Source organism: Hippoglossus stenolepis, chromosome 23 (assembly GCF_022539355.2).
Source record: "Hippoglossus stenolepis isolate QCI-W04-F060 chromosome 23, HSTE1.2, whole genome shotgun sequence".
Classification (NCBI taxonomy): domain Eukaryota; kingdom Metazoa; phylum Chordata; class Actinopteri; order Pleuronectiformes; family Pleuronectidae; genus Hippoglossus; species Hippoglossus stenolepis.
In genome coordinates, this window is record NC_061505.1 from 7,162,148 (window position 1) to 7,234,236 (window position 72,089).

At 41.2% G+C, this 72,089-nt stretch overlaps 1 protein-coding gene across 4 annotated transcripts; it reads right to left on the reverse strand.

Moving 5' to 3' along the window:
- Positions 1-3,110: 3,110 nt before the first annotated feature.
- On the reverse strand, positions 3,111-31,010 carry elavl2 (ELAV like neuron-specific RNA binding protein 2). 4 transcript variants are annotated; one of them, XM_035149694.2, is made up of 8 exons: positions 30,564-31,010; positions 17,891-17,981; positions 16,888-17,131; positions 12,487-12,590; positions 10,171-10,324; positions 8,648-8,873; positions 7,964-8,002; positions 3,111-5,795 (listed from the first exon to the last, which is right to left on the reverse strand). In XM_035149694.2, exons 2-8 carry the CDS (start codon positions 17,960-17,962, stop codon positions 5,465-5,467), a joined length of 1,170 nt encoding a protein of 389 aa, XP_035005585.1. In that variant the 5' UTR covers positions 17,963-17,981; positions 30,564-31,010; the 3' UTR covers positions 3,111-5,464. The 4 variants fall into 4 exon arrangements, with proteins under 4 accessions (XP_035005585.1, XP_035005583.1, XP_035005584.1 ...); XM_035149692.1 differs by lacking the exon at positions 30,564-31,010 and adding an exon at positions 29,240-29,354; XM_035149693.1 differs by lacking the exon at positions 30,564-31,010 and adding an exon at positions 29,145-29,203 and having other exon boundaries at positions 8,687-8,873.
- Positions 31,011-72,089: the final 41,079 nt, after the last annotated feature.

Sequence of the window (72,089 nt, forward strand, 5' to 3'; positions counted from 1 at the left end):
AATTCTGTTGTTCCAACAATTGCTGCTTTGTTGTTTTTGTCTCAAACGTACAAGCTCCTAAAATCCACAATCGGAGAAAAGCCTGAGAATAAAAAAGGCCTTTGTGTGTCTCAGTGACGCCGGAGCATCTGAACAGGAGGGAAGATGCAAACTATAAATGAGACTAACAGAAAACCTGGTGGGCCATAAATCACTTCGGCAGACAGGCAGTATGCAAATGTGTTTACGTGCGCCCGCTGACATCAGCAGCTCTGGACAAAATGTACAAGCATGTTTTATTTATCTCCTGTCTCATTACATACCATGCTACAGTATGTCAGGTTCTACAGGAGCAAGGGGGCGGTTACGAGGGTCAGAGCAGCAAACGGGTGGCATGATAATAGAGGGACCATCTGCGTGACCCTTTTCGTCATTAACACAGACTCAAATGTGGGGAAGGATGTAGGGGACACATTGTTGGAAATCACCACATACAGGCCATGTGGGGTCTGCAAGTCAAAGTTATGTCACTAAACGTACTGCATATTAATGGCAGTTTTCTCAACCATTTTCTGCAAAAATTTAAATTATAATTATAAAAATATCTACAGATATAACAGCTGACTTCCATGTGTGCCATTTAAATTAAGTTTGCGGACAAGCTGACATTTGGCCAAAGTTGGTCATAGATAAATGTCTGATACATAAACGGTTCAAATCCCTGTTTAAAGGTGAGTGATGAATAAGCTTGAATAAATGTTGCAATAGATACAGACGCTAAAAATAATGGATGACTTTTTTTTAGCTGCAACCGAGAGATAAGTGGTTGAAATGTGCAGCTCCTGTCACTCAAAATATTTTTACAGCACATAAAGTTACAGAGCACTTTATTAGGAACACCTGTGTATGCCTGCTCATGCATTCAGCCAATCGTGTGGCAGCAGTGTAATAATAAACTCACGCACTACAGAAAATGGGGGAAAAAATGTGATGTAAACTAATTTGACCTCTTGGTGCCAGATGATTGACTATTTCTGAAACTGTTGAGCTGTGATTTTTACACACAATAGTCTAGTTAGTTTATAATGTGTTTATTTAAGAATGATACAAGAAATAATGATCTACGTTGACATGGACACCAGTAATCTGACTATTGACTGGATTCTATAAGACATTATTGACATTATGTTGTTTATATGAGTTGCTATGGGATATTCTCTCATATTCCTGTTCACATGTTAGAGCATAGTCTGATTATTACTCACATCAAGTCCCACTACTCGTTTACACTCTAACCCAGGGAGAGCGTCGTCAAGCAGTTGCAAGTTTAATCATGAGATTAATACATATGCATGTCAACATAATGCGACTAAGGTCAAAATACTTCACGTCTTAATTTGATGATTGCATATTTTGAGTAAATTAAAGTTTAAAAAATAAAATGAATTTGCATGTTCTCTAGCACTGTACAATTTTGAGATACATTCACCTTGTTTCCCTATAAATCTAAATGCATAAAATATAACACTAAACATCTGCATAGTTATTTTTGCGTATCGCTTCTTCTGCTCAAATGCAGATACCACTGTAGTTTAAAGTTACTCCCTTTGAATTCATGTGACGGGGCTGTCTGACAGTAAAGGGTGAGATCAGATGGTGCCGCCGAACAGGAACCACTTCTCTCTTTGTGGTGTTTCGATCGGGTTCCTTCTATTAAAACACAGAACTTAATAGTTTGGCCTTTGCCAACACGTCAAAACCCAAGTAACTGAGCAAAATGTGACGTACGCCGACTCCAACTAATTTGTGACGGTTATTAACAGCTAAAGCCTTAACCCATGTTTACTGGCAGCATTACGATCACAGCATATTAGCGAGAAGATGCCAAATCACAGGACTTGTCTGCGATGATTTCGACCAGTTTCAGCTCAAACGTGCCCAGATAAGAACTGAACCCTGTCACTTAGCCAAAGCTGCTCACATCCATGTCTTTCCAGTAAATCCAGTAAAGCTCAACATATAGAGGAGCTGTGCAGTCTTAATGTTCAATGCATCCCATATAAACATATGGGATGCATTGAACTGCAAAACCCACTGCTTCCGTAATAAAAGCTGCTGTCAGGGAAGATTAATGCTGTTCTAACTTGCAGGCTAATGGCACAGTAAATAGTAAATATTGCAGAGACTCTGAAAGCTTCTCGAGCTGATTCCTTATCTGGAGAATGCAATAAATATTGTTTTCATTAAGTTGAGCAATGTGCCGGAACCTCTCCCCCACCCCCGAGAGAGAGTACGTCAGAGCAGCTTTCTTTACTAAAAAGGCGGTGTAGTATCTTCAACTCCATCTGCGTCCTTGCAATGCCCCTAAAATGACAGTCATGCATTGCAGGGTGGTTTCGCAGTTCAAAGCAGGACGGTTCATCTTCAGCGAGGCCATCGACCTCAAGTGGAGCATGAGATTTAAAAAAAAAATAAAATAAAGAATAATAAATCAATAATCTACATCAGTCGCTTCCTTTAAGCTGTGCACCTGAACTCTGACCAAATTATCTGCTGAGCTCCCTTGAAAACAGATTAGATTTATTGTTTAGATGCACTTTATTCTTTTAAATGCCCTGTTGCCATGCAAAATAAGACAAATATTATTCTTAGAGCATTTTCTTATGCATTTGTTTCAAAGTTTGAGTTTACAAACAAAATAAAGTGATCGTGTAAGAGTGGTTCAGTCATTTCAGGAAATGATTCTTGTAAATTGACAGGATGCATTTATGTATTGTGCCTGCGTGTTGAATATGAAGCTGCAGACAGGAGAGCTTCGCATAAAGACAAGAAAACATCAAGCCGAAGGTGTAAGATAAAGACGTAATTCGAACCAGGCTCCATGTTTCCTCATTCTGTCTTTATCCTGAGCTACAAGCCATCAGCTTCATATTTACTGTACAGACAGTAAACGTATTAAATGCATATTTCCCAAAACATGGAACCATTCTACCACGAGTAGATTTATACCTTTGAACAAAACAGATAGTTTTACTTACTGAAATTTGACAACAGATGTGACATTTGAAATGTAAGGTGTACACAATATTTTTTTGCAAACAAGAAGGAATGATGGGATCCATTCACAAAGATGCATTGCCCTTCAACTTATTTATTGATGTACTGAACATGGAAAAAATCCAAAGTATCCAAACACAAAGTAAAGAACATGTACATCCTTTTAAATACTCAACAAAAAGATATTCTATTCCAAAAATGCTGTGAACCAAGTCAGACTATACAACTTCAAATAAATAATCATTCTCATATTAAGAATTGAGATAAGAGGGGTGGGAGGCAACATTTTTTCATGTCGGACCATCGGCACAATTTGTCAGGACCAAATCCTCATGAAGAAATTACAAAAAAGAAACTGTTTTTTTTTTTGGTTTTTTTTAAATCAATATTCGGTCAGGCATGAAAAATGTCTCAACCCCACAGCAGCAAGTATCACAACTCATCTAGACTTAAAGTTAAACTTTTACAAATAACACAAAGAAGGAATAGATAAACAAGAAAAAGCAGTTGCAAAGATAATTATATAATGCATAGCACACTGCTCATTTGAGGGGAAGCATGACTAGTAATTGGTTTAAATAACAAGCAGGATGCAGGTGCAGTATTTAGTGCATCTAAGGCTCGACCAGCCGCCGTTTGTTTGTTCAAGATGAGTTAGATGTTGTTTCGACAAACTCCTGCAACCAATTTTGCTTTTTCGTTAATGGAACTGCTTCACTGACCTTCCCCCGAAGTGAATAAAGCAATATACACCTTTTTACGATTTTAAAGACAGGTTATATGCATTACGTATATTTATATATATATATATATATATGAGTATGAAAAGAAAAGAAAAGAAAAAAGCAAAATTGTTCAAAACTGTGGTTTATATCCATTCTTTACCACATAAATATATATCTATAATGTTTATATATAAAAAACAAAAACAAATGTCTATAGTTTCTTAATACCTTTTTTACGAAGCAAGACTATCTACAGACCAAACAACCAACAAATTTGACGCACTGTAATGCTAGTCCATGGGACAACGGAAAACTTTTTCTTCAAAAAAACAAAGAAAAAAAGCCCTGAAATTAAAAAAGGTAAATATCCTAAAATGAAAATACCTTACATACTCCATGAAAGAAAAAAACGTTATATTAATATCACACTTTCCAATGAAGTCCAAACGAGAACAAAAAAAGTCTGCCAAATACTCAACATAAAAAAGGACTTATTTACATAGCTCAAAGCTCAGGAGTAATCCAATCTATTCTTCAGACTTTCTTAAGCTGCTGCCTTTCATTGGCTTGTCCTCACCCTTTCATACAAAGTATGTAAAAACCCTTATTGGTCAATATTAAGACAAAATCAGTCCAATGATACATCGTAGGTACACCACAAACACCATGTGCTCCATCTGAAGGGAATCCTTTAGGAAGAACTGATTATTATCCCCCATTTACCTTGAAAGACATCTCCACTTTTATAATTTTGCATGCACTTTTTTGCGAATAAACCTTGGTATTTTTGTCCGTTTCCAAATCAAATCGGAAAGCGAGTTGCTAGTCGTAACAACCAGGATGACGGGGGACCCACAGATGATTTTACAGATGAAACCAGCACTGCCATTGATTCTATACTCTAAAGATAATACAAAGATCTCAAAATGTATCTTTTACATCATAAATCTCTCCAGAAATTTCAACCACTGCAAACTTTCTTGTAAAGTTCAAAAGCTCACAAGGTGTCATATGAAGATATTTCTCAAAGTATCCAAGTCAAAATATTTTGTTCCAGGTCCAGTAAAAAGTTTCTCCAAATTTTTCTTTTTATAAAAATAGATGCTTTTTAAACCCACATCAAAGAGGTTCTTAGCTCTTTGGCAAGGTACTGCTTTAAGAATTTTTTTTTGTCTTTTATCCGTTAAGTTTACAATAAGCGACATTATGCAGCCAACCAAAAACCAACTCATATTACAATAAACGGAATACTTGTAAAATCAACAAAACCGCAAATAGATCAAAATAACTACTCGCTAACCACTGAAGGCATTAACGCACCCAAGGCAAATCAGGACACAGAAAAATACAAAGAAAATCACTGCACATAACCTTACAAGACTGACTGTTTCAAAGCAGATGTGCAACAAAATGACAAAACCTATAGTAACGTTTTAGACGGTCCATCTGTAAGGACAGCAAGAGAAGTCAACATCACAGGCAGAAACCTGCAGTACTTTTTTCCTGTTTTAAAGTATATTAAGATTCAAAGCGTAGCAATGAAAGAAAGAAAAATTGTCACATTGTTGGACGCTAAATATTGTTTTTCTTCGTAACACTCACTTACAAAGCTGTTTTTACTAATGTAGAAAGTTATGGTCGATACGCTCCCATTTTCTTTTTCCATTTTCTGCTGAGTTTTCTAGAAACAATCTCAGTGGGTATTAGGCTTTGTGTGTTTTGTTGGTTTTAAATGAGACCTGCAGCACTCTGTCCCCGAGGCGGTATCCATTCAAGCTGGCGATGGCCACGGCCGCCTCGTCGTAGTTTGTCATGGTGACAAAACCAAATCCTTTGCACTTGTTTGTGTTGAAGTCGCGAATAACTTTGACGTTTGTGACGGCACCAAACGGCCCAAACATTTGCCACAGGATGCTCTCGTCTGCATCTGGAGCCAGGTTGTAGACGAAGATACACCAGCCAGTGCCTGCGTGCCCCGGGATGTTGATGCCAGCCAGGCTGGTCACCCCATCTATGGCCATCGGGGAGAACCTGCTGTAAAACACAAAAGAATAATATGGTTCAAGGCAAGAGCCACAATAAGAGCAAAACAACAGGCCTGACTGAATCTAACAAGTCTCCAAATGGATCAGCAAGAGCCACACTTTATTCTCACATGTTTACAATGTTTTTACAGTGCTTACTCATTTCAGACACTTTTTATCCATAAATCATGGACGATAAAAGTTATAAAACAGCATCATCCAGACAAAAGGCTCAGCTGTCATTCTGAATGCAGCTAAAACGACAATACACAGACAAATGAACATACTTTTCTTTTTAAACCAGATTAAATCCAGCTTTCAAAACATTTTAGAAAATGAAGCATTTTTTCTGTGACCAACTTATTTTCCAAAACGAACGCATATATAGATCAATAAGTAATCTCTGTAAATAACATCAATATAATTTGGAGCTCATGTGTCGACAAAGACAGGAGCTCAGAGTTATTAGTTTTAAAGTTGGAATCTGCGTCAGGACTGAAAACGGCACACAAAAGTCCTGGCCTTTGGTAAATGTGGTTTTGCAGTTTGAAGAAACAAAATTCAAAGTGCAAGGAAAGCCTATGAATTATTGCAGCAGGTGTCACGTAAGATTAGCTGCTCCAGTTGGCCTCTCAGGGAACATCGACCATGACAGGTGCGCTCCCAGCATCAAGGACCCAAGGAGAGCCAATGAGCGGGGCAGAAAAGAAATCACAAGTCTATTGTCGCCGGCGATGGGCCTTTGAGCTTTCAGGGGACTGGACTTTAAATCATACCCGAGGAAGGCATTCTCATAAAACTCAACTTCGACAAACTGGTATCCTGGTGAATCCTGAAAGGCGCCTGATGCAACAGAGTTTAAAACAGGACAGGCCTGTCCATAATAGATCAAGGTAAGAGTGGGGAGCTCCAAATACAAGTATGCAATTTTGTGCAATAACAAGAAAGAGATTGTAAAAGTGTGTCTTTTGTTATGTAGACAATGCTTTAATCTAGACATGTTGTGACATTGCATTGAGATTAAAGCACATCTCTGCATCACTGTCAATAACCTGATCTTGGAGAGGGACACATTAAATAATCACCAGTCAAATTTAGGGCATAAAACTAATGACTGGAAATCATGAGACTGTACAAGTGTCTGGTTTATAGACACATAAGTCATCAAATATACAGCTACAGCATTAATACTGGCAGGTAGGAAAAACATAACCATGCTTGTGCTAATTTAGAAAATATACAGTTTGTGTTGAGCAGCTCAGTCCAGACGCCACTGATTTTACAGCCTGTGAGAGAATTAATTAATGAAAGTACAAATGTGAAATATGCTGTTTCAGTTACCAATACACACAGCATGGGAGCTCCGTGGTTACACTGCCCCCTCACATCCACAAGGTCCTAGATTTCAATGCCACCGGGGGCTTATGCAACATGTTCTCTTTACAATCAATGTGGGAGTGCGTCCATGTGGATTTGAAAATGCACAACTTATAACTATGATAAACAGGCCAACAAGAGTTACACTTTCACTATGTCTATCAGCATTTATTTATACCACAAATTGGTGCTGGCCACAAGAATTGAGTTTTCATGAACTGATCTTCCCAGGTCAGGGGAGCAGATAAGCTTAAGTGACACCCATGACGCGGCTATAAATGTTGCACACACACTAACTATTTACATCAAAACGGTCTGATTCACTCAAATCAACTTAATTACAGATCCATTTCTTTGTCGTGAGCACTAATGGTGTGGGGAGGCCTCAGTCCAATCCTGATCTTGGTCCGATACAGACTGGGCCGAGTTTTGTTGACGATAGCATTGATCAATTTTCCATTTTTTCCACCGTTACATTTTCTTTCAGAAAGTTTAGAAATCGATGTTTAAATCAAACTTGATGTTTGGAAATAAAAGACTGATTCCTCTCAACCCTGGTATCCGGAGTAGAAAGGTTGGATTGCTGCATCCTCACTAATGTGTGCACACAAAAGCATTTTTTGCTTGATCAACAACCTGATATTGAATAAGTGCAATGCTCACTACCTACGCATATTGCTAAGAGCTCTTGCAGGAAAACAAACACAAAGATGTTTCCCATCAGCTCCCTCATGTTAGCTTTGATTTTCACTCAGGATCAATTAAGGCAGCCGATAAAATCTACGAGGAAAATCTATTTACCTTTTGACTCCATAGGCCATGTTCAGCAGATTGTCCAACCTTAAAGAAACAAAACACAACAGACGTACATTAATTTCTACCTAAATAAATAGGTGAGGTGAATGATGCATTTTTACAGGATGACAGAGATGGATAATAATTCCACTCAAATAATCTTAAAACTGTTGTGTCCTTATAACCTTATTTAACTTCTCTATCAATATTCAACCTACATAATACAGCAGAGAGGAGACATTCAGTTCATATAGAAGGTGCAAGATAAAAACACAATTTCCACATTGAGATTTTTTTTTGCAGACCTCTGAGGTCAATCATTGGACCAAAGAATAAATTCCCACATGCATTAAAATAAGCCAACCGTAAAAAGGTGTCCGACCACCCACTGAAATATCCACCAGAGTATTTCTCATCTCATTTCCATGTGTGTCAAAATCTTAATTGTGTCGTAGGCCTACATGTGCAACAGGAGGAACACAGCAAAGTTGAAAATGTGGATATGGGGGTGAATAGTTCTGTTCAGTGTTGATGATTCTCCAACAGAGAATATTTCATGAAACTGCTGTGAGACAATTTAGATGCTTATTTCAAAAAAGGCCCAGAGGGTCAAACTTTACATCACTAGCAGTATAAACAAGCTTGGCTCTAATTTTATTTTATTAATTTGTTTTGGTGTGCCCCCTTTACCTGAAGCGTTGTGCCTGCTGTGCGAGGGGTCCTGGGTACCTTCGATTGGGCGACTGATACAGCTGGGACAGCAGGGCCTGGCTCGTCTTCTGGCTCGGGTTATTCGCAAACTTGACTGTTATGGGTTCAGTGGCACCAGGCGGCTTCTGACAGTTCAGACCTTTGATGGCCTCCTCGGCCTCAACTCGCCGGTCAAAACGGATGAAGCCAACCCCTCTGGAAACACCTGAGCAGAGTAAACAGTTGGAAGGTTTAGCTGTATGGTTTTGTATTTCTTATTTGTATTTTTTAATCAGAAAGAAGATTTTACATTTAACGTCTGATTAATTACATTACCAAATAGCATTTTTGACCATAAAAAGGTAAATTAACCAACTTAAAAACCGTTTATTCAAGCAGTCTTTACATTTTGTGAATTTGTCAGTCAATAATTCAAATTCAATCATTGGGCCAATGCTTTACAACCATAATTGACGTAATCGTGACATTAAGACAATGTGATTCACATCCAGGAAGTACCAGAACAACACAGAACTAAAATAAGGAAAGCTGTAAACACCAAGCTCACATTAGACATGTTCAGCATAGAACAGAAGAGAACAGTTTTGAATGAGCAGCAACACGAAGCGTTTGCATTACGGGACATTGGCGGGCAGCAGGGAAAAGGCAGCATAGTGAAATGCAGACGTCCCAAGAAAGCAGAAAGAGGTGAAAAGAAAAGGAAACCCATCACTGTAAATTAAACAGCTAGATTACAAGCACTGACTGCTGCAAATCTTTTGAACAGTTGAGAAATAGCTATTGACTTAACGTTACCATCTACCTACTACATTACTTTTTAATGTTAGCTAGCTATTTTGGGCAATAATGCAAAAGTTCTTAAAATGATTAGCTCCCTTACAGAAATATTATTTCTTTAACTTATTTAACATGACTGCTCTCTTGGGACACCCATGCATACCTTTTTGCTCCTGGTCCTGTTTCTTGCTGCTGTCTGTCAATGAGCCTTGAGCTTCACAACCAGGTCCATCACTCCAGTCGAGTTGCTTGTGGGACTACTACTTGTTGCACATTTGTTGTTAAGTATCTGCTTTGTTTGTTAAAACTGCAGTTGACTTCACGAAATATTTGATTTAAGGCGTGTTCCCATAGGGTTTAATACATATTTTTGCTTGTCCATGAGATTCATCATATTAAAATGCATACGAACGGGAGTAACTTTGAATCCGTTAGTGAGCAAAAGCGTTTTTTCGGGTGATTGCGTTTCCCCTTTTCTTTCAGCTCAATCACAAAATGCTTTATTAACGACGATATAAAACTTAAAAATGAGTTATCTTGAAGCTATTGGCTTGATTTTTGAGGAATAAAGAAAAACATTCCCATGATGGATGCCTGAAAAACCATGTTTCAGCAGCAGATATGAAAAACATCCCAGTTTATTAGTGTTTAATGAGGGTTCTGCTTCCATATTGAGAAAGTGAGAATATAACTGCTCTGTGTGACAGCTGCCATCTTGTACTCACCAGTCACCTGGTCCACCAGAATGCGTGAGGTAATGATGCGTCCATACTGAGAGAAGAGCTGCTCCAGTTCTTTCTGAGTCATTGTCTTTGGCAAGCCACTGACGTACAAATTAGCATCTCTGATGGAGGCCGAACTTGGACGAGCATAGGAAACCTGCAGGCAGACACGACAAAACAGGCAGTAATTAACTCACGTACCACAAATACAATTACCACTTTAGCCTGGTAGCCTTAATAATCTAAACGCAACTGAAACTAAAGCATTTTATCATAATTATTCGGACAAACGTATGTTCACAATCAAAGCCACAGTCGTTTTTACACAAAATTGATGGAGAAACCTAATGCAGAATAATGATCTTCCTGTTTTTAGATTATGTGCCACAGTGGTTGAGCTGACTGCTGTTTGCAAAGTTCACACTCAACTTTTTGCTCTTTTTCTTTTTAATAGTCACGACTACAGTAAACAGCTTTTCATGCGATTGCTTATTCCAGCTCTTCACCATTTAGATTGGATTTCTTTATTATAATCATTTATGTCCGACAACAATAGGGTGCTGCACTGCAATAATTTGTTCGCTCCATGGTCTATTTGTCAGTTTTTCTCTCCACAAAACTTAAAGTTAAATGGACAGTGACAATCAGTGTGTCCTAAAAACTGGCACATTCTCTGTCCATCAACAGTGGGAACTCTGACAAAGATGGATGCAGCATCAGGCCTGTCTGGATAGCTCCCATTTAAAAAAACAAAAACAAATTTACATCTCTTGAAAATTACTAGACAGCAACGTGTCTACCTCCTTAAACTAATCTCGGCCATTCCTGCGACTTTAGACAGTAGATTTTTGAAAAGCCCCCCCCGGCACCAGACGACATAACCATGCAGCATAAATCAACATTTGTCCATAAATACAACCAAGTAATAGAAAACCTAGGGGGGACCAGGGATTCTTCAATGTCCCTCAGATCAATACATCGTTACACCCCACCGTTAGTCATAAATTCATTTTTCTCCCTGCACCGTCCAGTTTTCAGTCTGAGACATTTATACAATAACACACAGGACCCAATTCAGCCAAGATTTGAGAGTTAATGTGAAAATATGGATCGAGGGTGGTTTTGTAAAGGCATAAATGAGAGAAGGAAAGAAGAGTCTGCTGTATCTTGCTATTCTCTCCATGAAGTGGCTGCAGATTTTTGTGACCCGACTGCCAAATACCTGAATAGCGCCACAGCTATTCAATGACAGAGTCAGACACATTAAAGGGTTTTACACAAATTTCCTTTCTGCAATGGATTACATCTGAAAAAGAAAAGCCCTCACTTGAATTAAACCTTCAAAAATTATTATTGTGCTCTCAGATCGATAAGAACTCGACTTGGTCGCCCCCTCTCAAAACGCGCCCTGAAGGGGACACTGACAAAGTGAACGCAAACGCTCGAGCTTCCTGCCCGCAGCCAGGCAACTCCCCCATTTCTCTTCCCCATCCCCCCCTCACTCTCACCTTCACTTGATGCTAATATTTGCAAAGTATATTCCTGTACCTCACTGAGGTGTATTTGCACTTCTGACAGAGCAGCCAGAGGATTTTGGAGGTGTGATCTACAAAAACTGTTCCCATGTTCGACTTTGAGGGAGGACGAGAGGTGGAGAGAAAGACGTGTTCGATGAAAAAGAGATGGGGTTCGGAATTTGCCACATCTTCTATTATAACATGCTATATCTTCACATTTATATCCAACAGTGAAATAAGCATTAGGCTTTTAAGTTTGGTGCTATTCAAACAAGATTTTCTGTGACAACATGCGTTTTAGCCCACAGACGTTTTCTCCATTATCCTCTGTCCATTGTAAAAAGGGATCTGGCCATCTCCTTGCAAGGCCACTGTGAAATAATAATCACATCTAATAATCTGGTTCCACCATCCACAAATCCTGCTGCACTATATGAAGCAAATTATTTTTTCCAGCAGCACATTGAGTGCTACATTGCCTGATGAATGCTAATGGCAGCCACCTCCCTGTAAAGGCATACAGCAGTGCTACAGCACATGCAACCATAGAAACAGTTCTGCTCTACTTGAGGCCCAGGCAAAGCTGCTTGTGCCCAGATTAACAATAGGCTCCCTCTCGACCCGACAGTTCTCCAGCCCAATTATGCTTCGACTCCAAATACACACGAATGGTATTTTTTGCAGCCAATCTTGAACGGTAACAGATTTCTGCAGGTTTAAAATTAATATGTTTGATGAGATCGCTCACTGGAGACTAAATTAAATTGAAAATGAAGTAAAAAGAAAAATCAAGATGTCTTACCTTGATGGTTTTGGTCTGGAGTCTCAAGCCATTTAAAGTATTGATGGCTTTTTCTGCGTCCTTCGGGTCCACGTAATTCACAAATCCATAGCCTAGGCTCTGCCCTGCAATTAAAGAACCAGAAAACAGAGCCACCGTCAGACATCACTGAGGTATCATAAAAAAAAAAAAACTGCTTTTTTATGAATTGGTGAATGACGTCAATGCAGTTTTACTCAAAAATTAAGTGTGCAAAATCAATAGTGTCTGCAATACTAGAACACACACACATGCACAGTGGGTCTTTATTCCTTATACAGGTCAGACGTCTATTAGGCTTAAAACCTACAGTAAATTCTCAAACCAACTCTGACGAAAATGTCTTAAATTAAAAACAGGCAGTTTCTCCGCTTCCAATCCAACTCATCTGAGACAGTAGCCGAGGTGCAGCGTGTTCCCCTCTCTCTACAGTTTATCTCTAAAATGTACAAAAGATTGACACCCACTCTTTATGTGCACAGAGGCAATTCAATTTCCTCCACCCACACTGCTGGGTCTCTGCGCAATTCCACTGCCGGTCAAGTTCACCAGCTCAAGCAGCTTGAGAATATTAATACTGTGCATAAGAAACTTGATTGTGACAGTTAAAATTTGAGACATGTAAAATTAAAAGACAATGTATTGAAATAACACAATTAGTATGATAATAGACATCATAACTGTCAAATACAGCACACAGCGTTGCTATTAAATTAGCTTCACCATGCATGTGCCTTATACTGGATTTATCCGTCTTCCACCGTGAGTCACTGCTCTCTTGGGTTGTTCAGCTGTGATTAAGTGAAGTTCATAAACTTAATTTCACCTTGCATCTGTGGGACTGATATAGCCCAGAGAAACACACCAAGCCTTTGAAATGAGCTGGTGAAATGACACTTTACTTAAAGCCTGGAGGCCAAACAGCATGTTCTGCTGCATGTGGCACGCTACGCCCGTATAGTGATGTCTTCCTATGGAACGTCTAATATCTGTTATAACTGGGAGGGCCTGTAATATGTTTCCATAACAAACAACTTTCAGCTGTCATTGGGGAGTAGTGGCGACATCCTGGGATGCACTTACACACAACTGCACCCAGCTTCCAGTAAAAGACTAGTGCTGCCCGTGGTGGGAGGAAATCGACACAAAGAGTAAGCCGCCGCTGCCGCAGCAGCAGCCAAGACGAGAACATTTAAAGCAAAGAGGAAGCATGCATCTCTCTGGTGATTATTTAGCATCTGATGTAGCACCAGTACACAGATTTAGGTTGGCTTAAATCCATTGCCACGGGGCCAAGGGAGAGACAAAAGCAACAGAGTCTGGAGGGGATAGGGTTTTATGTAGTGCTGAAATTTAAATCACAGCATCATTCCTCAGAAATGACTCGGAGGCTTTGAATAACATTAAGGTTACTTTTCCCCCCAACTGAGTCTGAAGTCAGTTTTTCCTGCCCCACTTCAAGCTTTTATCAGTTAAAAGGGATTTCTTCTAAATATACTAGTTTTACAGCAGACTTCATAATAGCAGGCTGGTGAGTGGCTGTTGTTGGGCACAGCCGCATCATCCACCTTTTCTGACTCAGTCCTGGGATTAAAAAAACTGGTTCTAAACCCTAAAGTTTGCAAATGTGACCAAACTCATTCAATAAATGTAGGCACATAATGGACACACTATAAGCTTCAGATAAAGAACAGCAAACAAACCCCCATTTAGTTTTAGCAGAATAAAAATGAGTATCAATTAAGGGCTGCAATTACCTAAGAAAGACTATTTTTCGATTTAGGTGTCCTCGACAAGACATCTAGGAGAAGCTGGAGAGCTAACAATTTACCCGTTACAGCTCAGTACATTTGTATTTCTAAAATAAGAAATTAAGTTTTTACGACTAATTATTTCAAATCAGATCACCGGTGATGCTTAGAGCCTTTGGAGCTGTGCCACACAGTTTCTCTAAAGATGCTGGTGCGACTCATCATTAATCCAATCCAAGAGAAGACACAGTGAAACTAATAATACACTAAACATTATGTCCTTTTTAAAAAGGTGTAAGTTGGAAATTACCTTAACAAGTTTTTTACAAATGTATACAAGACGAACATGACTGCAAGGATACACGTGGACATGACTGTTTCTAAAAAAAAGTTAGACTGCTGAAAGCACAAAAGATGTTTAAGCAAACTAAGATTTTAGTTACTAGTCATTTCAGGTCAATGATAATAAAATACCCAAATATATTAGAGATCAGGTCGCAGTTGAAAAGCAACACAACTAAATGTTTGGTAACATATTGCGAAACAGGAAGCTGGGAATGTAAATGTCTCTTCTAGCTAATAAAATGAAAAAAAAACTTAATTAAGGTTAAATAGAAATCTGTTTTACCATTTGTATGCACTGACACGTTTTGACCCCACAGAAGATGAAATTGAACTATCATGCTATCAGGGGTGAACTAATTCATGCAGGTATTTTATTTAGTTTTTGGGGATTGAGAACATCTAAATTTACAGAACCAAGGATTATACAGCCAGCTAAACAACTGTTTAAATGGAAGTCTCTTGCCTAAAAAACAAACACAAAGCAATAGCATAGAAGAATGACCGTTTTGTAATAGGATTTGTTCATCTGTTATTTTGTATTCCTTGAAGTGTTAGTCTAGAAATTTGAATCACTAGGGCACAAACAAACAGTTTTTCTTGCTCAACACTGCCAGACTTTCAGGAGGGCAGAGAGCATAAAGTCCTTCTGCGTCAATTGATATCAAACAACTGGTTTCGTGACATGCACATTAATTACTTGGAGTGCCGTGCTCACACTTTCTCAACTAAATATCCAACATATCAAGCATGTTTGTGTTCAATCACCCAAAAGCAGACTGAGCTCGACACCGACTTTAAACGATTGTCACTCGACAATTCAGCTCATTTCACACATTATCAAATGCATTTCTTATATGCATGGCTACACAGGGGAGTTTATTCCATGCAAGACTAAACACTTGACAATTTTCCTGTCTGAATGCCAAAAATCTAAATAGAGTAAATACATAATGAGAGCCCCACGTCTTCCATCCCTACAAATACACCACCCTTGGCTTGTGGTCTACCTCTTGCTGCCATTTGTTTCCAGTTACATAAAATATGAACACTTTGATTTACAGGGCACTTATACACAGCTTCCCTACAAATGCACAGAGACACATGCTATAATGGAAATGCTTTTTAAAGAAAGTCTAAAAAAAATAAATAAAAAGACAGCAGAGTGTTATAGAAGCCATATATATTTAGCGCAGCTGAAAACATTTTTAGCGTTAAGGCTGTTAGTGCCTGTGGGGAAATTTAACGACCAAGGCAAAGACAGACATGTGAATACGAGCCAGCTAAGCACTGGTCAGATAAGCACTGAAATATTAAGCATTATTAATATTTCAAAGCAGATGTGGTTTGGCACACATTCTGAGTTAATTTTAGTGAAGGTGACAACCTTCGAGTCTCAGAATACTGATTATCTATAATTAGTGTTTCTCAATAAAAGACCTCTCAGGCTCACATGCAAATGAAACAGATGTGTTTATACATTCTTAAAAAGGCCAGAGAGACTCGTGCGTCTGACCATTGGACTGTGTTATAAGGAGCAGATGGAGGAAGGTCTCGGTAACCTTGACCAAAACAGCGAGCAGTAAAAATCCAGCAGCCTCAGCCATAATCCACCTGCACACGTCAGTGTGCGCCACTGCTCGCTGCATTCCTCCCATCAAAACAACCTGAAATCCTTTGCAAGTCTTGTCTAATGTCTGTCCAAATATAAAGAAAAGAATGTGTTCCCTTGGTTATTTACTACAGACATTTTATGGGACACTCAAATTTAATTACACCATTTCCCTTGAGCCTGGTTTTTAGGAAATGTCCTTTTGCTGGTACAACTAGTGTCATCCTGTATATTCAAGCAGCCGATACTGTACAGAAAATAAATTAGTCCTGTTGCTGCTTGGTAGGATTTATAATGGCGATGTTCTCCATAATGACATGCAGAATGATTGGCTGACTTTCAAATTAATGCCTTTGCATTTATTGGGGGCAAAATGTTCCATTATTTATGATGCTGGATGTCACAAACGAGGAAATCGCATATCATGAATGCAAAAATATAAAAGCTTGGACATGGACAATGACGCTCATAGGGCCCCACTGATACATTATGTGGGTTTAGTGTTTATGTTACCAAGTACAGAAAATATTTTTGCAATCATGACTTAAATTTTTCATCAAATCAATTCAATCTTAATTTGTGCCGATTTAGTGAAGTGAATGCACATACTGAGCACTTAGTATCTGTTGGACCAGAGCTACTAAAACCAGACACAGCAAAGCAAATCAGATGAGTTACCTGTTATTTTGTCCCGGACTAGTTTACAGGACTCAATTTCTCCGATGCTCCCAAACAAACTCTTCAGCTCCTCTTGAGTCATGTTCTGAGGCAGATAGTTGACTATCAAGTTAGTTTTACTGTCCTCTATGCTTCCTGACTCTACAGGTGAGGAGCAGTTGTTTGAGATTGTAGAGGGACCGTTGCTTGTGTTGTTGCAAGTTGGCCCATTGGACAGCTGTGTTTCCATGGCAGCAATTACCTGCTAAAGAAACAGAAAAAAAGAAAAGAAAATCAAAGTCAAAAAAGACCAAATGCAAATCTGAGAAAAGCATCCGAAACACCAGAGAGTTAAAAAATGATGGTCTTCCCACATTCAAACATCGTTTTGTTGGATTATTAACAAGGAGTGAATTATTATTTAACATCAACACAAAACATTGTAAGGAAAAACAAGTCCAAAGCACAGACTGACAAAAAGATGCTGCATGCTGCGTTTTTTAATGTGCATTACCATAATTTAGAGTAGCACAGGAGAACTTACATTGTAAGTGATAAAAGTATAAACTGTAAGACTGTGAATGTCAATAGTATTTTCAATCATGTAAAATTGGTGTCTTCTAGCATGAAAAACAGCCTCCAACCAGCAACAATGTATGAAGAGACATCCTTTGTTAACAGACGCACCATGTGCAGTGTCATCACACAGCTATGCATGTTATTCTCAGGCAAACACATTAATATGATATAATAACAAGGGCCATGACATGACAATTTTAAACGTCCATGAGATAAACATAGTACACAGGTTAAGACCATACCAATATACTCAGACATTAAAAACTTGGGAGCTTTGCACATGCAAAACACAAAAGTGCCAGAATTCCAAATTGAACATGTGATTAATTTGGTTTGAAGGTGGAAATATGACCAAACTAACGTCATTGGTATGGCCTGAGCACTGAGACAAAGACAGCAGGCCTTGTTCTGGCCGAATGATTTCAAAATAAGAAGTGCCACTGACCCCAGTCCAAGGCTCAGGCGCCCACGAACCACTTCTGAGGAGAGAAGCCACATCGCACAGTCTGACTGCCATGTTAGTTTGGAGTTGCCGTCTGAAAATGTGGACACAAAGTACGTCATGTTAGATCAACAGTAACAAAAGCAACAGTCAGAGGTGATCACATGTCAGAGATGGGGAGAAGAGAAGGAGGCTGTTTTTTTTTTGGGACCTAGCTGTCCATGCAGATGGGCTTAAACCAGGGAGAAGGCAAAAGGCAATGTTTCACTTAGTCACAATTCATCTGCAGTACGGAGCAAACAGCAGAACCAAGACGAGCAGAGTGTTCGGTAAAGAGAGAAAACCTGGCCACAACAAGCATGAGGAATGGCAATTAGTACAATGGATGGAAGAGCAGCACAAAGACTCGCACTGAAATCGGAAAGCACAAATCAATTGGTCTGCTCAGATTGCTCACATTCAGCAACATGGCTAATGCTCAGGTTTCGCTGACACATCCTGCATTTGTTACAGCGATCTCTGGCAAACAACACACTGAAACTGCAAACACCAACAATAAAATTATCAGCAAGTTTCCCAGTTAGGCTAAATGCACACTTACTTCTAGAATAAACTACTGACAACAGGTTCAAATCACCAAGACAAGTGGAGCTTCAGCAATGAATCACGGAGCAAATATACAGTGCAAGACAAGAGGAGAATAGACTTAAATCAGCACAACACACATCACGAGGTAAAAGAGCCACAGCAATGAAATATGACATTTATATACGCAGATTATAAGGAAAACATCACGTAGCGTCAAAATAGGAATACACTAAATGTATCAAACGATGATACAGATACATTTGATTATTTTACTGTCTTATTAAAGTTAGCTGTAACACAGAAGTGGTTCATATTCAGCTTGTCATGCAAAAACCACAGGAGGTGAAGCAGTATAAATAAGATCAGCACCTCTCTCTCCTATGCCTCTGCCACATTGATTTTATATTCTAAGATGGAAATATTTTTCTAAAGGTTGAAAATCTCGGCACAGACGACTGAGCATTCACTGTCCCACTGATGAACTAGCTCCACTTTGCTGCTTGCATCTAGTGAAAATGTCATCTTGCCATAACGCTGATGCAAATTGATTTTCACTCCTCAAGTGCTGAAAACAGAATTTCCGTTGTCAGGTATAACCCGATAAACCTGAATCGATATTTCTTAGTGGAGAGCAGCTCAAGGCACGGAAAATGTCTTAAAACCACTCTCGGCCATAAGACATGGATAATGCATGATTCAGAAACATTACATTTTTAAAATTTCCTAATCTAATTTTCAGGGTTTGCCAGAAGACGATTAATGTTTTATGGCGTCTTGATTTCACTGCTTTCTGTTTGGACTTTTCTGCCATGTACAATATGCTGATCTGTGCTCTCATGCCGTGCTCCACATGAGTATATGGGGCCAATAAACAGGAGCTATCAAACAATCTCCTGTTACACATTCAGGAACAGACTTTCTTGTCTGACTTGGTATTTCTTGTCTTAGCAGCATTTTGAATCTTAACTAAATAAAGTCTGTGTACATAAATGCATGTAAACTAAAAAACTGGAGAAATTTCAACATCTGCAGATTAGAACATGAATAAGCACATTCCTCCACCAATGCAGATCTAAATTATCTGGATCAGCATTATGACAACTCAGATTTCAACAGCATAATTATACTTTTTTCCTTCAAGATCCATCAATTATTTCCTGAGAAGGTCATAAATGATAATGTTAAGTAATAAATTCCTTGATTTGCCCAGTGAACCGGATCCACACCAAAACGTACTAAACTCTGGCCTCGCCCACGCTCCACTCCTCCACTAAGCTGGGTGCAAATCGGTTCAGTAACTTTAACATAATACTGCTGACAAATAAACAAACCAACAGAAAAACATAACCTATGTGGCAAAGGTAATAATTACAACCTTAGCTTACCTAAGTGTGAAAAAACGGGGGCGTAATGAGTGTGTGGAGTCCACTTTGATGGCATGACTAAAAACAACAACGTACTTAACAGTGTTACTTATCTAGGTATGCATCTATTCAGAGAATCTGTGTGAATCTTAGCGAACATAAAGATTTCCACTCGGGGGAATATAATCAGGATAACAAAGAACAACATTTCTAATGAGAATAATGAAGACAAATTGTACAGCAATGGCAGATAAATAAAAAAACAAGCATAATACATATACTGACATATGCATTGTTATAGGAATCCAACTACTTGGAATTCTAGTTTACTGATGACCCACGACAATCATTCAAGTACAGTAACGCTGTTGCCATATATCCATTCAGCCACGAGTTTAATCTACCTTTAAGACTACACCTTTATGACAGTTACAGCATCAATAATTGGATAATAGTTAACTATATCAAGGTCTGCGTAATCAAACCTTGAGTTTGTGATTTCTTTCATTGTATTTGCAAGCAAATAAAAGTGTTAAATATGACTCAATGCAGCTGCTTTAGTGAAGGTCTGAGCTCCTACAGAGGTGTTATAATAAAGAGCCAAACCACTCAAGAATACTAGAAATGTCAGCAAGGCCAAAGACTGGTTATATGACGAGTAAAATGTAAGCATTTTACAATGGTAATGTGTGGGTATTGCAATACTTGTCTGGTATTGGTACATTTTGAAAAAAGTGTGCTTGTTGTGGAGTCCGCTACTACAGTGTGAACTACCACATACTCTGTTTTGAGTACTTTGGAAGCTGTTGGGTCTGTGGACAGATGTCAACACAATTACATCACAACCGCACAAGTTAAGTCTTCTTTGTGCATTTTTTTGTGCATCAAAACAAAAGACATTGGTCACTTTTATTTACCATTTATTTTACACAGAATCCACTGTTGTGACAGGACCACAGTGAACTCCAGCCAATACTTTGGTTGAGTCAGCTTTGCTCGAGAAGCCGCGTTCAAGTCGGTGCAGGAGCATCCTCACAACAGTGCATTCTCCGCTGAATTACACAATGTCCTGTGTCACACACAATATGCTCACCCCAGTGTTTGCAGATACGCAGCAGTTTAGAAGTCATGTGCAGAACAGTGTAATGCAGATTCCTCTGTGCGCATTATACAAAGACTGTATTTAGTAGCAGCTTCTCTCTACAGCTTTCGGCTTCATAGCTACTGTGCTAACTGACGGACTACTTCTGTGTTAAGAGCAGTGATATAACAAATCCTGACAATAAGACTTGATGCTCTTGTTTAATAATATTAGCTGGATCTTTCTTGTCTGACAAAAGAAGCAATTATGTCAACCGTCTATTTTTTTAACGTTTACATAACTGAGAAAAAGCTAAAGAACCTTTACAAATGAAAATAAAGTGGCACAACGCTGCTTGTGTAATTGTCCTGCCAATTTTAACTGAGGTAAATAATCAGGGTACCATACACGCAGCTTGGGGGGAGAATTGTGCCCAGACTTGTTCATTTGACTTTTATTTTAAGAAACACTCGTCCTTAACCGTCACTGTTTTGGGGGTTCTGAATATTCTGTGGAAAAACTAGAAAGCCAATGTTCCAGTGCACAACTGCAAACACATGAGTCATTTGATTCACTGTCACGTCCCAAAAAACAAGGTCAAAACCCACTGACTGCATCACCTAATACAAAAATACAGACTACAGCCACATAGCCAGCAGCTACAACCCACATGACCCATTACCACAGATACATTTCATTCACTAGAAGAAACAATAACAGCAGCAGAGTGGATGTCGTCACAGTGAAAATCCCAAGGCTCTAACAGGGCTCTCAACTAGATAACTAGATACGGGGTCTTGATGAATGACCCCTATACACAGACGGTTGGCTGTGAAAGCCAAAATGAAGTGCATGTGTTACATTTGAATGCCTACATGACTTAACATGTAGTGAATTATTGTACAGGAGAATTAGGAATTAGAAAATGAAGAATTAACTCTCACGCAAAACAGGAGAAAATAATTATACGACGAGATGAACAAAAAATGTAAACCATGGATTAAAATGTATAATGTGAAGAAATATACGGATCATATATGTGTTACTGTAGGATACTCCATTACATCAAATAGTACTTTTAAAATGTGATTTGGAGCATCTGCATTCACAGCTAAATACTTTTTCTCGAGGAGAAACACTTCGAAAGAGACACTATAAACTCAATAACCTGTCACTGGAGACAACTCTAACATGTCAGTAAAATAAATAATACTCCTGAGTGAAGTTTCGAGAGAAAGAACAGACATGAGTCAGAAATAGTCCTGTGCCCTCCCTCTGCTGCAGCAATTCACTGTCTGCAGGTACCACTGGTAGAGAGAAAGGGTCGTGGTTTATCTCAGACAGAAACTAAGTTTACAAGAATAAACTAATACAACCACCCAGACTTTCAATTTAGCCTTTACATAACAATTTGTGATTAGTTCACAAATTGTTCAGTGTCCACCACAGCAGAGACGCTGCACAGCATTTGCTTTTGTGTGCGAAGGAGCGTGCACTGTGTACCCAGCCCCGCCCAGGAAGGAGAGTGCAGAGTGTAAGGACAAACAAGGCCTCATATTAACATATAACTAATACTTCAAACAGAGGGAATTAGAAATAAAGTATTTTCTCTAATAAAAGCTTGCATTAAATAAAAGACTGTCAGAGCATGCAGTTGAGGAAAATATGATCCATGTCACTATATGAAGAATATATTATGATTATATGGTAATAAGGTAGCCTCCTGTTTAACAGCCGTAGTTTATAGAGATAGTTGCTCAATGGGATAGTTTATTGTCGACGAAAAGCATGAGGGTGACTTGCCCATAAAAAGTTCCTCATGACAGCTACTTGTGTCTTTTTTTGGTTTAATCTAATATCCTAATACAAAATATTGCTCACATATTGTAAAGCAAAGAATTAAAAATAGTAAGCACCAATAATTTGACAGGAATGGCCAATTCTATACAAATAATATTATTGCAAATATGCCATTTCCTGTCAACACAGATGGTTGTTTGCTAGCCACATCGTGTCGCCTGCCAGCCAAGGAGATTAACCAGGAGGGTGAAACACATGAATGAGGTTCATGCTACTAAAAGTGACTGCCTCCATCTCCTGTGGGACATTAGGATTGAGTGTCTCTAAACAGTGAACTAGTTAAAATTGATGCACTGCCACAGACGACAAGAACCACACTCAATGTCCAACATATGAAGAAGCAGTGCTGTTCCTCCTGTAGCGTTGGACAATATGACATAAAACATTTACGAGACAATATGTATGTTAATCTAGAATCTTGTCTTATTCTATATATCGATATTCTGGAGGAAAATTCATTGATTAATTGATGCAATAGTCAATAGATTAATCAAAAGAAAGTTTGTGTCAGAGACTAGACCGATTAGTCTTTCGCCCCTATACCCAGGTCGGACGACCGATTTGCACGTCAGCCCCGCTTATTAACTGTGACTTAGTAGAGGAAGATGTGTAAACTGCAGGTAAATACCTATAGGCATCAGGATATATGACAATTTCAAACAGTTTATCTAGAAATCATTAACAGAATAAATGTAAACAGTTGATTATGGATTCACAGCTCAGAGGAAAAAATATGCAGTGACTTGTTTTCAGGTGTAACACATTACATCTGGTTAAAACATGAACAAACAAAATGATAATACTGAAATATATTCATAACCTAAAAACGACAAAGATTTGGATCAATGCACAAATAGCAGTAGTCCTGATATGTTGATTGAGGCCAACAATATCAATAATTCTCTATCAGAGCTTCCTCATCAGTTTCCAACTCAAAGCAACATTAACTGCTGCCAGTACAGTCAACAGCTACATCAAATATACAGCGAGCACTCCACTCGCGCAAGGATAAGGTTTTGAACTTCACAGGGTTAAACTGAACCCTCCTGCTGCTCCTTCCATCTGTCATTTGTTTCAAACTCAAACCAGTTAGTGACTCAAAAATACATCTCCTGCTTTCACATTAAAACTTTCCAGCTTTCTCTTCAAACGTGACAGAAAACGACCCAGACAGAAATTCGATATTCAGCCAAAATCTTTCACATGCCAAAAGTGACAAAAAAGCAGTTACCTATTCCATGAGCAGCCTCCCCCACGTGCACAGCAACAGAGAGGAAAACGAGCCAAAAGAGAACATATTGTTGAACAAAATGACTTGACTTCAATCTCCTTTTCATATGTTTCACCTTTTATTCTACGTACAAAGCACAAACATTGGCTATTGTCCCGCTTGAGATCATGCCACAAGGCAGAAATATTTTATTAGATAAACACTTGGAAAAGGAGGCTTGGCAAAACGCTTCTCCCCAAAATATTTCAGTCAAGGCTTTCAGCGTGTGCAGCCAGCCAGCAGCCTGCTCTTAGTGAAGGCATTTCGCTGCACAGCATCTTGTTCCCCCAGAGGCCCTGCCTCATAGTTTGCATCACAAACCAACCCCAGATAAAGACCACATGCCTCTTTTTTGTTTTCCCATCATGGCTAAGATAAACCATCCACCTCCACAATTTTACCCCACTGAGCAGGAGGCCTTTTAGGACTCATTAAAGTGTAGCGTGTTTAGTTATTGGTACTCTCAGATCCCACAGCAGTCTCACAAGGGGAAGAGAAGCCTCCGCACCGAGTGTTACTATGAAGAGAATACAGTGATTCCCAGTTCAGATGTAGTGAACCCTTCAGACTAAAACACACTCGCACGCAAGGGTTATTTATATTGCGACTATGACAATACGCACAAAGTATGAGGGTCATTGACAACCAATGACACAACTTAAAGGTTTCTTCCACTCAGATATCTAACAGACAGTACTTTTATATCTTAGCCATGTACCATCCTTCAACCTCGGAAGCTGGTGGTACTGGCTCTGTTTTAGCGGCTCAATAATTCTGCTGGTTAATTACATGGAAAAGTGACAGAGTGGGAGTTTGGAAGCAAGATTTCACAGCTCAACAAACTGTCAAATCAACCAATCACCTGGCAACATGTCATAACTGTCAGAGTGGAAACGATTAGAGTAGATCCATCAATTTCGATTAGTAAAGATAATTATTGTCTGAATGGAATCATTTTTATATTTCTAAGCAAAATCATAATCCATCCCCTGGCTCCAGCTTCTGTTTTGAAATGTTGATCATAAAGATCAAGCGTGACGATTACTTACGTTGCTTCTGATGTTCTATAGACTTAATAAAAGTGATAAGTAGGTTAATTTATAATATAAATGATAATAACTTCCTGCTCTAATCCTGTTCACTTGTTTAACTCCACCATATGAAATGCAGCTTGAGCTCACAAGTTAATGACAAACGTAATCTACAATCAAGAAAAGCAAAGTTCCATCCAGTTTAATCCATCCACATGATGCAGTAAAGTCACCACTGACACTTGAACATAATTAGACGGCCATTTTCATTTCACTTAGCAGCTTGAGTACAAGCCATCAGGCAATCTACTGTCGTTAAGAGACATACCTGTCATACTTAAAAATAGTTTCACTTTCACAGACTTATAACACGAAAGAAACAAAGTAAAACACATTAAACTCTGAAGACATACACACAAATGTCAGCCCAAATGTTATTGCACAAACAAGTTATATTGCAGAGGCCTCTGGCATGTTTTCTTGTCAATTTCAGGCTTTGTATGAAAACTATTCTGAAAGGCTTATCATACTGTATATACTGCAAGTACTGTCTAGATTGAGGAGAAGAAATACAGTCAAATAAAAGCTGACATACATCAAAAATCGAAGGGGATGTTTTTTAATCAATAGGTTAATGGTAAAACTTCCTTAACTTGAACCTGAAGCTGCATCAGCACGCATTTCTGTGACACTGAGCACTTAAAAGCGAGGAGGCACGAATCTCTGCTACGAGCTCCTCAGAGAATTAAATTGACCAAGTATGCGTGACAAACTGCAGAGCACAGAACTCCAGAGTGTACACGCTGACATGCACGGCCTGTCCTTGAAAACTAAAAGCCCACAAGTAACAGTTCAAAATATCCAAGCAGAAAACATGGCTGTGACTCGTCTACCCACACTAACACACACACACACACACACACACACACATGAAGTGTACAAAAGGCAAAAGCTACATCATTCAATGCTGTAAGAAAAATAGTATATCTTACATAAAATTTGGCTTTGACTGACATCTGGTTTATTGAATTATTTAAATCATCTTAATGTCACTTATAACAGAAATCACAGTTGTCAGTGTATGTTATGACATCACATGTCGACGCTCGACGACGCCACATCGCTTTATTTTATCTTTGCTCCATCATTCTGACTAGAAAGCCAATTTTCTTAGTAATTTAACAAACAACTGAAATGAATCACAATAGGTGTGTTGTTTGTTCTGAAGGTGCTAGTCGACACCGGGTAGGGTTGAGAGTTGGGTAGTGACAGGCAGAGCATGTCAGAAAAATAGTGAAAAGTGATGCAAGTCAGAGCCATCATTGGCAGCCTGCCTCCCCAAAAAGTGCACCAGCACTTTTAGAAAAAAGAATAATTCAAAAATCTTCAATACACAGTTCACCTTCAACAAAATCCTGTTGGATACTTTATATTTCTCAAGGGACTGCAACACATGTTCATCAATATTGACTTGACTATTGACCAGAGGCTTTTTTTATTCCTTCTGGCTTGATGCTGCTTGAAAACTAATTAAAAACTAAAGTCACTGCATGTAAAAAGGAACACCCTTCATATATCCTGCTCTATTATCTAGACTCTTTGGTTTCATTAAATATATATATTATATAAAAAGATATATAGGCTATATAGAAAAGTCTGGCAGTGTTGCTTACACTGGACCTGAAAACAGCTGGAATGCATGATATACTGTACATATACAAGGACACACTCAGTGTCAGAGTATTTGAAACAAATAAAGTGACACTTATAATTGTTAATTAATAATTCATGTTCATAATATGCATTTATAATTCATAATTAAGGATGTGACTTTTCCATCTTTGAAGCAGCCACCCTACTATGTTTTCAACTGCAGATCTTAATAAAAAAGGTAATGCAAAAACCAAATACTTTGATATTATTTAAATTTAGCAGTCAAGCTAAACAGTCAATTTGGTTTTTGATGTTACAATAAAGCATTTATTCATTGTGGAGGTTCAATCCAACAATTAACATTGCAATTAATGTTTAGATAGATCATGAAACATTTACACTACCCCCGCCTCCCACTTCCTCAGACCTGCACAGTAATACTGCTTCACCACATTAACTACACAAATCAACCCTGGCCACACCTACAGAGCATGGGAAGTGATCTATTACAGCCTGTGATGCAGTGGCAGGGTTCAGGGACACTGCAATGCTGGCCTCCTGTAATGACCCACACATGCAGAGGCAGGGCCACCCTGTGGCCAACAGACAATAAGGACCAAATGAAAACAGCCCTGTGCAGCAGCCACAGAGTCCAGACTGCAGAGAGGGGAGGGGAGACGAGGGGGGAGGCCACACAGGAGAGAAGGAGATGGGGCATTTAAGGAGGACAAAGGGGACAAAATTGTGGAGTGGTTTCTTTTTTTTCCTCCCTTTTTCTGCTAAAGCCATCCACTGTACACTAACCCAGTTCTGACAGCAGCACACATTGCTGTACACAGTGATGTGGCCTTTGGAAGTTCACTCACTGTCCAGCATTTTAGTCACTCTGTCAGCAGCCTTTATTTAGAAAGGCAAACGTGGGGGCTCAATAATACATAAAGACAACCGCTCTTATCTCTTGTCCCTCTCAGGAGCACAGAGGCTGCTGCAACTGGGGACGTTGCATGAACGCCGAGGAGGAAAAATGCCTGAAAGCAGCAGCTGTATTAATAGAAATAGGAGCATGTTGGCATCTATGTAAAGCTGGACTTGATTTGAGATATCGTGTACTCTGAATATGACGGATATTAAAGAGAAAAACTATCACTATTCAAGTAAAAGCCCCATTTAAACAATTTAAATTATTCTGGCGTTCATTTAATTCAAGACAATACTGCACATAAAGCAATATAAGTATATGTACTACAGTTTGAGGACCAAAAAATTAACATTTCTCATTCAGTGTTAATACTAGTCCTTAAGAAACTGCACAATAAATCAACACACTAATCTCCACTCACATTACAGTAAAAACTGCAGCACACCTTACATCCTCACACAACCCCGTTCCCTTTAGCTGGGCTGTCCGTCTATACCCACAGGAGCAGATGTCCTGTTTTTTTGGGGGACAACCTCCTGGTAAACGAGTCGGCCAGGCTTTTAGCTGCTGGCCGGGCTGGATGATATGTAATCTTTCCATGAGTTACCGAGCGGAGATCGCTCCCTGCAGACCGCCAACTACAACTCAACACATTCACCTGGTTAACAGCCACTGGCACGTTCTATATCCGCACACGCACAGAAAATGCCAACTACAGAGAACGTGCCTTGGTTTACGAGAGATACTATAACTGTCAGGAGAAAGCCTGCGGGCACAGAAACTACAATGGACGACGACATGAAGCCTTTTTAAATGTGTAGCAGCCATACAGTGGCTGTTAGTATCTATACACACATACACAGGAAAATGCAGTTTCAAACAATGGAGATTTCTGCAAAATATAAGCATGCCACTGATCTGCATGTATATATAAACACATGCATATACACCACAGATTTGCAACAGGGTGAAATGGAGCCTGTATAAAGCAGCGTCAGGGTCCAGGTGTTTCCAATGAGGAAGCGGCTGTGATTGGTTAACGAGCTGCACCGGGTGCTGCTGTGCGTCAACCGCACGACGTCAACTGCGGCTGAAAATGGCTCCGCGCTAAAGTCCAAATTAAAGCCATTTTTTAAACGGTTTAAGCGTTTAAAACGACACACCGCCGGTTTCGGTTGAATGACCGCGAAGCTTCGAGCAAAAAAAAAAAACTGCGTGGCGACTGCTGCGGTTTTCAAACATGCACTCCTGCGTTTTCCAACCCGGCTTTTGCGGTGGCTTAGCTCTCGCGGTAAAAAAGCGTTGAAAGTTGCGTGGCAGCAGCTGCGGCGCCGTGTTTTGTCCACGCACTTGCAACAACAGTTACTGTGTAGTTTCTTATTAAAACAAACACGCGTTGTATAAATACGCATCCCCCCAATGGGAGTTCTTCACGCGGCCATGTGGGAAGCGTCGCCTCGCCGCGCCCGCCTGTCTGGCCTTGCTAGCTACCGTAACTCCCTTGGAAGCGTTCGGCTGCGTCCACTCGGAGCTAAGTCTGTTCGGACAGCAGACATAGTTCCCCCGCGTCCCTCCGAGGAGCTTACCTGCAGGTGTTGGGTCGCACGTTGCGGGGTTTTAATGACGTAGGATCTGCGGACATCAAACTTTTGCTCGCCGGTGTTTGAGCGGCTGAATAAAGGGGGCGGTGGCGGGAACGCGGCCGCTATGACGACACTAATCAGCGCGTCGGCCAATCGCCGGCGGCCACGTCACAACCCCGGAAGTGGGGGTGTTCACGCGCTGATTTGCTGCAGGTGCACTTTAGACACATGCGTCCTGACGTGAAGAGCGAACACTACCGAGTCCCCCCGGGGGGCCCCTGGGAGCTGCCTGTGGGAGCCTCGGGGGCCCCTGCGGTGTCCAGAGGGAACCAGCACAATTAGAGATAGTGATCTGATCCACTATGATTACAACAGAGGTGGATGAGCACTGCTATTTCTATTCTGAAGAAGAGACATATGCATTGGCAAAACCACAAAAAAGGCCTAAAAATGAAAGGAAAACCCTAAACAAATAGGATCCGAATTCCAGAGTGGATTTCAGTGCAAGGGCGTCTATACTGTACATTTTGCACCTGCATGGAAATCCAGAAATAGCATAAAAACATGCACATGATAGCATAACTTAGAAAATACCATCCAGCAACTCATAGTAGTGGAACACACAGGTTGCACTTAACCTATATAGCATCATTCCTTTGTTGCCCTATGGGCTTTTTTTTTTTACATTTAAATCCAAACGCCTTTTTTTTCTTTTTTTTCTTTACATCCCATCTGGATTTGGGCATATTGTCACATTTAACATAAATAAATCCCAAGTTTTATGAAAGAGCTCACATTAAAAAAAAAAAATTAATAATTGTAGGTATAGTTTGCGTCCTGCAGCCGTTCTTTCTGCTTCTAGTGTTAAATACTGCAGGTAAAACGGCTCGAGCTTGAGTTGTATTTCCAATATTCTGACGTTTCTAGTCGGGATGCATGTAGAATCAGCGACTACTATGCGGATCCCACGTTTCAGCACTGTGCCAAGGCCTGTATTTCTACACAGTGGAGCAATAAAAGCGTCCGTCCACGGCGGAGACCTTGGGAGATTTGGCACATGTGCGCAGCCTGCTCCTCCTATATCGCGTGAGTGCGTGATCAGCCAAGGCACCGCAATCCAGAGTCAATGGAAACATGAATGCACCACGGTGACTTTCCCCCCATCGCGTTCACATGCAATGAAACAGCGGCTGAGACTACACATACACACACACACACATACAGTGAATGCATGATGTCCTCAAGAGCACTGTCACAGGCTGGAAGAAAAAAATCGGTTTAGACAAATGTTTCAGGTGAATGAGCAAAGGTGTAAAAGAGATCTTACCGTTTCTATAAATGAAAGTTAGGGACGTCCTTAGGCAAACAATCTCTGAATGAAACACCTGGCCAATAGCGTGTAAAATGAAGGATTCCGCTCTCTTAGTTCAAACTTGGAAACATAAAAGCCAACACAAACCAGAGAAAATGAGGAAATGAAATATTTATTAAATCAAAACACAGAAATGACTTCCTTTCAGCAAATGCATGGAACATAAGGAGAAAAAAGAACAGAAGAAATAAAAGGAATCAAATAATTAAAAAAAGCCGGCTTCTGCCCGTCTCGCTCTTTACAGGTGCGCCACACAAATACGCGACATCACTGAGTGGAAACCAACGCGAGGAGGAGGTGGTCTTTAAAAGGAAGATAGTCCTGCCGGCGAATATATAGGGCCGTATCACAGCATGCCTATACCTCTCCGCTCTCTCCGTTTCATCCATTCAACCTACACACGAACACGCATTGGACGCGGAAGTATACCGAGAGTGGCTCCATCCTCCGCTCATGCACACACGGGCTCTCCAACACCATTGGCTCCGGCGTCTTCTCCAAAGCGCAGGACGCCATTCGTCGACGGCGCAGTCACTCAACGCGATCAAGCATTTTTCCTAAATATGGCATTTGAAGTCAAACATTGCCTCGCCGAGGTGCAGCGGGCGGGAATAACACCACGACTCATCGAGGGGATTTTTTCTCTATTCCTCTCGCTCTCACACACACACACACATGCGTTTTCAACCACAGCACCACCTCTGCCACTGCCCTCCACAAAAGGAGCAGCTGACCCTATTAAAGCCATTTGAGCTTTGACTGCCGCTTTCTCGTGTCAGGGAGTCGAACCTTTCTGCAAGATGAGGTGATGCTCCACTATGAAACTACTCTGAAACATTGTCCCCATCATGGACCACTCGTCATCAGCCTTTTTTTTATTTTTTATTTCTGCAACATCATGCCCCCCCCCCCTTGCGCCATTTCACATCTCATATCGTCACTTGTCAGAAATGAGACTGTGACTTTGCTGCAGACACGTCTGTGTCGGTGCAGGTTCCAGCACCACGGACAGCGCAGGGCTCCAGTACAGTAGCAGTGGCGAGGAGCAGCCTCCATGCGTCTCACTGTCTGCTTCACACCCTTAAAGTCAATGGTCAGCCCCCAACACTCCACCTCTACAGGCTGGAAACAAAGGTGGGCGGCAATTTGGTCTCCCTAGATGTATTTCTACACAATAGAAAAACGCTGGATTTAATATTTACAGCAGCACCACACACACACACACAGTGGCCAGGCAACACTGTGCACCATGCAGGAGTGGCTGCAGACGCATCCCAAGCACATGTGTTGTCGACCTCTAGAGGGTGGAGCAACAGTTAGGGGGCTTGCATGGATCCGAATGAGAGGAAGATCGATGGCTTTCAGCAGCAAAGTGTTTCAGTATGTAAGGCCACATACAGCAGCACTGACAAAATGGCCATGCACTCAAAAGCTCACTGCAGAAAACCGCCAACACAATGCAGGACCTGCAGACAATCCTCCCATAACTGTGAAATGGTTTGCATGTAAATATCCTCAAACCATTTCACCTGCATACACCACACAACTAATACTCACTAGAAAAGGGGATAAAACACATAAAATGAGTCCTTAAATAGATGCTGTAAAAAGAAATGCGTGCAAAATCATATTCATCATCAAATTCAATTATACTTTAAGCAATGTGCAAACAAAATAAATACTAAAGTGATAATATTCTGCTAAGAGTTGTCCCTCTTCATGGGAATCCACCACTTCCTCTTCACCCATATCTAAGGATAAACAAATAGAAATAGAAAATTAAACCTTTAAAATATAAAACATGTTATGATCCATAATCTCATTTTGAGCTCCAGCGTAATTTCGCATTTTAACCTTTGACCCAACAACAGCAAAGAGGATAACTGAGCTTTCATTCAGGATCAACACCATTCTAATTATGCCAATTCATAGCCGGAGGAAATCTCAAGGGCTGTGTTGCAACGTGTTCAAATACAAATTGTTGAACAGTTTACATACTATGTAAAGGACCTGAAAACAAATCATGTATAAACAATCAATGTGCAAATAGTGTGTGTATATTAGTGCATTGATTTGAATAATTAACATATTTATTTTTAAGGTTGTAACCTCTATTAACCTCAAACTATTTACTATGAATTCAAATGTTTGTACTTCCGGAGATCAGCAAGTCAAACAAACAAATAGCACTGAGCTGAATTCCATGAAGTTCGAGCTGGAAATGTTCTTGCATCTCGACAGGAAACTACCTCAGTGCATTTGTTTATTCCGTGAACAAATAGAGGTGTGACTTGTCCCCTAAGACTCTCAGTCAGGTAGAAGAAAAGCCTTCTCTGAAAACACAAAAATATCGGTTGGCAACAGTTGAGAAACTTTATTCAAAAAATGTCCTGTTAGTATAATTTCTTGAACTAGGATCGCATCCGTATAATTATATAAGTACATAATCTTTCAGGATGTGTCACAGAACATACACATGATCGGAAACAAAGTAGGTAACTGACGTGAAATGTTGAGATACAGAGTGACTGAAAATCAAGCAAGGGAATTTAGTGTGGGTCCAATTGTCTGGCTCAAAATTTGCATTACAAAAGTCAAACATTTAAGGATAAGAAATTCACAATCAATCTCCTGAAAAAAGGTATTTCTAGGCTTTTCATCTTAACAGTAGACTCTAAAGTCTCCCTGCTCTGGTTTCTGGCTGAAGTTATTCATGCCCACAAATATCAATTAGATCATTAGCATTTAGATAGCATATGAGGATTCTTAAAAGGAAAGAACATGGACCTATTGCTCCCCGTTTTTAATTGTGATTTGTGAAAGTGTGTCTCAAAAGAATGTCAGAAAGGCTTAGTCGTCAGGTAGACTGTATTTAAAAGATCAGACACAAGGAGGGGTCAATAAATCAGGATAAATCAGGGAAGTGTGAGGACACCGGTGCTTCTTTGTGACTTGTTTCCAGGAATAGAAGAGAATGGGGGAAAATATGGAGGCAGCAAATTAACACCTAATAAAGAGGCGGCTGAGCTAATTTTTCTTGTCATCTCAACAATTCCCTTTTCACTTCACGTACAGCTGGGCTCATTCGTAAAAAGTCTGACTTACACTAAGTTAAACACCCAGAGACGCCATCATGGCCGAGCAGTCGATACTTTAGGCTCAGGGTTTGCACTGGTGTATTAAATATTATGCTTCTCAGGAGATTTCACTGTGTGGCAGCCAAGGCAACAATCATTAGAACATTTTACCGGGCTCCTGTAGCTTGGGTCCAGCACCATATTCCTGTCAGGCCCTCACAGCATGCTCCTGGCCAGCTACACCACACCCAGAGAGCGGCAAAAAAAAAACATTTTGAGACAAAGGAGCAGAGTGAAGACAGATTGTGGACATATTTGACTCTTTTTGAACCTCCAGTCTATCAAATTAAAGATCAATCGGGGACGAGAGTAAATCATTTCAAAGTTTGAATGTGGGATTCGAACATATTCGCACGATAGTCAAATAAGAAGTGATTTGGCAGCTCAGGAGGCTTAAGTCCTCTTTTTTGTGTTGATGGAGCAGCTAACAAACAACACTTCACTGCCTCCATCTTCTTCCTCTGCTGCTTCTTCCTCTTCCTCTTGAATTTACATTAGCATGGTTTGCAAATTGCAGCTTTTAGCCTTTACACACGAATGTCATGTTTAGAGCTGTATCACAAAATTTTGGTTTCGATACCGATCCTTTTTCGATACTAAAATAGAGTTTTATTGTGTAATATTTGCAGGAGGGGAGGATGCACGGCTTCATACTGTATAGTACTGGTATTTATTTGAGTACACAAATAAATACACACACTGCTTTTATAAAAGGAAATACTGCAGTTATACCACAAACCTCAAAAAGGCTGCAGTTATACTAAGAGTAAGTTCAGGTGATGGGTGGTAGTCTCTCTCTCTCCTTCTCTCGTCAATCATAAAGTATCTATACGACTAAAATAAGGTATCGTATTATTTTTAACGGCTTGGTCTCGCGATACATTTCTAATATCAGTATACCGTGCAACACAAGTGGGTTCACTACCATGTTTGTTGCTCACTTCCTGCTCCGGTGTTCACCTGCAGCCTGATGATGTGACAAACATCTTCCTGACCACACCCATGATGGGCTGTCCAAGAGGCGGGGCCTTAAAGAGAGAGAAGAGAAAACTTAAAGAAATTGTATACAGAGTCCAAAAAATAAAAAACCTTTAAGAATTTAGACAATGATTTTATGTCATAATGAAATAAAGAACTGGAAATATTACAAGCAATAATACATTTCTGAAGGAAAGAAGTATATATAGTACAGAGTATTTGATAAAATATATATGTGCATAGGATCAATAACATTCCCACAAGACTTTGTTTCCTCAGAGATCTACAGGGATGACATGCTGCACGGTGCTTAACTGACCAGGGGTCACACAGCCATCTATATTTCAGGGCCATAAATATGAACACGCGTGTGTAATACGTATGCAGGTCAGTGGCCGAGTCATTAACCAAATCCCTGTTTGTAATGAGGAGCACCGAGGTCTGAAAGTAGAGATCGAGATTCTTCTTCAACTCGCGCCAGATCAATAATGAAAGGGCGGGGGTTGCTCTTATCTGCCTGAGTGACTCATAAATCACTAAATATCCCATGTCCCAAACCACACGTGTGTATGGTGAGTCAATCTGACTTGGAAAGGGTGGAGTAATGGGCCACATTCAAATTGACCAAGTATTTTAAATACATTTACTCAAATACCGTGCAGTTGTAGGCACTTGTACTTTGAGTTATATACTATATTTGTACTTCTACGACTTAAATTTGTGTATGCTTTTCTTTCCATTTGCCTTCATCTTATAGTTTTTATTCACATAAAGATTTTACTAACAAAAGAGGTGATGATTTTATGTAATATAAACAGTGTATATATTAGCTGTAATTCAGCCCAACTGTATATTAATAATGAAAATATTTCTCCACCACACTCCCCAAGCTTTCAAAAATCAAATTAATGAATTCGTTCTGTCTTATATTGTTGCATTTTTTAAACTATAACATGAAAATATGTCTCCACCACAGCACAATTCAAAGGAAAATACTTTTAATTAATTTGTAGTTTCTGTCAGGTATGTCGGCAAATAATGTGAAATCTTAGTCGATGCTTTTTTAATCAGATGAACACTGATGAAGCCCGAAAAAAAAAAAACCCCTCCAGTAGCAAGGTGCAAGTCATAAATATTCCCCCTTTAATCCCCTCTCTGCTCACTGATAATCTGTATGACTGATCCAGTGGGTCCCACCCTCCTGCTATTAAATGTCAAGGGTGAGTGTTCTTGACCTCTGCACCCCCCAGCACATTTACCGGCACCCGGCGACGATGACAGGCCTGCATTTCATCACACATAGGCGTTGTGTCTCTCCGATAGATCCCAGCAAAGAGACCAAGATGTCAATAGTTGTTCCTATGAGACATTAACGCTCCCTGCGCTGTAGCCACTTGGTCACAATGGTCACAGCGTTGCATGGAGGTGATTATTAATGCTCCCCGCTAGGACCGGAAAAAAAAAAAGTCGAGATGAGCTTCCTGAAAGGCTGCAATAGCAGGTTATGAGCAAAATTGCAGTAAAATATCTCTTTGAATGTGTTTTTTCCTGCTTTTAGCCCAAAGATTGCTGCGATCAGGAGAAAGTGGAGGCAGGATGTTGAAGAGGACTGAACAGACTTTTATGAACTGGCGTGTTTACAAGTTGGTCAAGGCTTCTCGACAGGAGACACACTACACATTGCTCTGTTAGTTCTTTGCACAAAAACCTTTTCGGTATAGCTTAAGACTTACGACTGTTCCAAACTCCAGCTCCACACCTGTTTGATGTACAATTCACATATCATCATAGGAGCCCAAAGAATCCTTGAATTTGTGTTGTCAGTGAGATGTAACATTTCAGGTTCTGTTCTAAAATGAGGCTTAAATTCTTTTACTTAGCTGCTGTACATTTTAAAACAACAAATCTGTTTTGGTTTTACAAATAACATTTGTCAGACGATTGATTGTGATGTATGGGAATCAGCTATTGAGGTGGCATTCAAGTGACATCACAGCTTTCAGAAAAATTCAGAGGTTGACTGAAGTTACATGATAAATTGCGACTTTTATAATTAACTTTTTTTTTTTTTTATGCTGCACTTTCACTTCTAATGCATCACAGAGAAAGCATAAGAAATCCACTTTATTTGTCTCACTAAGATTGTTGAAGCATTTTATTAACTTCGACTGAACTTATGATTACATTTCTGATACTGAACGTTTTACTCCATCAATTTTGGAAGCAAATTATGACATTTTCTCTGGACGGGAAACAAATGCAACAAGAAAAAACAGTTCAATCTTTTAAACAATAGAAGCACTTGTATTCTATGCTCTAACAGTAGCACTAAGAAAGGTAAAGTATGCTGTAATTTAAATACTTTATATTTACATCGGGAGCGGGTCCTCTCTACAGAGGCTGCTATGTTTTTGACAGTGGCCCAGACTGGACAAACTAAACCTTATGACAACTGAAGGCTACCACAGGTTCTCTTTCGTGTTTGGAAGGGGAAGGTGAGGTGAGGGGTATTCAGCTGCAACATGCAACTTCACCACTAGATGTCACTAAATCCTACGCACTGAACCTTTAAAACAACTCTAATTAACTATGTTTTTAACACTGAGGAAGCGACGCCTGAAACAGAAAGAGAAATCAAATCAAACATCAAAACCACAACAACTAAAATCACTTAATGTGTTTATGATGTAACCTGTTTCACACCAGAAGAAAAGAACAAAAAAGAGGCAGCTGGGATCACTCCCCCTTTTTTTGTGTATTTCCCCATGGTATTTGAGCCTGATGCTCGAGCATGATGTCATTGATTGCAGACCATCCAATATGGGTCCTGCTGGGAAGCCTGTGCCCCCACTGTGACTGTTATGGCTGTGTAATGAAAGACTGGGTGATGTCATTTCAGGAGCATGAAGACCAGATAGACAACAATGACAAATTAGCACTTAATCCAGCACTAACCTGGAATATATGATGAGACAAAAAAAAAGTCATTATTTTCTCTGTTCAATTGTTTGACATATCCAAAACATATATTCCAAAACAGGCTAGATCAGGGATTTATCCAGACTTCAGAGACCTAGACAAAGAACTTTAAAAAATATATAAGATGTCTTTAGATTAAATATTCAAAGTTTTCAAGGTCTTCAATATTCAAAGAGAGTGAAAGGAGAATAATACATTTTTAAACCCGGTGTCAAACATTTTGACTGACAGCTGAGAACAGCTGAAGGCATCCTGTGATAAAAATGAACGAGAAGCCGAGCAGCTGCGAAAAGTCTTGTAGTGTCTTTTTTCCCCCAAACATGACAAATCTATGCATGCAGTCAAATGAGTTATTATGATGAAAGTTTATTGGGACTCCTTTTTTTTTTTTTTTTTAACCACCTCTCAGACAAACCAAATAAACTGCAGTCACTTTGTCTACTGAACAAAAACAGGGCACTTTTAATGAAAAGCTGCGCGAGCGTGAAAAAAAAAGCCTTAAAGCAACAAAAAACAAATAAAACCTGAAAACTATTTCTTTCATCTGGATCCTCGGGGAAATACTGCTCGCAGCAGAACAGACTGAGTTTTTCAGATCTGTGAGAAAATAGGGCATGAAATCTCAATTAGACGTGTCAAGATCTCGGGAAATTTCAATGCTTTTTTTTGCACACACTTGACTTGACCACCCGGTATCTCATTCTCCCCCTGAAATAGCCTTGTCTAAGTAGTCTTATTGGAGAGCGGGATGGACAGCGTGGGCCTATCTTGGGGGTGCAGGGGAGCGGAGGGGGAGCAGGTGCAGGGGAGACGACGATCGATTAGGTTGTCCACAGATAAAATAAGAAATCAAGGGGTTTTATGTGGCACCGCTCCCTGGCAAGCCTTCGCAGAGAGTCCAGGAGATTAGAAAGTGAATTTCCCAGAAAACAAACAAAAGGGCATCATTAAACAGCAGCTGCAGACTGCTCACACTTTGTCTCGTAAGTGCAATTTGATCTTTGGCTCCCCCTTTTAAATCCAAACGTCTTAGAAGTGGAGGGAGTTTCCAAAGCTTGTGTCTGACTGAAAGCCAATTGTCCTCAGACTCTGGCGCGAGTCTTAACACGAGGAAAAACTCAGATTTCTGAGAAACTAAGCTCTTTGGTTCGCTGCCGTTTCTCCTCTGTGGCTCCTGTATTTAGTTTTCTGTACTGCTCATTATAGGGCCATTAGAGCATTTTAGCACATCGGGTCTTAATTGATGACACCGGCTTGTGTTGCTTCATCAAGAGCATCGCGGTGCACACAGCAAAGAGGACGCAAGGGTCTTACTTTGACCGGAGGAGACTTAGTCACCAGCTCATTTATTTCACTTTATAAGCTCCCTAAACAACATTGTTTCCCGTGAATAGCACGATCCATTTAAAGGTTATTTATGTGCCGCTGCCAGCCTGGCTAACAAAAAGCACAGGTCAGGTTACCAGCAGCGTACTGTACTGCAGGCGGTGCTTGTATCATTTCACCCACTGATCAATTCCAGGAGGAGAAATCAGTCCAGGGAAACCGGAGACCCATCAGAACACAGAGGGGGTTTCACTGTGATTTTCATTAGGGTTTTTTAAAAGCATGAAAAACCTCATTGTGCTGCCGGCACACGTGCAATTAGTTGCGATTATTGTCAGCCTGAATCTGCCAGCTATTGTTGGGGTGTTTGGACTGTTGGCATTTGAAAGCCTTGTGCTGGAGCTCCAAAATGTCAGCGCTTCGAAATACAAAGGCAAAACAGCATTTGGGCTTTCTGATATTATAACCATGAATTTATCCAATTTGTTCGAAAGGTACCTCAGTATTTCCATGATGCTTCACAATTTTTATCCACTACATTTATTTGAGAGCCCTATTTATGATTTTAAAATAGAAAATATCTGATTGGCTTATAGCATATGATGCAATGTCTGAATCTGATTATTTGCAGAGGTCGCATTGGGCTCCGGGACATTTCTCAATATTTCGTTTACAATTCAAACAATAAATTGATTTATGGACAAAAATAACTAGCAGTTTAATCGATAAGGAAAATAATGATTCGCTGCAATTCTTAAATTAGTTCTGCAACAACAGTAAAATGCTGTTTACATATGAATGTGTCAGTAAGAATAATAAAACTAGAAGGGCACTCTCACCATGTTAAAAACAAGGGAAAAAACAATCCCTGGACCAGCCTGTTGTGTCTGGATCTGCTCCAAAATGCAATGGGTTCCTCCTTGGGTCATTTCTCTCCCCTTCATGGAAATTGGTTCAGTAGTTTTTGCATAATCCTGCAGACAAACAGACCGACAAACAAACAGCAACGAAAACATTACCGCCTATGTGGAGATAGCAGTATAATACTAACCCTATAGTACTTGTATTTTTTTTAATAACTTTAAGCACTTATTTCCACTTGCTGTTCTCTCGTGCTCCTTGAAATTAAACTACAAATGTTTAATGATGTTTAATGAGGGAAATTATGTTCATGTTAAAGTCAAATATCTTCCACTTGAGCTGGAAGCAGTCTGTCTTGGGCTGGACATCCATCCATCATCTATACTTCTAATTCATTTAGGGTCACTGGGGGGCTGGAGCTGATTCCACGTGACACTGGGTAAGATGTGGGACACACCCGGGACCACTCACATTAAATTAACCTCACCCCAATCTGCATGGTTTGGGACTGTGGGGGGAAGCTGGAGTATCCAGAGAAAACCCACACAGACACAGGGAGAACACGCAAACTCCACACACAAAGGCCACGTTCGGACTGGGATTCGAACCAAGTTATTACCTTTACAACGTTACAGCGGATAATCAAGACAACAAAATGTCTGGGTACCGTTTGACGCGTACGATGGAAACTCACGATGAACTCTTACGAGGTCACGTCTGTGAAATCCAAAAGGCCTCCTGTTGCATCTCAAGGTGCGTCTGACCTTGTAATTTATTATGCATTAACCAAATCAAGAGTCACAGACGACTTTGCTGGACCAAACACGAAGAGCCAACATTCCTCTGAAATGGAAGAAAGGTTTTCATTAGCAGGCCAAGAGCGAGGGATAAATGTTATACATTCAGGTCAAACAAACAAGTGATGGGATGATTAATTATTTAGTCATGGCAGTTTGCTGAGATAATGGCTTCTCCGCCCTAATGAATTTAACTAAAGACAAACACGTTGGATCCTATTTTGGTGTGATTCACCTCTGCAGTGTCAAATTAGTTCATCACTACAGTTAATTGCTTCTCTCCCAAAGAAATATTTGTACAAATTAGTCAGCCCGCTGTTACTCGGAAGATGAATTGAGCCTGTATCTCATTCATTATTGCAAAGGGATTTATTGGGATGTGATTGGAACGGCATAGAGGACAAAGACGACTTGCTCATTTATTTAGAACCCCTGTGGTACTTTCATCACAGGTTAACTCGGTGGAAGTGAAAAAGGAAAAGCTTTTCTCCACTACAGATATTAGAAAAGTTATAAAGACAAAGCAAAGTTTAGCGGTGCCATGATTGCGTGCGACGCCAACACACAAAAATGTGTTGCACAAACTCCAATTGAGACTAATGCTAAATGTTGTTTTGACTTTTCCAGTCATATCCACCACTCAAAACACTTTTTACAATACAAGACGCATTCACCCATTCAAACACCATTCAGCACAGCCGTCGGGGGAAACATCACAGGAAACATCATCACATGTGCAGCTCTGTGATTATTTATTTAAAAAAAAAAATGTGTCACTGGCCCGCATATTTTCGGAATCTGTGGCTGAAAAGGTTGGGGACCCCTGGGATTCTGAACGACCCCCTCTACCTCCTGAGCAACAGCTGCGTAATGAGTCATTTGTCATCCATCGAGACATCTCAGTCAGGGGAACAGGAGCCTCCATCCCCTCAGCATGTAGAAAGGCCACTGCCACACTTACTGAAGTCGTATCAGAAAGTTTCAGGCATTAATCACATGGCAGATGTTTGTGAAGAGCTCGGTGAGATCTTCGGGTGTCGGTCCGAATGAGAAAGGAGATCACAAAAAAAAATCTATTTCAATTTCTGTCACCAAATGGAACATCCAGGTGAGAGGATAATCTCTTGCCGCCTTTTCCAGGTGCGGCAGACGCTGATCATATGGGTCTGTGTGTGATTATAGGGAGCTCAATTAACGTAGACCCGGGGGACAGTTCAATCACAGAGACAAACATTCCCCCAACATAGATTACGTGACCTGCAACCGATGGTCCATCTTAGCGCCTTTGATTGAGCTGAACAGGTTTTGGATGTTGGGCCCTCGCAGACGTCCACTTGAAACTTACAGGTAACTCAAGAGCCTGAGGAAAAAGAGGGACACTTTGACTGGTTGTCACAGCAGAGCTATATTCCAGCACTGAGATAAGGAAAAGGAGAGAATCGTGGAAGGAGGACAGAAAGGAGAGGAGATACTTGTGAGAGTGTAACCACCTGGTGAGTGTCAGTCATGTTGAGCCCGGTGCCGAGGCCTTTGCTCCGATTTTACACTTGCAGCAGCTTTATATTTGCAATTTTCCATCGACACAGTCTCGTATCTTCTCTTGTGCGATGTTAAACATACCTGCGGTTGCAACTGGGGGGAGAAAAGGATGAACATTCTACAGTGACTTGCATCACAAATCTGTTTGATACAACTCCCTTTTCTGGAGATCACACGCAGGTCTCGTGAATTACTCCCTTTCCATTTCAAAGCGCCGCAATCTGGGAATTTTCTACGGCAAAGATATCTCATTTAAAATGGAAGCATAATTGAATCTGAGATCGTGCGCTCCCAGATATGGCGCCTGTTCCCCTGACACGGGCGTATCAGAAAGCATCCTGACGTTTTCAAAGTGGCTTTCATGCGATTTCGCGAGAATATGGCTAATACGGTGCGCTTAACCAGATCACAATGGGCATAATCCTGTGTATGGAAGACAACCTCCCAGTGGCGCACAAATAATAAAGAGCCCCCTGTTGAAACAGACGAAACGCTTCAGTCGCTCCTGTTTGTTGTGACTCGGGGCTGAGATTGAACAGGAGCCGCAAAAAGACAATTGTCTCCACGGTTCGTGGGCAGCAGGAGACGACATAAGCCGAAGCTCACGAGGGAGCAGACTTCTTGAAATAGAAACTAGACAGTATCGTCGTTTTAAAAACGAGGAAGAGCCCCCTCGGTATCACAGAGGTGAGTAAGGCTACATTTAATCTCTTTGTGCCTGATTTGAATATGAATTCTCTAATGCAATGTATTATTTGATCATTTGTTGCCATTGGTAACCTCTTTGGTACAAGCACTTGCTACCCAATTAAGCGAACCTTAATTCACAAAGCCTATATTTTAAGCCCGGCCTCACTCAATGTACTTCAGAGCTGACTGGCTCACGGTCCGTGCTTCACACAGCCTCTGTCCCCCTGGGAAGACAAGACAGGCCTTTTTTGAGCAAATCAAAATCAATAGCCATCTAAAAGGGGGCGACTCTCCCGACATTAATCTTCTGGATCCACCAGCGCATCACACTGTTATTAATCAATGCTTTAAACCGGGGAAATTTGGCAATTAATCTTTAATTCTCTAATGTAACATACACACGGGCAGAAAAACACTGCGGCTAAGTTACGCCAGCTCGGAGCGTATTCGATACAAGTCTAATGAGGTGTATTATGAGTCAGATGTGGTCTTTTCGAAGCAGCTGAGTGTGCAGGAAGGGGGCGTGAAGTGGAAGGTAGAGGTCATTATGCTGAACATTTCCAAAAATGTACGAGCGTGAAGATAGATGACTTCAATAAGAATGGCTCAGCTGGTCCCCATGGAGATTATCTGTCCCTAAAAAAAAGCTTAAAGATCATCATATGTCCCATGGCACTCGATGAACTTTAGGTGAACTTCATTAGAGTGTTTCAAGTTTTGGGTATTTTAAGTGATTTGGTGGTTCTTTGGCTTGTTTCGGCTAATGAATTATCTATTGCTTTGGCCGAAGGAAGTCCCCAGGGGGGGTCTTTGTTGCACAAGATCAGACATGCAGTTCACTCTGCATTTGTGTAAGCCTTATGACACAGGTGAATTCACGATGGCACCGGCTCAGCGAGAGCCTGAGCAAGAACAGTACAGAGGAGGAATCAGTCAAGCCTGTCGCATTGACCTACTTGACAGTGGTGTGTGAGCCGAACAGTGAGAGTCTCAGAAGTAAGTGTCCGTCTCTCCTTCCTCTTGTCTCTCTCTGTCTCTCTCTCCCCTCCCTGTGTTTGGCTGCATTCTGTAAATCACAACAGAAAAGAGCAGAATAAATAAATAAATCCATTACGGTAAAGGACAAAGCGGCATTTTGCTTCGGATATAAAAATCTATTTCACGAGTCTAATTAAATATCAAAACTCGTTTTTTTCCGCTCGGTTAGGAATCAAATCAGAAAAATTTAGGTGGAATGGAAACAATTCAATGAGACAATATCTCAGTGGAGGAAGAGAAAACAAAAGAGGTTACCAAGGGCAACACTAAAAAGCAAGTTGGTCAAACATGATGCTCTGCGATTGTGCCACATTTACACCTCTGTCAAATTATTACAGTCAATACAATAACCAGCCTGTAAATCTGTTGAGTACTTAATTCCTACATTAATACAGGAGCAAAGAGTAAAGAGTAGTCATGGTTCGAACACTACTGTCCCCTGCATGGCTGTGATGCCATTGTGGTGATACAGACACGCACCTTTGTGGTACTTCCCTCTACAGTAGCTGTGACTTTGTACCGCGATGACTCACAAGGTGAAAATAACCATAGGTATATGATGTATAATACAATAATAATAGCTGTCGTGGCTGGTAAAGATAATCTGACTTGACCTGAGGTGGGTCTGCATTAAGAGCCAGACTGAAATAGAGCGCCACACTGGTGGCAGCTCCAAAGCTCTATCTGTCACTCACTGCACGGCTGCTATGGTAACTGCCGGTGAGGCCAAACCACCTGTTAAATAATATTAGAGTTGAACATGTGAAGAAAAAAGTAAGTTAGGTCGTCTTGGCTCTGCCTGAGCGACTTGCGCTGAAAGCACAGCGGCACGTGTGCGACAGTTTGCAGAGTGATTTCTCAATCTGTGTGAGAGGTGGGAGTCGAATCCTGCAGTTTGTTTGCATTTCATTTTACATAACACTGATGTTTGTTTTCTGTTATTAACAATGCGACTGGAATGTATTTGTTTGTCCTGTCTGGTAGCAGACTAACAGATAAAGTTTTGGAAAGTATACAATTGTTTTTTTTCTCAAAAGGGAGATGAAAAGGTCAATACCGGTCCAATGCCAGTGAATAAAGTACAGGGCAACAACTCTAGAGCTCAGCAAAGTAATGGGGACAATTTGTGTGCCTGAGCTATTTTTGTGTCCATCTATGCAGCCAGCCCTGTGTGTGGCAACCTTTCCTGGACGGACAAATAAGCAGGTTGTCCGTTGAGACATTGCTACAACAACAAACCAGTGACTCCTTTGCTATTCCTTCCTTCTAATAGATATACATAAAGGAATCGGATTTTTGGGGGAAATAAAAAACACGTAGTTGTATTTTTGGGGAGGTGCACGTCAGGGCTCTGCGTAGGGTACACGTCTGCACGTAGGCTATTCAGGACACTTAGTGCTGACCACTTGTGAAAGGATCATGACGGACAGATGTTTGACTCTGGTTCATGGGCCATGGAAATGTACAAAGACAGAAGAAGACAGGTCTCTACATAAAAATTGACATTATGGAAAATAGAGACAAGGCTCAGACAGACAACATAAATCTGGACCTGACTTTCACTGAGCAATTTGAGGAAGAAAAGCAACACAAGAAGAAGAAGCAGAGAGAACTGACACGTTCCAAACTCCCCTTAAAGCCACAAATGGGCTTTTTTATATGCATGTCTATGTTCTGCTTAAATAAACAAGATAGATCATGTAAATAAGACGGCAGTGGAGGTGTCAGAGGCTATATTTTTGTTAAACCGAGACATGCCGACTCTCCCTCTCGTGCTTTCAGTCTTAATGCTGCACTAGAAAACGTGCCTGGCTCCAGATCAGTGGTTAATGCACAGACACAAGACGGATATAAATCTTCTCGACGTTCTCTTAGTAGGAAAGCAAATAAGTGTATTTCCCCCCAAAAATGTTGAACTACTTCTTTCACAAAAACTAAGACAATACAAAGAATCCCTCGTAGACTGACATAAAAAAAAAAAAAAAAGGAAGAGTCTGCCCTTCGACGCATCATGTAGAGAGGAAGCCGATCCTCACATTGTTCACTACAAACTCTACATTTCACTTGTTTTATTCTCCGTCATGGCAGCTACTCCCGACACGGGGGAACAGTTTAGCATCAAACTGCCAGTAGTCGACAGCTCTGGTGTTTAGGGAGGGAGAGCGAGAGAGGCAGGGAGCGTGTGAGGGGGAGAGAGAGAGAGAGAGAGAGAGAGAGAGAGAGAGAGAGAGAGAGCAAGAACGAGCGAGCTGTGGAGGAAGAAACGTGGAGGCACAACAGGTAGCTCTGTCAAACTCCAGGGGTCTGCCTGGCTGATCCCTGCCTCTCATTAGAACAGAAGGATGACACACAGGCAGTGCAGGAAGAGGGGAGGATTCTAGGGAATGAGGCTGAGGGGGAGGAAAGAAACAAGAGAGAGGGAGGAAGAGGAGGCAAAGTGGGCTCCTGGAAGCCCCTCCACTGACAGGTTTGGTGTTGCTGAGATATGTTTCAGGAAAATGGTGGTGGTAAAACAAATCTTCATGAGAGGGGAGGACCGAGCAGGTGAAAGAAAAGTAATTGGGAGCTGTGGCGTGACAGGTTGCCGGGTGAATCCCCCTGACCCACTGCTCCTGGAGGTAACTGGGACTGCAGCTCGAGCACGGGGGGGGGAGAGGAGCTGCACCCACGGTTTGAAAAAGGTATTTCTGGGTGTGGAGAGAGCGAACACACAGGAAACCTCCTCCTCCAAATACGCACAGAGGCCACCAGCAGCGTGCACACAATCCCGGTTATGGTGGGAGTTTGCATGTCTCACCTTGCAAAACTCTCCACAATCTTTGCGTGTGTGTGTGTGTGTGTGTGTGTGAAAACACCCCCAAAAAAGCCAGCGACAACACAGAGACAATGAGAGCGGCTGTCAAACACCAGGTACTGTACCAGAGTCCTGCTGCCTGGAACGACAGAATCTCATGCTCCAGCGAACACGCGGGGAACCAGCGTGTCACCATGTACACACAGAGAAACTGTGAAGTGCAACAGAAATATATAAAAAATGGACGATAACTTGACACATACAGAGAGAAATAAAATGGCCTTCTGTCAAATGGGTCAGCGGGAAGAGTGTGGCCACGAGTAACACTTCAAAACAGCTTTAAGGAGAAGTAATCTGATTACACGTGGAAAGCAAATTATGGCAGATTCACGACCTAATTCAGGGTTTGTTTTTTTACCAGCAAGTTGTTTTCACATGCAGTAAAACCTGAGGATGACACATGTCCACACAAAGACTTTTTGGTGCTGCCCGTGTGCCAGCTTTGAAACGCAGCACCTAGGGAACATGAAAAAACAGCTATTAATTATTAAATGTCTGACCAGCCACCCGCCTCCTTAAAAAAAAACTCCTGTGTCTAGACACAACATTGAATTACTGTCGCATGACTCGTTGATGTGCAGGCTCTCAAGTATTTAAATGATTATTTCAGCCTGATGAACACATCCAAATAATGGAGCTGGTTCCCTTTTTGCTGTGGAAGCTGTCGAAGCTTTTCAGGATCAGGATCAGCTCTATTTATCATGTACGTGTACACAAACTAGGAATTTGACTCCGGTGATAATTGCACTTAGTGTACTTTCACAAATGGACGTACAGTTAAAACAAAACAAACATAACTACTACGTGCGAATAGAGGAGGACATTAGTTCAATGGTGCAGAGTGCAGAGATGCTCGAACTGCATGTGAATCATGTGACTTCGATGAATGTTTGTGTGTTACTTCCTGTTCTGCTCCTCTGTTTTAATAACTGATTATATTCCTCTTGATTGCTGTAATTTGAATTTTCATTTATTTCTGTTGTTAAGTAGCCTACTTTGTAACTTTAATAAGAAAAGTGCTACATAAATAAAGCTTATTATCATATTATACCAACATTATTTCCATGCCCTTGTCTTTCTGTGTGTGTGTATATATTTTAATATCATGCAAAATTAGGATAGCGGGAGGGAGCGGAGACGTGTGGTCCATTTTTAAATAAAGTCTTGTACATGGAGTTAACAGGGTGTAACTCTTGAAAATGATTAGCATCATTGCACAAACACATCAACTCTTCTCTTTCCACACATTCCTGTAACTTTGAATGATTGAGCGATACAGAGAGATGAATGCAGTTTTAACTATGTTTTGTCAGAAAACACACTTCTCTATGAAGAAACAATACTTGTTCCCATCATCTTATGAAAAAGTAAAGCTGTGTTTAACTCGTATCGCTTCACCGTGTTCCACAGCTGGAGCTTTTAAAAGCTCCTGTGAAGCCGAGGGCATTGACCAACGAGTGGAGGAGATATTTAGCTCTGGAGAGACGTCTCCATATCGAGGCGCTTCCTGCTGGAGAGACAATACTATGAAAAAAAAAATAGAAAACAGGAGGTGAGGTGCTGTGGTGGTGTTTGAGGGGGGGGCATAATGACAACCCATAAAAATTTTAATGCCCCCACACCCCAGCCTTTTTAGTGAGACACTCAATTATTGATACATTTATGGTCTGTCCAAGAAGCTGCTGAGAGTTATAGGCCAGTGGGACAGCGCGGGGTTACCGGCTAAAAACAACAAAACCCCCCCGTCGCACTTGTCAAGTAGTCAAATGAACGAGGGAGCGTCAACACACAAATTTCTGGTTCAAGCAATAACATTTGAATGTCAGAAAATAATTCTTGCAGTAATATTTTCTAATATTAGAGCCACGGCAAAGGCCATGAATGGCCATGGGGGGAAAAGGAAATGACTTACTACCTCTGCCCCTGACAGTTCATAATTCCATTTCCAATATCTTTTCCTTTAAAAGTTTAAGGTCGCCCCTGCATGTACTTGGCGTATCTCATATATGTCTTTTGAAACCTGCTTCTCCTCCTCTTTGCGTTTTCCTTTGTCATTCAGCGGCACGTCATGTGACAGCTCGACTGAAAGCTCCTTTATTATTTGCCAGCCATCGCCTGCCCCTGCATAATCGCCCAGAATGCCTTGTAATTACACCTCCCCTGAAAAAAAGGGTATCAGAGGCACGGCATCACGGAGAATGATGATGCGATGAAGGCTGACTTAAACGGCAGGCCTCGGCTCCTGCCTCGTCGTGAGGGGGGGGGGACGGATTTCCCATTTTCCACGGATGGTGGCCCACGTTCGCAGGCAGCGGCAGGTTCCAGTGGACGTCGATACAAGTCCTAGTCGTACCACGTAAAAAACAACTTCCACTCATGCCCAGAGCAAACAAAGACGCTCCCGCAGTTGCGTTTCTAAATTACCGGGTCAGAAATCTCCCAAGTGGGTGAGATTCACAGGATTGAATGGGCAAAAAAGAAAAATCCAGTTTTCCCCCCCAACATAGAGCTAAGTAATTACAAGCTATGTGGCCACCGCCGGATTCTAATTGGAAACAGAGTGGCTCTATTGTGGCTGCCTCCTGTCACTGGATATGTCACTTGTAATGTATGGCATCCCACCCACTCGCTCCGAGATCAAACCGAAGCTTAATGTTGAGCTTGTTTTCCAGTCGCCGGCCGCCCAATTTGCAGCCAAACATCTCCTCCTTCTCTTTGTTCTGCCTGCATCTGGATTAATGCTTTTGCCAGGTTGTGATTGGACTTAAATAGTTTGAAATGTTTTGATTATTTTTTTGGGGGCATTGCAAAAAAAAAAAAAAAATCATTGATTTAAAACACACAGCGTGCGGAATGAGACAGTGGGAATGTGCAGCAGCATAGAAATCAGCTGGCTGAACCGAGACTACATGAATGGGAGGCTCAGACACACATGCCCTTAAGACGAGTGATCTTTCGCTGGATGCTGACACTTGCCAATTACAAACCACCCACATCCCACTTGTTTTTAAGAGTAATTAGTCAGGCCCAGTGTGCATTCCAGGAAGGTCTTGGGAGATGAGAGAAATCTGCCACAGGTCAGCCAGCTCAGTGGAGGGTGTAGTGCTCAGAGAGCCCCTCTCCATTCAACACCGCGCTCGAAATGTGTGGGCTGCATTGAAGTAGAGTAAAAGGAGTGAAGGTTCGGCACGCTGAACGCCCCCGGGGTCGGCCGCGATCATCATCAGACAAGAACCATAAAGGAAAAAAAGACAAAACACACACGCCCATGATCACTGGGAAGTCTCTCCTTTAACGTGCTGCTGCTGCTGCTGCTGCTGCGTCGTAGATGTGACAGATTCAATATGGCAGACGAGGAGAAGATCTACATGTGGCGCGCGGTCCAATTAGATCCTGTAGATAACTTTTTATTCTGCTTGTGTAGTAGATATGAAATAATTCTGACACATTTTAATAAGTGGGAACATTCAGCTCTCAACCATATGGCTCTCTGTGCTGATGAGAGCAGAAGTAAAAGTGTGACTCGGGAGACGCTGTTATCACTCGTGAAAATGAACAATTGGGGCTGGAAATAGTTGTCTGAAGCCTCATACTGTTCCATTAAATGGCTCCTTTAATGATAACTTCCAATGGGAAAGGAGTGTAATTAGTATGTGTGTGCCCGCAGACAGGGTTTTGGTAATAGGAGACGATGTTCTGACCCAAAATGGATCTTAATCAGATCAACGGATGAAGATCAAACCTGGACTGAAACATCTTGGGTCTCCTTGTTATCTCTATTAAAAGATTTGACGTGTGAATACGTAGAATCTGTGGGCGGGGATTAGGATTTTGAGGCTAGAAGTCTACTGGTTTCCGTTTCTAGTTTGACCAATCGTGTTTGAGCAGGCTTCGGTTGCTCGCAGGTAAACAGGCCGTGTGGAGAGCAAAAGAAGAGCGGTAGAGAAACGAGCCAAAATGTCGTCTTGACCTGAAACGACTTCACAAAAGAATCACTGTTTGAGTTTTTGTGTGGAGAATTTTTCGACTTGTGCGATAAAACAAAACCAGTCATTGTACGGAAAAGATGGAGAGGAATCTGCTAATTTTGATTCAGAGTGTGTGCTTAATCAGATTTGTAAACGTGTACAGGCCATTGGATTACCTTACAGAAAAAGTAAAACATCGTTCTAATTCTGAAAGTCCTGAACATTTACCCTCTGGAGACGGGAAATCTTGTCCAGCTTCAGAACTATTTGCTCTTTGTCTCGCGTTTTTTAGGAAGAGAGGGCGCATTAATCAGAAACACCAGAGGAAAAAGCACCTCTGGCCTCAGCCCAGACAGTTTGGCAGTACATACAGAGGATAGTAACAATAGTTGTGTGACTTGCCTGTGACCTTCTGTCATGGCATGATTAATACCTGGCGGTGGTTATGGTCGACTGGAACATCGTGGGACACTGACGGGAGCTCTGTTTCAGCCTCGCATTGCGGCGCTAACTCCTCCTATTTGTCCCAGTTGACCCCTAATTTAACATATTTACTGCTTTTAAACACAGCAGATGGCGAGGTTGCTCTCGCACTAAGCAGGTCACGAAAATAAGAAATCTCAAGGAGCTATAGACTGATTTAAAAATCCCCGAGGGTATTATTTAGAGGTGGGCAGGAGAAACGCTCAACCTCCATTAGTTCTCTTTTCTCCTGTTCAAACTTAGCTCTCGTCTCGTCGTCAAGGTTTCGTTTGAAACGCACCGTGGGTGGGAGAGGAAGCGAGACGTATTAGCAGTGTTCTGAGCAATTTCTAGTCACCCACCAAAGTGCGCCATGTCCTGTAATTGTTGTTTAATCGGCGGTGAAATGTTGTTTTCTGGTTTGACAGTTCGCGAAGGACGTCAGGAGGGAAACCCAGTCACTACACCTGCCTCTGATGCTGATGAACAACCGAGCGAGCTAATTGCTGAATACATATTGCTCGATAGTATAAATCTCCCCTGATTGGTGGGATAATTGGGGGATTACTTCATACTTCATTACTTCACCTCCTTGACAGAACAAAGGATGCTCCTCACACGTCCACTGCAGACGGTGGAAGAGTCTCCCTCACATCCGTCTACTCGCCTCTGACAGAGACTGAGCAGGCATCAAAAATCGGAAAACGGTCATCGCACCGCAAGGATCCCTCGCTCCCTATTCTTTCAGCCAATGCACTCCACCCTCCTTATCTCTCCCTCCATCTCTCTCCGTCTCTCTCCGTCTCTCTCTCTTGCTTTATCAAGGCACTGAGACCCCCTGGGAGGCTCTGATCTCCAGTGCACATCCTGAAGAATTAATGACTTCTAATGTACCAGTTAATGCAGAAAAGGCGGAACATCCATCATAACTGACAATTTAATGGCGCTTTCATAGATGGGCCACTCACATCTCTCCCATTCTCCTTCAGCCCCCCCCCCCCACCCCATCCCCTTCGTCTCTGTCACTAACGCACACACACACGCATGTACGTGTAGGATTACAGCACATATACAACACATACATACAACAGTAACATTATCCCCCTCATTGACTCCACGTCTCCACAAGGTTAGGGATTATTTCGTATAGGAAGGATCCATTACATCTAATCAGGTAACGCTTTATATTAAGATGTATGTAAAATGTTGAGTAGTTAGCGGTGCATGAATAAAAACAAGTCAAGAACTAACTGCTGGGTAATGGATAGTAAGTAAGGAGTTTCATTAAGAATTTAAAAGTAGATCGCGAGTTACTTGAAAACAAACTGCTCCACACCACACTATGTTAATGAGAAAATGTGTTATGATTAGTTCTGCATGTATAAATCTGCACACTTCACATCATCTTTCCTGATAAACAGTAAATCAGCAGATAAAACTTGAATGATCATTACTTTTCTACCTCGAAGTTACGGTTGTTGTGTCGTATATTCGAAAGTAGAGCATTATACTGAGTCGTTATCAGGGACGCTTAACTACTTCACAATCACCTCACCGGTACTTACAACTTACGAGGAAGTAGCTGGGAGTCATATCAGTAGATCATGAATTGCAAAAGCTAGAAATAGTACAATCCTCATAAATAAATGAATTCCCAACATGTCTTCCTATGAGCACATGTAGTTGACATTTTATACAATTTTTCACTAAGAATTAATGGATGTCCGTCATTTTGCTTCAGAACAGGTTGCGGCAGATTTTTGCAAGTGCACTGGTCAATTGTGTTGCTGGACATGTGAGGGATTATACAGTTCCTCTGGCGAACCCCATCATGCTATGAGGGGGGGCTCCTCAGCAGCAGGGGCACGGTGGTCAGACGGTTCACCTTTCAGCACCACAATGACCCGGAGCGAGAAACCTCTCGATTACCTGACTGTCCTTGAGTGGCTGAGCCAAAACCCAGACTTTAAACCCCACAGATCGTCTGTGCGGAGCCCTGACGATGGCAGTTCACTGACGCCCCCCCCCCTTCTAATTTGACGGAGCTTGAGAGGCTCTGCCTGGAAGAACGGGATAAACTGGTCAAATCCGTGTGCTGGTGCAAAACTTGTCGAGACGCACACAAGAAGAGTTGGAGCTGTAATTTTCGCAGAAGGATCTTTTTTAATGTATGACATTAACTATTTATTCTTTTAAGCCACTGATAAATATAGTTTATTAATTCCGAGAGAGCCTAATATCAAATATAAAACAATGTTACACCAGTGGTGGTAAGAATACAAAACTATTCATCTGAATTTTCTCTTATCTTGGCAATAGCTCAGGAGTGTGTGCACCTTATTGTTAAGTTACACATGACACATCATTTCACTGAAGATAAATGTCATCTAACTACGAGGCTTATTTGAAAGCACATGCAATTTACCCTCTTGATATGTCAATCATACACAAGTGTGCATCTTGTAAATGGAAATTTATATCTTCCACTGGCATGTAGAAGTCAATTGGGCTGGTGCAACATGGATTTCTGAACACTTATTATATTTTTGACACAACGTCTTGTGGATATCTAAGTTATAAAAAATCTATTTTTGACATAAAGGCACTGAAAACTCAATTCTTTAGGCAAATAAATAAAAAGAAAAACATGTCACGCTCGGCAGTGTCATTTTGTGTCAACTGCTTGATTTCCACCATCCTCACACCTTGAAGTGACACGTGTGGATGTGCAGTAAACAGAACAACCGTCATACATTAAGATGCTGTAATACGGCTGACTGTCACTGAACAGACTGAGGGAGAAGTACTCTGCTGCCCAGGCTCTTTGAGTTGATGTAGAGGACCAATATTCCCCGGAACAGCTTGCACAGGCAGCTAATGTCCCTTTCAACACGTCTAAAATTATGTTCAGAGGACTGTCCAATCAATGGGATTGTCCAGAGATGGGAGACCGAGCCACCTTGTAGCCAAATGAGTCGGTGTTTCATAATGGCGAGCTAAATTTATTATTATTGCAGCGCCAGAAATGGTCTTTGCTGGGTTGAGCCTGAGAGGAGGAGGGGGAGGAGGAGAAGCGAGCCGACAGTTTTCACTCTGCTATTTCCAGATACCACAAACATAACTGAAGAGACAACAAAACACTACAGACTCACTATAGTGCGCTTGATAAAGAAATCACACAGCAATAGAATTACTGGAGAGGTTCTGAGAAGGAAAGACGAGAAGAGAGATAGGACGCAAGAGAAGGTCGTGAAAATGTTTTTTAGATCAGTGCCGTCAGGGTGAAGATGACACGGAAATATTTGCAGGAATGAGACAGTATTGAAAGTGGACAATTCATTGGACAAATAAAGGCTCATGTATATAAAAGAGGAAACCCTATTCCATTAGTGACTTCTAATGTAAAACATACACTGAATGTGCTCAGTATTAAATCATCCTTTCATACCGTCAACATCTAAAGTTTATAAAATAGCACAAAGCAACTTTTATCATACATTTTGGGTTTGTTTCCAGGTCACAAAAAACATGACATGTCCAAAATTAGCTCTGTTTTGGTCTCCACCCACTTCTGAGAAAATGTTGATTTAAAATTCAAATGGACCAACGCTTGTTGCTGCAAACAAGGCTGATGAGAAAAGTGAGACTGGGTTTTTATTGGCTTCTTGATGCTATACACAGCCATTTAAATCAATGTTAATTTAGCTTGAACTTAGCCTTATTATTCTCTCTCTTATCTATACTGCCCATATCTTGCCATCAAATAGGGTAATCAATAACGTGGAGCATTTCTACCTGCACTGGATCTATATATTATATCCTGACACATTTATCAATTGGCTGATGATGCGCAGCTGACATGAGCCTTGCACAGACATATCGGGTTTGTGTTTGCTAATATGAGCTGATATGAAAACTTATTTTACAGAATATAAAATGCAGTTAAAAAATTGCATTCATACATTTAAGGTAGAGTATACATGTGTTTATCTTATCAATAAGTTCTATATATCTGTTGTATTTGTGTTTTATTTTTATTGAGAGTTATTTATAATAAAGTGTTTGGTTAAACTGTAATTTTCTTTTTAAATATGCATGTAACAGCCAATATATCTGTATCTGAAATGTTTTACTCCCTAATCTTGGGATCGGCATCAGCCCCATGAAAATCCATATCAGTTGGGATCTACTACATATTTAGTGAAAAAAGAGTGCGCATCAGACTTTAATATGACATTGGATGTACCTGCTCTAGCCGAAAGAGAAGTAACCAGCCTGGAGACTCGCAGTAAAAGGCAAACACATGAATTTCCTAAAGCACACTTACTTTTGATAAATATGTATTTGATCTACTGAGACTCCAGCCAACGCATCCTCAGCTCCCAGGTCCCCTACATCACTTTCAGACGTCAGGTTAGATACTTCATGTCTCGGTCTCTCAGAGGTGACGGGGGATCCAATACAAATCTGATCTGTGACACAAGCTTGTTTTTCTGGGGACGTTACTTATCTCGAGGCGGGGCGGGTCAAAAAGTACAAACTCAGCATGTTATTGAACAGGCAGATGGTAGGAATTCAAACTATCAGACTGACGGCCAGGAAACTGATCAGATGAGTTGCTACTGTATGTTCAACAACAGCACCTGCAGGAGATCCATGCATCGACTGGGAAACTATCACTATTACAGAATTCAGTTCATTATTTCAAGTTGGTTTCTTCTCTGTCTTAAGGGTAAAATCATTCCTTCTGTTCCTTCTAAAACACTTTGGGGTCTCCTGCATGTTTTAAAAAAAGAGTGTGGCAGAATAAAAGAAACAGCTGAAGCCCCCTGTGCATTTTGTTCATGGGGTAAAAAGTGAGCTTATGAGGAATCACAGCGAAAAACGAGAGGAAGCGAATTTCTGGCTTTTTCTTTGATTCTCCTGGCCAAGCAGCAATCTGAACTCCAATAGCCGTCGGTAACCGGTGAATGATGTTTAGCGCCAGCTCATTTAATTCCTTTATTATTTCTCGGCGAGCTCTCTGCTTGAGAAATCACAGGAAATTGATTCCATTATCTGTATCACTTCTCCACTGTGCATAGCACCTGCATATGAAATGCAACACACCCGCCATCTTAACATCTCTGCCATTGAAGTGACATTACTATTGTCATGGCAACAAACCCCCTTCTCCAAAGAGGAACTGTAGAAGGCAGCATCCTGTTTTTGGAGTCAGGTGCATCAGAATTAAATTGAGCGCACACACACAAAATAAAATCATTATTTCGAACACAAAAAGACGTCCTTTAGTGTGACAAGTGCTGGAAAACAACCTACAGCACTGCGGTGTACAAACAGCAGAGTATGTAAGTCAGCAGGTTTGTGTGCTAGTCTGTTCAGATCACCCTGTCCAAATAATCCAGACATTTGCCTGCAGCATCCATGTGAGCTGAACTGAGCTCCAGGCAGGACTACAGTACTGTACATCACATTTATAGCTTAAGTCAACATGTGCCTCCTACATCCACCGACATTCTCTCTGACATTTACATTGTAATTTAATAATCGCGGGTTGAGTGAGGGGCACATTCAAACCCCTTCTCACGTTTCTACAGATTTGTTAATGGAAAGGTGATTCATATTTTGGACAATAAAGGACCCCTGTGGAGTTTGCGATGACGAGCGATGGCTTTATTGTTACCTCCGCCGAAGAGGTTTGGTTTTCAACTGTGTTTCTTTGTTAGTTAGCGGGTTTTGCGAAAAACTACTCACGCAAAAAGGTAAAACAATTCAGGCATGTTTAGAGGACTGATATTTGTGAGTGTGTGTAGTTTGGTGCAGATCCAAATAAAAACTTCGTGAATTTGAATGTGGACTTTAGGCAGAGGTATATGTACCATGTGGGGTCACTGTGTGCATCGAATTTACTTTGCAAATGGAATAACAACAATTTTCTTTGTTATAAAAAAACTCAAAAGGGCACCTTTATACGCTTCCGTACCTTAACACTCAAAAAAATAATATCACCAAATAAAATCTCAAAGCCACGTTTGAAATAAGCTTAGTTGTGATTACCAGCGCTGCGAAATTTCCAGAGGAAGGCACAAATGAAGAGATCTCCCGTATTGTCAGGCTCAGAGAAATCATTACACGTGCGAATGTGGCAGTTAGATCCTCAAAACACCTCTTAGCTGTACAATTTGCTGCTCATTGCAGATTTCTGTCAAAGAAAGGAGCAAAGGACCGAGTGAGAGGGGAACATAAAGGCTTTTGATGTGCCTTATACTCAAGGACATCGACACAGCACCTTGCAAAATCTAATTTCCAAAGTGTGAAATTTCCCCATTCTCTCCCATGATAGCTTCATTTCATAGTGAAAGCTAATTATGGGCTCTATAATTTCTTTCAGCGCACAAGTTACCAGCTGGACAAATACAGAGCGACCCATCAAATGACATTATATAATTGCTTGGGCAAAATCAAATGCTCTTTAAAAGGTACTTGTCAATACATTCTAGTGTTATATAAACACATATATGAGATCGTCATTATAAATGTAGCAGCCAACAATTTTTTAGGGGTTAGGGGGTGTCAGCTCATGTCACAGCTCCTCTTGTGACATGAGTTTTTCTGTTCTTTGTTCAGGACATGGACCAAACAGTCAAACTACACATCAAAAACATTTTCCTCCCAGATGAAGAACTGTTGCTTGTTCTCGGTTTCATTTTTCCGGTAAGTTTGGTTTAAATTCGTTATTTGTTGTATTTAAAAACGGTATGAAACATCACGATTGACAGCTGAGACTAACTTGCGATTGGTCGAGTGTGTGCATCGGCGGGACCTCAATACCGCGACTTCCTCCGCCAATCGCTACTGCACAGACTTTGGCAACAAGATGGCCGCCTTCGTACACAGGACATATACGTGTCGTCCATCTTTACAGTCTATGGTTTAGAGATCGCCTTTCAATGGGCTTTACAACATTAACTGTATGGCTAACGCCACGCTGAGAACACGAAGAGAAGGCCGACAACCGATTAGTTTTACTCTGAGACACCGGTACTGGTGAAACATCTAGTGGCAGTGAATATGACCTTTTAATAGAGAGAATAATCATTTTTTTTCATACTGTCTGGGTATGTATGTATGTGCCACTTGAGGTTATGGGAGACGTTTTCACTTTCTGTCTGTTTCCTCACATCCTCTCACACATCGCACTTTCTCACGCTGCGCCTCTTAACAGTTTTTTTTCTCCACTGGAGCAGCTGTCTCTTCTTAACCCAAGTATATACAAAAAAAAAAAGCCCAACAACAGTTTTACAAGCAAAACAAACAGTCAACCCACCTCACTGACATTGTCTTGTTAAAAAAAAAAAAGGCCCAGCCAGATTTAAGATTCACCAAGGTTGCAATCTGCATGCTAAGGCCCATCAATTTTTCATGGCTCTAACACTATGAGCACTCACAGCCAGAAGGGGGTAATGCAAAATTGATTTGTGTATTAAAACTGCTTAGCCAAGCAGGCATCACTGGGAAATGTAGTGATTACCCCCCAGGGACTGGGGCAGGCCATGTTTAGACAAAGTGATGGAAAAGGGGGACTGTCCACACACACACACCTGAAAATAACTGTTATTTACAATATTCTTGAGTAAACTGAATATAGCACTCACTAAATAAAGGTATATTAATTAGGTTGCCGGTGGGAAACCTGAATTATTTACAGCATTTATGCACCTTTTTTTTTAAAAAAACAGTGTGCAGCAGCTGATGGAGACAGGAAAGACGAGTCACACATGTGTCTTACACTGGAAACCAGTGAAGCGATGACAAGACGACACAGGTGATGTCACAAGAAATAATGGACACCAGTGTGATGTTGTTTGAATTGTGCACTATATAAATAATTGTGTGTGACATTATCTGCACGACGATTACTCTAATTCCTATTGTCCACGAGTCCCTCAGGTGTGGTGGGAAGCTCCGGATAAAGGGGGAAGTCATTTACTGGTACGCCACCACTTCTGTCAAGAGATAAAACTTATCCACAAGCGAGAGTTTCAACTGAGTTTCAAGGACACCTTTTGTTGGTTGAGGAAACACAATCACTATGGTTTACGATTTAGACCATTGACAGGTAAATAAAGATGGGCAACACGTCTAGACTTCCTATTGTTGTATAAATAATAGTTAAAACATCTAGTACAGGTGCGGAAAGTTGATGGTTTTTATATTATTTTGTTGTCTGTTTTGTTTTAGCCCACTTTTTAGCATCAAATAATTAATTAAAACCAAACTTACCCAAAGAACAAACACAATCACAAGAAGCCCTTGTGATAACAATTAACAAGAGTGACAGAAAAAACATCTTTTGAAGGAAATAATTACTGAACATGTACGTTTTGGTTTGGCCCATGTCCCATCGACTAACATGGAGGAGACAGGGTTTATGACCTATACTGGATCCCGCCACCAGGAGGTGATGATTTGACTGCACCTGTGGGGAGTCGCCCTGTCGTCCATCTTTAAATGCAGTCATTGGTGTAACCTAATTGCTTTTGCACACTTAAAACATGTATATACTGTGACTGTGAATAGTTTAGATGAGATACAGCTACTTTTGAAATTAACACTGTTCTATTAGATATGAACATCTTTTTAAAAGGGAAAATAAAGTGCGGTTTGAGGGGTGTTTACAGTTACTTCAGGCACAACATGCTCATTTTACCTGTAACCAAAACCAAAAGTTTAATCAAAGCACTTTCTTTGCCCAAATCCAGAGCTTTATTCATTTAAAGAAATACCTTGACCCTAGCCAGTTGCAGTTTCGTTGTATTTGCACAGATTTTCTAGGAGACAGGCTTGTGTGATTTTACGCTGCCTCATTCTGTGCACAACCCATCCACACCCTCAGACTGCCTTGGCGGTGACAAAGGACGTCAACCTCTCAGAAGTATCTTTATTCAGCATCAGGGGCGACAAACTATTTAATCGATGCAGGCAGCAGCTTCGCCCTGTGTCCATCCTGGATCTCGCAGATACTCAACTTTGTACAGTAACCTTGCCTGACTGCGCCAAGCACCACCAACACATGCATATTTATCAAAGCACATTTGTAGGGGTCATCAAACGAGTTGGGTGGATTTTTTTCTGCCCCGGCTCTCCTGCCTGCTAATACCCAGTGTCCTTGAAGCGTCGGAGGATTCGACTCCACCTGCATTTCTGGAATATTTACCAGCCCTTGATTTGGCAGATTCCACCGTTATCAAAGGGATCCTTAATATGGTAAAACGAGCGTAGGTTACAAGCTCCGCAGGTTGAACTGACATGGCTAAGATTTTTTTTTACATAACCCTGAATTGTTCAACAGAGGGAGTTAAAAATGCAGCAGTGTGTGCCGGGCAAACAAATGTCTTCGCAAAGTTAAGAATTTCACAGACTTTCTTTTCCTGGCACGAATGTGAAAACAAATTCACAGCGTCCCCCGTAAATTACATACCCATCAGTTCCCACTCCCACATTATGCTTTGACAACGCTTCAGCTCTGAAAAGCACTCAAAGGTCAATTCTATCGCACATCATGAAAGGCTCAGTCCAATAAAAGTCCTTTAATCGCTATTTGCAAAAAGAGCTGGCACACGTCACCGCAGCCGCCAAACAAGCGGTGAGTCATCGTCGGTTAATGGTCAGCTGTGGCGGTGCCGTTTCTTGATTATTGCTGGTGTCACTGGAGCTTCATTTAGAGCCGACCTGCACGTCAAAACATGTCCTCAGATGAAGGGCTTCCACGGAGGCAGTGAGAGGTTCAGCAGGGATGGAGCTGATTAGGTGGGCTACTGTACGCCAGCAAGAATAAACCATGACCGGCAACATTCATGCACGAGATAATTATGTTAGGATGCAACAGGCACACACGCTGACTCCTGCAGCAAAACAAACTCCCCAAATTGCATCGAATTACCGCCAAGTACAAACAGATCTATACGCCGCCGGAGAAGTTTGAGGGGGAAAAACACGATGCAAACACCTCTGGCCTTCTGATGTTATCTCGTCTCTGCCGTGGATGAGGAAGCTTGCTCCTGTCAAGGAGAGGCTGCAACCTGTGGTTGAGAATGAGACTGGAAATGGCAGCGGGGCTTTTTATCCGCGTCTGAGGAGCAGCTACTGACCTTTCCCACTAAGAGCTCAAACATGTTGTCTGCTGCATCTGGGCTGGGGCCTGGCAATCACAGGCTTTTCTTGTGATTATGGAAATATTTGTAGATATCTCAACCTGGAGAAAGCCCCAGGGGAGCATTTACCAGGCTCCCCCTACCATCAAGCCTGCCCTCCATCGCGCTCCCATCTCTGTGCTGGATTGCTCCTAGTGTGGTTCTGTGGTTGTTCGTAAGCCTGTAATCTTCTCCCCCACAAAGCGATTTGAGTAAAACACAAGTATCATCATGGGGATGTTTCTGCTTTAAACAACGCCTCCGTAGCACCAAACACTCTCAATCGCACGCTGTACCTGCACTAACAAACATTTTGTGCTACAGCAAACATCATCATAAACTAAACTCAAACAAAACTGTGTAAATAAATGACTGAAGAAACAAAACAAAAGCCGGCAACACCACTTTAATCGGAATAAAAAAATGTGTTTGTGATCACGCAGCTTCTATTTTGTATTACTCATTGTATTACTCATGCAACCACACTGAGTTTTGCCTTACTATTCCTTTTGTGGTGATTTAAGATGTATTTCCCTACTGCTTCTATGCAAATGAAAAAATTACAATAACAATAACAACAATCAGAATTATGTCTCCTTTTTTTCCTTTAAGTGGCTATTCTGTTTTTTTTCTCCTTTCTGAAAATTGATCCTATACAATCAGTGTAATTGGCAAGGAACCTGTTGCAATAACAAAAGCTTGAAGCTGTTACAGCTGCAGTAGGTGGGATCACTGGAGAAATAGTGGATTGTTGAGATTTGAGATTGAAGGCCCTCTGTCCTGAGCACCTACCACCAGATCATATTATATAAACATTATATTAAGTATCTGGACTTTGAAAAGATTGAGCTGAAGAGAGAACAACATGGACACTGAAGACATTTTCGAATGTTTAGTAGTGATCGAATATATTAAAAGAAGTTTCACAGTTTCTCAAGAAACAATGAGATTAGTATAATCGAGACAAATTAACCCAGTAGGCAGAGGGAGCGGAACTCCGGCAAGCACTGGTTAAACTGGCTGCTTATTTCCTAAACTTTTCTTTTATTCTATTCTCTGACAACGTTAATCTCATAATATTAAACCTTTTTTTTTGTTAAATTGCAACGTTTTACTAGTAATGTCTTGGTAAATATGTCCATATGGTTGGAATTATGGAATTATTGAAAATAATGAAACAGCAAAAATATGTTCCCTACCCCCACTTTAAATCCAACTGAATAAACTACAATAGGCAGCTTTATAATCAATTTGTTTGAGTTCATGTAAATGGGATTGAATGACTCACAGTGTTTAGCCACGTACAGCGTCACCTATTGTGAATTCATTATTCTCATGAGTCATGCTCCAGCCATCATGGGAGGTAAAGAGGGTTTATTCTCACATGAACCACCTCTGTGCCTGGTCCCAACCCCCCCGAGCTCTGGAACATTTCATCTCCGCGTGTTCTCTTAGCTATAAAGGGGTCGCATTCAAAAAACCGGAGCCATTCAAATTTATTTTTCACCATTTGGCTGCTAGTGCACTCTCTTGCAGTACATGGGAGGATCTTATCTAACCTTTCCTGCCTCATGAAAAATTCAGCATCCTGGCCACCAATCTCCGCCGTCTCAGGATGTTATGTCCGATACGGAGGCGGAGGTGCCGGGGAGAGAGGTGGAAATTACTTTGGACTCCAGCACTGTATGATCAGTACTATCACCGCCATGGACCTCGTTCACCCACGTATTTTATGACGCCCCTTTGCCGCGCACATTCACAGCAGTCAGATCTCATCCCAGCCCTGGTGCTGTGACTGTGAGTGTGTGTGGTGTGTGTGTGGTGTGTGTGTGTGTGTGTGTGTGTGTGTGTGTGTGTGTGTGTGTGTGTGTGTGTGTGTGTGTGTTGGGCCTTGGCTTTGTGATGGCTCTTTGTGATAGGGGTGGCAGCTTACGTAACGAGGGGGAGGCGGCGGGACACGGGGAAGTTGAGTGGCGAACCGCGGCGTGACAGCTCTCCGAACGCAGAAGGTCTAAAATGGGTGACTGACAGATTTTGAGATAAAGCTTCCTGTCACTCTCCAGCAAGTGTTGCCCGCCATCGCCGCACACCCCATCGCCGCCCTTCCTCCCCGAGGGGGCCCGGCAGACAGGACAGAGGAGATCCCATACATCGCACATCTCCTCAGCATCAGACGAGTCAAACATCTGCTTTGTGAAGAGAAACGCAGGTTGCTCTCCTCGGCTTCTCTGCGTGTTTCACTCTCTCCCTCAACCTTACTGCTGCATTTTCAAAAACAAGAAACGACAGAATTAGAAGGAATATAAGTGTTATTGTTCTGGTTATTGACCTCCGCAGACAGGACAGAGACAGTAAAGTGACAGAAAATGCTCCCAGACAGGTTCAACTTTGCCTTTTCTCTCTTGTGACATGTACTTGACTGAGTGGTTGCAAGTATTTTCTCGGCACTTTTAAAGAAACAGTCGGACATTAATGAAAAATAAGCCCATTAGCTGTTTTTCTGAGAGCTAGGTCTCTGTTTGTGTAGAGATTGAACACGAAGGAGCCTATCGCGTGCCAGGAGAGAACTCGGCCGAGGTGCATGGTGACTATTACAGAACCAACAAACTAGTCAATGTAGCTTCCAGGATAAAAAGGCCCGAAACTTGAAGAGATATGTTGTTTATGATTCAGTATCATTCCAATAAAAGTCTATTTTGGGTTTTAATTGGTCAGGCACTGTCTGCTTTGCTTATCTTGACTGAACAACACTGGAACATCTTATGGCCCCAGCTCCATATTAAGGGAGTAGCATGGCACTTTGGGATGCGCCTTTTTCTTGTTAAAGTCAGTGGAATGGATTAATGTGGATACTACTCGAACATTTGTCCCTAAATCTAAATCTACATCCAGGAGTCATAAAACTATAGTGTGGCTCAGTCCAAAGCTAAGGGAAAAACTGCCTGGTGCCTTTTAAATCTCACTAAGTAACATGTGTCTGTACCATAAATTGTAAAGATAGACAACGGATCTGCACTTCCTCTCCTGCTATTCAGATATAAAGCCAAAATATCCTGGATACAAACGCTGCCATTTTGTGTATTTGGAGACATTTTTTAAAGCATCAAATAACTAATCAAAACCAAAATGTAACACTTATTTATTTGGGTGATATATGTTGTTTATATAGGTGGTGATAGAGGTGCTTGGCTTCACTTTTAGGGATTTGTCATGTCTTCAATCTTTATATACAGTCTATGATCTGTACAAGTGTAAAAATAAAACAATTGTGGTTTCATGGGTTTTGTAAAATGTATCGCTAAGTGAATATATATATTTCCCCAACGCCAAACAATTCATTTTTAGAAAACGTGAAATTAATAATATATAAAACTGCCACTTGAGTTCATAAATACAGCCACAACCTCCACACATACTGTACAAGTATGTTTTTCCATGATGGTTTTCTGTGGTTCCTCCTCCACCGCCGCAGCTGCATCTTGAGGATTTTCTTCAGGAAAATTAAAATCAAATTTGCTTCTCTTTTAAGTGATTGCAAATTACAAATTCTGGCCTGGTAACTAGTTGCTTGAGAGCACTTGAGCTTCGCTTGACACTGTACTGATTTGGTTCAACAAAGAATCGTCTGCAGCATTAATGTAGGGCAGATGCAGGATAAAGGAGGACATTCACAATGGCAACTACTTTACAGTGGGTTTAAATATAAGCCTAAGGCATGAGCATCCCACGCAGCCCTAACAGCCACCAACTGTATGTTTGCCTGCCACTGCACACGAGTATAAACACCCTCGGTTACGCAACCTCACAGTAGTGTCTCGGCCCATTAGACGAGAAGTCACACTGCTTTTATTTCCACCCTCCGCTGGGCCGAGGGACAACCCCTGTCAGCGAGGAGCGACCGCAGCCCCCCCGCTGAGCCAGACGACAGGGAGCAGCCGAGCCAAGGCACACGACCGGGGGCACGCCATCGAGGGCGCCTGGGCCCGGCTGTGCCGTGGCGGCCTCTCTCCGGCTGGATGTCCACCTGGGTGATAAGCGCCGCAGACTCCACTCGCCCCTGAGGGCTCACAGCGGGACGCGGCTGCTTTGCTCAGCCAAATCCCACAAGAAAGAAGGGAGGGAGAAAAGTACAAGTGCATGTCATCCGAGGCAAAGGGTGTCAGGAGTGAGAAATGCAGCCAAACCCTCAGAGTGAGATGCTGTGGAATTGTCAAAGAAGATTAACGCGCTATTTTTTTACATTTGAGTTTCTAATATTCGCTTGATCTTCTTCTTCTTCTTTGTTTGGGTTATTGGTGGCAACCAACGTAAAAATGCTTTACCGCCATCTACTAAACTACTTTATAAGCCCCTATTCACCTTATTAGCCAGACTTGCATCTTCCTTTGGTTTATTGGCGAGTGGCAACCAATGTCAAGGTGGCACCACCGCCATCCACTGTGTGTTCCAATAAAATTACCTGTTGTCGTCAGTTGAGGGCATCGAACCGTGAATTTCCTTTGATTTGCTCTAACGTCGGAGCCACAGTCGGGTCCAGGCGCACATCATCTTCCAATTGTTCAAAAATAATTCTGTAAGAAAGAAAAACAGAAAAGTAAGTTTACTCTCTATCTATTTATTTGAGTCTGTGACCACTAGTGCACATCAACGTGTGACATTTAGAGCGTGAGCTGTGAAACACTAGTCGCACGTAGCTGCGGTTATTATGCAAATGTTGAATGCGAAAAAACCCAGTAATTGCGTTATGTAAAAACACATTTTCAAATCGCAGCCTCTTCTTTGTGTCTGTGTTAATGCAGCAAACTACTTATTAACTGCACATGTGTAATTCTGTGGCAATCAATGTATGTATGTATGTATGTATGTTGGTTGCCATGGTTTCCTCGTCCTGATGTGTGAGATCTACGTTTGAGAGTGGGCTTTGTAGATATGTGGGGGCACTCTAACAGAAGAAAAGACTGTGATGCACATCCAGAAGAGAGAGCTTCAGATTCTCTTTACAGATTTTTATGATTTTAAATTTGTTTAAAGGCTGTTTACGCATTTCATTTTTTGACAAAGCGCACCTCGACCTGACAGCTGATTATTTTGCTGCATATATTGAGACGGTGATCAATGCCTGCTGAGCCAAAGTGGCCCGCACCATAAAGTGTCCTCACCGTGAAGCACAGACAGATAAATTATCTAACGGAAATCAAGATAATGACTTTCATTTACTCAATAAGCAGACATTAATTATCTGTCCGACAGGTTACGGGGCCGGACTTATTGAGAGCCGCGAGATAAATGGCTTTCTGATCAAGATATAATGAAAACCTTTTTATGTTCTCTAACCAAGCTCTCATGAATTTACATTTTAATTCCTGCCCTTGTTTTGGCAATTACTGGGGATTGTATTCCAGCGCCACACCCTAACAGCACCGCTGTGTGTTGTTTTCTTCTGGGATTTCGATGTTATCACCAACATGGTGTCTCCGGCAGCCCCCTCGCCCCACCGCCACCCTCTGCGGAAAAGTAATGAAATGATGAATTTGTGAAACAACCGCAGGGTGACTATGATGAATTTTGTGGTATCTCTCAGACTAATAGCTCTGTCAACAAGAACAACTCTCTACAGACGAGCGCAAATAGGCAAAGCAATCATGGTATTTGTGGTTTAATGCACAAAACATGAGCAGCCGTAGCTTAAATTGAGGCTCCAAATATCTCTCTGATGAGAGAGGTTAATGCAGCATTGATTACTCAGGCCACCGTGTGTTCTTTCACAAACACTGAAATGCAGCATCTATTACCGACCGAAACTGCGCTATGGCGCATATTTGCAAGAGGGTTGAGCTGATTCGTGGCGGGCCGTCGTGCATCTGGCTGCTTTCCAGTCATTTAACCTGCCAATAGCAGGATGATCTCGGAGATACTCATGGGAGCGTACATTGCCCTGCAGCCGAGCTGAGCCCGTGGCAGGGAAGCAGTCTGGTTACCACCACGAGGCGAAGGAAACCTTATCTAATAACTGCCAAGGCTTTCCTCAAGTTGGCAAAGTGTCGGTGGGCGCTACATTCGCAAGCACTTCTCCTGGCTGTTAGGGGAGCCTCGCAGGGGGATTTCCTCAGAAGCTGCAAAAACTCAGACAAACACAGGTCACGTGCGTTTTTATTAATATTTAAACTAGGGTGGTGGGTGAGGCTGCTCTCATCTACAACACAGATACACTGTGTGGGCGGGAGCAACCAACCTCTGTAATGTCTGCCAGCAGTTACAGTACAACATTGCTGAGCGATTCCCAGATAAGCTCACGCATTAAAAATAACAGACTTATTCAACATCACGTTTAAAAACGAAAGACTTGAAGGGTGCACTGTCACCCAGCCAAAACTAATTCACATTTTGACCTCAAAATACGTGTTCAAATTGATTATAGTACTGACGAATGGCAAAAAAAAAAGAAAAGTGAAGTAAACATCTGTTCAACCCGTATCAGGGATTCAATGGTACATGTTGCTGTTTCCCCAAACTGGATACAGCTTAACTGCTCTCTGTTACTGGTTATTGGGATGATTTAAGACAACTCTTAGGCTGTTTTATGGTTATTATTTTGGAATAAATCTTTCACATGGCTGCATTAGAAATCATATTCATGGTTCTATTGTCACATTTCTGCTTAATGCTGATATCTTGTCACAGTCTCCAAAAGATCAAGACATCTATAAGTGTCTTGTTTTGTCTGAGCAGCAGTAAAAGAACAAAGATATTTAACATTTAATGATCTAACATGACAAAACAGCAACTCCACACACTGGAGAAGCTGCAGCCAGTGAGCAGTTGGAGCTTTTCTACAATTAGTAACTTATCTAAACATTTGCAAATTAATGTTCTGTCGATCAACGATTCGGATTGTTTTTTACATTACAAAAGTAATATTACTTCCACAGCTTGGCAGCATTGAAAACCATTATGATAGCAACACGTCTATTTGAATAGACAAAGAATGGTGTCAAAAAAATGTGTCTTCATTACTATAAATAAGCCCATGACTCCTGGTTGAATCAACACAATTATATATATATATATATAACATACACAGAGACACACACACATGCACACACATTTTTGGTCGTGAGAAACAACAAAACAAAGAAATCCTAAACGCTTTAAAGTGCCAATTGATCTGCTACAGCGGCATCATCACGCATTAAACATGCATTGTATCTTTGTGTGTGTGTGTGTGTGTGTTTGTGTGTGTTTGTGTCTTCGAGGGAGTGTGTTTGCACGCATGAGGAAAGGGCAAGCTGCTTAACTTCTGTTTTGCTTTGTTTTTCCTTTCTTTCTTGTGATCGTGATGTGTGTGTGTGTGTGTCGTAGCTTGCCCGGTAACCACGGCGCTGCCTCGTCAGGGTGCGGCGTCTGACCACATACCAATCAGTTGCCTGGATAATGAGTGTAATTGATTGGACCCTCATTCGGATTCTGTGGAACAGAGCATGCAAATTGTCCTTGCCTAGTCATAATGAGGGCCCTCTTTAATGGCACAATCAAAAATTCCACTTCTAATTTCGCAAAACTGAGGCGAGTGCGCTGTGTTGATTGCATGGTCTGGTGCCAGTGTCAACAGCACGTAAATAGATAGGTTGGTGGTTTATTTACTGAGAGAATATGCCAGATGCATATACACCCACGGATGTGAGATGAAGGCAGAGAGCGCTCATAATCCATATTTTATTCACTGGAGTTTTTTTAACTGCGCTATTGATTGGTTCTGACACTGGCTGCAAGAGAAGTTATTGTTTGTGCTCCATTGAGGGCCACTAACTGCTGAGACCCTCCATCACCACCGTGCTTACTATGTCAATATCATGAGCATTTGATCCGGTATTATCCTCAAGGAAATATTCACGGTGGAACCTGGCGACGGAGAAAGAACGTCATTCAGCCACAGTGGGGCTACACACGCTTTTGTTTTAGTGTTTGCATTTCGAAAATGAAATCTATTCAATATTGATAACTTCCTGCTGGCTGGATGGAGTAAACAGCTGCCACCGAGTCACTGGAAGGATTTCGTCTGTGGACAAACTTTCGCAAACTGAGCATGGCCGCCGCTTCTTAAGCAGTCCTGTCATTCCCGGACTGATGAATGAATTAACAAACGAAAGAGGATTTGCTCGTCTTGGCCTCCCCCCCTCAGAGGAGGGTTAATTTCGATTCAATATGCTAAACTGCTTAGAACCGGGGACTTTATCCAAGTACTAGCCTCCTCGCAGCAAAAACACTGGTCTGCCCTGCGACCCTTTGGCCCATCCGTAATCCTTCAGGATCCTGTGTTCAATATCTTAAGATTGATTCACCTCTCTGGTCAAATAAACTATTAAATCCATTAGCGAGATGGCTCAGGCTTACTTTACATTTTGATTACGATCAATTGCTATCTCCGGCCACAGATCTGGTTCCGTCCCACTGTTAAAATGCTCTACTCTGCAGACTCATCTCAAAATATCCCACTTGAAGGGTTTAGAGACTCGGAGCGTTTATGGTTTTACTCAGTGACCCCCCTATAGGCACTGATTATTATCTTGTTGGCGATGGAAGTAAAAAAATAAAATCCAGAGTGGGTGTAGTACCATATTTATCATGGATTATTTACAGAGATTCTGTGTGATGAGCGCGGATGATGTGTGGGGAGTGGAGACGTGGCACATGAATCAGTCCGAGCCGGATAAAGCGCATGGCTCTGCCGCCAAGGTGAGACGAGCATAATGACTAACCACAGGAAGAAGAGTCGAGCTGCAACTCGTAAGAAACCAACTTCTATATGTCAGTGTAAATAGTGAATATAAAGCTTAAAATATCTCTTTTTCAATATTTAGAATAACAAAGGTTCAGATGAGTCCGCACAATGTGAGAGCGTTAGTGAGAACTTTTATGTGACTGTGGAAAAATGGAGGAGAATAAATGAAGTTAGAGCTAAAAGAAGATTGAATTGTGATGTGATTGAATGTGACAAGACCTCAAATTAATACCCACTTTGCTTTGGGTCAGCTGCATGTTTGAATATGCAACTGTTTTCTCGAGGTCAACTTCATATTTCTTTGTGTTTTTATTCTTACATTTCCATCTGAAATTAGTTTTTTGCTTTGACTGATCAATATTCAATTATCAGTGAGCCCCAATCCAGTGATTACAGTGAGTAAAGGATTTGTATTCATATCGAAATCAATCAAATCTTGATTCAGTTCTATATATATATAATGTAATTAGATAAGATTCAAGACATTAAATGTGACAAGATAAGAGATATTATAACAATCTGAATAATGTCTAAGAAAGATGCTTTAAATACACGATAAACTTTGCAGACAAGTGTTTTCCCCGGTTGCTGAGGTGAGCTCACCAAACACATAATACTGATAGTACATAATACTGATGTGTTATGACATACACTTCTCTCTCTAGCAACAGGAGCAGTAGTTCATGCTGACGTCATCCTGATGAGGGGAAAAGACGTGAATCACCATGACTAGACTAAAAAGGTGCTTTGTTCAACTAAAGCACTGAGAGCTGATCGCATGTCAGCGTTTGCTTTTAGGGATTCTGTGGTGTGTCGGAGCTAATGGTCTGATGAATCAATAGGAAACACTTAAAGGACCTTGTATGCACACAGCATTGCCAGTAAGAGCACACGTCGCACTGATGTAACACTCACTGGAGTGACTGGTCAAATCATGCAACCCTGTGGAGGGAATGAAATACAAGACTTATGATTGTTAGGTGACTGTCAACATTGATTATTGTTTTTTCTTTTAATTACAGACTGATCAACTGGAACAATATATTTCAACTGGGTTGGTATGTGAGGTCCTCTCGAAGCTCCCAGTAGCTACGAGCTAGTTTCAGATCCGCTGTTCACTACGTTGAGTTGCACCATGAAAACACGAGAAACTCCTCGGCTTGACTCTTACCAGACACATCTCAAGTGCCACCCAATCAAAAGCAACTATGTCACTGTGGCTTTGTAATCTAGAAAATTGAAGTTGAAAAAAAGCAGGTCGGATAAGTCATACATATAAATAACCTAATACATCGTAACACGTCATATATTAATTTTATTCCGTTATTCTTATAGTCTTATTGTTGTTGCCGCCCGTCTAGACCGTGAAGGCCGAACCGAAATGAGACGGCCTGGTTTACGAAGGATTTCCGCAATCGCTGTTGCTTAGCAACAGGGCAGCACTTGGACACAACGAGAACACTTTAATTTTCGTTGGTCTTTCAACATGTGTACCGAAGCGATGTCACCGAAACGCAATGAATCCTGGGAAAGGAAGGACTCGCCTGTGGGAGCCTTTGTTGCTCGTGGATAAGAGGATGCAATTGGATGAGCCTTCGAAATGGGAATGCCTGAAGACGCTGCTTTGACGCTATTGGTCCTTGAATTGGGAAATAGCTCCTGCATGCATACAGCGGGCAGTAGCTGTAAATGATAATAAAACAAAACAAGCTTAATGGAGAAAAATGCTACAAACCAAATTCAGTGCAAGTGAGTGAGTTTAGATTCGTCATAGTCTTCATCGGGTCCATTTGTACATATGTAGGACACTTGTTAAGACCATCTTCGTCTCTCCTGCATGTTTGCTTCTTGACATGTTCCTGCATCTTAATCAGAGTTTT

Coding starts and splice junctions, on each gene's coding strand:
- elavl2 (XM_035149692.1), bottom strand. CDS start 29,295: ATGTCCGCAGATCCTACGTCATTAAAACCCCGCAACGTGCGACCCAAC. Junction 17,982..29,239: donor GTGCGACCCAACACCTGCAG/GTAAGCTCCTCG, acceptor CCACATTTTCAG/ACGGCAACTCCAAACTAACA. Junction 8,874..10,170: donor TCTGGTGGACCAGGTGACTG/GTGAGTACAAGA, acceptor TACTCTGCTCAG/GTGTTTCCAGAGGGGTTGGC.